Source organism: Pongo pygmaeus, chromosome X (genome assembly GCF_028885625.2).
Source record: "Pongo pygmaeus isolate AG05252 chromosome X, NHGRI_mPonPyg2-v2.0_pri, whole genome shotgun sequence".
Taxonomy (NCBI): domain Eukaryota; kingdom Metazoa; phylum Chordata; class Mammalia; order Primates; family Hominidae; genus Pongo; species Pongo pygmaeus.
In genome coordinates this window covers 81780729-81852817 of record NC_072396.2, presented here as the reverse complement: position 1 = coordinate 81852817, position 72089 = coordinate 81780729, and positions in this window count along the sequence as shown.

The following is a 72089-nucleotide window of genomic DNA, read 5'->3' as shown; positions in this document are numbered from 1 at the left end:
CTGATTGGTATCATATATCACGTCTTATCAGTGCTCCATGCCTCCCTTCTTGTGTAATCCAGAGGAATATTTTTATCAACTATTTTGTAAATGCAAGCCTTTTAATAGCTCTAGAAACAGTTTAAGAAAGGAGGAATTTCATCTCATCCTATTTTTTAAGTGTAAATGCTTTTCTTTAAGAGACAAAATCATTCACTCGTTGTTTGTTTTTTGGTGCAATCAGAAAATAATGTGGGATATTGAATTTGGGTATGCTTTGACTGTCTTGGATGTCAGCTTAACATTCCATTAAAGGGGGTTAGTTTTTATATCCTATAATGAAAAGCATACTATAAATGGCAATATGGAGTCACAGTCCTGTATTTAATATCTTGAACATTTTAAATTACTTATATTCCCATGTTGTTTTCAGTAGAACTGTTTCCTAAAGAAAATCACCCCTTGATAATGGCTCTTCCTGTCATAATTGTGCACTCTATATTATCTTTGGTCGTGGTAGCCCTACTTTCCTAATAACTTTGCTAACGTGCTGTGAAAGATTAAAAATTTGTGTATGTAGTATATATGCTATTAAATTTTGAATCAGTAGGATGTATGTAACAAGTTAACAACATTTGAAGATGCTGGTACTTGATATCCTCTTAAGAAAAAATTGCCTCCAATTTTTAAGCTGGAAGATCACTGGAATAACTGTTTTGAAAAGAATTACAATACACAGCTTTTTAGATTTTTCATACGTATGTTAAGAATTGTGTACAAATTGAAATGTTTGTGCACCGGTCCTCAACATAACCAACAAAATCTCAATTGTGAAAGAAAAAAAACAAGTACATCATTGGTGTGCATTCTGAGGAGTTAGCACACCATCTGAAGTATTTTAGAGAAGAGTTTCTGGAAATATACAAAGCAGGAAAAGCACTGAGCAGTTACATCATTCCAGTGACCTTCAGTCACTGAAACTGCAGAGAAAATATAAAGAAAGGTAATTTTAATAACTTCAGTGGAGGTTTTCCATCACCAAGATTCCATATTTTTAGTAAACACCATAAAATCCCTATTCCTATTCCATGTCCAAAGTATTACTCCTTCAAAAGCTGCCAATTTTGAATGATATATACTTTTTATTTTGTGTTCAATCACTTAAACTCATTCATTTAACATTTCATAAGGGCTTACTCTGTTGTAGACACTGAGGATAGAATAGTGTACAAGACAAACATGGCAGGCTTTCAGCAAACTTACAGGCAAGCAATGGAAATAGTTAACTGATGAGTCAAAATCATAATACCATTGAATAAGTGTGTTTTACACAATATCTCCATTTCCACCTTTGTTAATGAGTGTTGATTATGTCAGATTGAAAACCATTAAAATGTTTACCCATGACTCTCATTAGACAATGAGCATCCCTGTGTTTTCATGAGTAATATCTAGACACTGGAATTTCATTCATGGCATCCAAACATCTCTAGTGAAGGCGTGGGCAGGCAGACAGCTAATCTAATTACCTAACTTATGGTAATCTGCTCATGGGTTCTCTTCTCTCATTAAATCTGCATTTTAGTATAGCCTTCTAGGTAGGTAATGCCCTAATACACAGCCTATAGGATTAATGCTACTAATTTCAGGAACTCTGACCAGTTTGAGAAGTCATAGAAGTCTCTCGGGCCACCTCTCACATTCTGCCTTCAAGGAGTTTACAAGCGAAATAAAGATGAGGACACTGGATGCAATATAAAATAGTGAAAGACAGGAAGGTTAAAAATAAAGATAAAGGAAAAACAAATGCCCAAGAAAAAAAAATCCCTTAGTGATTATCATTTTCTAAAAGACTCGGATCACAAAAGACAACTATGAGCAGGTCATGTCTGAAATATTAATGCTTTCCATTGACCCTACTGATAATCCTTTTACCCTGTATCTTCCCTTGATAATTCTTTTAATTTTTAGTTTCTGTGAGTACATAGCTCTTGTTCTTGTTTGAGGCAAGGATAGATTTCTTGTTTCCATCTCAAAAAAAAAAAAAAAAAAACTGGAAATTTGTCCCTAGCACAAAAAGTCAACAATGATAATCTTGGTCGAGTCATGACATTTTATGTCTTTGCACAACAGAAAGGGGATTCCTTTATTAACAATACTCAGAAGGAACTGGGTCAAACAGGAAACTGAGTAAGACAACTGCTGTTCAGAATTCTGTAGACAGCCATCTTCCCTTATCTGGGCTAGAAATACCACTTCAAAGACACCTGCGTGAGTGAATGCGTGCAAATGAGTCACATGTCACCTCAGAATGACGTGGAATCCAGCAACTCCCAACTGCACCAAAGTAAAAATAAGTATCTTTAACTTTTATCAAAAACAACCTTAATATGTCTATTATCTTTCGTGTGGTAATGGATTCATGGGTGTATGCATGTGTTTAAACCCATCAAATTGTACACATAAAATACATTCAAATTTTTGTGCAACAATTACACCTGAATAAAACTATTAAAAAGAGAGATACAAATAATCTTTTTTATAAAAAAGCAAAGTGAAACGTGATCAGCTGAATTAAAGATTGTACATTTATGCTGTTTACAGTCGTTAAGCTTAATTGTGTGCATCCTTGCACACAAAAAAGGAAATGCTTATTTACTGTCTTATATGAAGGCCAAGTTAATATATTTTTTAAGCCAGACTATTCAAATTGAAAATGGAAACTGTAACACCAGAGATGGTAGGGTTGCTTATGCAATTTAGAGTTTCCAAATAGGACAATGCAGCCTCTGGCAAACATTAATTACAGCACAAAAAGATAATGATATGAAGGATAAAGATAATGATATGAAGTATAAAGATGTGGAATCCTGCTTTCAATCAGTTTAGGGTCCAGTCAGAAAGAATGCAAACATGCACATATGCACACACACAAATCTGCCAATAAGAAATAGCAAGAGTTAAATGTTCAATTAGTACATTGGGGAGCAACAATTTAAGGCAAAAGTTGTGTTCCCATCTGTTGTAAATTTGGTTATATTTTTTCTTCCCATCTAGTCCTATACACATGGTTATAGAAATTAGTTACAGAAGTTCTCAATGCTTCTAATTAGAAATTTTGAAAAAATATCTGTTATACTTGCATGATGGTGAAGACTCCAACCGAAAACTCTCCCTTAGTGGTGTGTGTAACTGAATGGTCTACAAGTGAATGGCACCAGGGCAAAATTCTGTTTATATCTTTTCTTCCCCATGACACTTTTAGCTAGTAAACCATGATTAAGCCTTACAATCTACATGGGTCTGTAATGAATTTGTTCACAGCAGATTTCACTGGAAATATCTGAATTACCACTTTTAATAACTTTTTGTGTAATCTGAAAAAGATAACACTTGTATTTTGCTGCATAACTCAGCAACTTCTTATTTCCCTTTGAAGATTTGAGGCAAGCAGTCTTCATTGGTTTGAATACCACCTAAAGTTTTGAACAAGTTAAGCCTGAATGTCTCAAATTCTCTGTAAAAGAAGACAGAATATAAGTAAGTAATTGTATATAGATAATTAAAATCAATTAAAGTTGAACTTCAAGGTAGAGTAAAAGTTTTAAGGCTATTATACCATAAAATTTGAAAGTTCTATGTGTTTCTGTAAGCATCTGTGACAAATGCTGTGCCCTTTTTAAATTGTCATTTTTGTACTGTGTGTGTGCACACGCATGTGCATGCACATACATGTGTTCATGCCTGCATGCACGCGTATGAGAGAGAGATGTGGGCAGGATGGAAGCGAAGGAAAGAAGGAAGAAGAGGGACACAGAGAAGGAGAAGGAGAGGGACTGGAACAGGGAGAGAACACATAAAAGCAGACACTAAACTAGCTAGGTCTTTCCCTGAGGCTGAGGACTTTTAATCTGGAGGCAAACTTTATTCGGACTGAACATTCAAGTAAAGGCAATTTCCAAATGTTCCTAGTCTCCACAATGGAGTTTAAGTAATAATATATCTACCTTGCATCTGTGCAGCCCATTAACCTTCACTTGCAGCTTTCTCAAAAAATACAACATCCACAACAACTGCACACTATGAGCTAGGCATTCACTTTTCAGATGGGAAAACTGACAACCAGTGATAAAGCCAGACCTAACACCCACATTTATGGACTCCTGGTTAAAATATATGTTCACTAGGGCAGAAGAGAAGGTTAAGCATGAATTTGCAATGAGTTGAGGAAAAGGGGCTAGGCCTGAGGCAACAAGCAGGTGCGAACCCTAAAATTTGAAGTTCAGCCATTATTCTTCCAGAAATGCTTCTTTGCTTAGAATATATTTAGTAGTTCATTTCTTAAAAGGCACTGTGTACAACTTATTGTGGCTCATCAACATTTTTCAGATCTAATTTTTGCTGAGTTGAAATGTTTGGCAGACAGTGGGGAATTTCCCTAACAGTATAATACCTAGGGTACAGCAACTCATACTTAGCCAAACTTCTTAGTATCCTCAAACTACTAGGAAAAAGACTGTTGGCAGATTCTGACTCACAGTGGACTTGTTTGTTCTTGAGTATCTTCCACTGGAGAACGATTGAGTGATGAACAGACCCTTGATCTATTTCAATACATGAGCTCTGGCACCTGTTCTTTTCTCCCTCTCCCAGAGCCAAGGGGCATTCTCAGCTTCATTCCCTGAATAGCAGAACAGAGCAGCTGATGGCAGAGAACAGCAGGGAGCTCTCATTTCTATGGGAAGGTAACAAACAGAAAAGAAAAGAAATAAATGCTCTTGAATTAAGCTTTGCATTAGGCCTCATAGAGAGGCCTGCAAAATATTTCCAGACTGTGACTTTTCCTTTCTCAATTTCCTTGTTTATCTCGTATAGGGATTACAAGGTTCCATGATTACAAGTTTCCACAAGGCCCTAAATTTCCCCAAAAAGAAAGGATATAGCAAAAGTCCTTAGCAGTTTAACTGCAATCAAGATTAAGTTCTCACCTCCTTCAAAAGGCCTTCCCAGAACATAATCGTCACTCCCTCTCTCCCTTCCCAGGGTTCCTGTTATATTTTCAGTGCCTCTCATTTGGCCCTTTTCACAGATCACCATGTACCATGGAACTAATTTGTGTAAATGCTTGAAGGTCCTAGAGGGAAGAATTTTGCTTTTTCAGAGCTCTCAGCACAGTGCCTTAGACATGAGCTAAGCTGTCACCTTGAGGAATTAAAGAAATAGAAACACTGATGACAAGGATTTTGCTGTTGTTAAAGAGACAATGCCATTATCTGGCACTTCAAATTTTTCCCCCCAAATTATTAAGCAATGAGTAATTCCCTGCCAGAAATCCAAAGGAAAACATCTAATGCCTTATGTTAACTCTAACTACACAACTCTCTAATTTAGGAGATTAATTCTCATTTGGTGAAATAACACATGGCTTCTGTCAGTAAATATATTATCTAACTGTCTCTCCCAGATTTGCACCATTTGTGTGTTTGATCACCTTATTATCTGTGTCCTTACTTAAGTCAATAATGAAAATGTTGAATGAGGACAGAGACTAAGACAGATTTCTCTGACATGCCACATTAGAGGTCTGTCTCAGTGGACATACTGAAGGAAGAGAAAGACCCTCTCATATTATTTTATATTGTTTTATACTCAGTACCTGTTTTAAGAAAAAACAACAAGCAAATAATACCAAAGACAGGCAGCCCAGTGCCAGGCCCGAAACCAGGCCTGGGCCTGCCTGGCCTAAACCCAGTCATTAAAAATCAACTCATAACTTAGAAATCGATGTTATTCATACATTTCAGACATTGTATAGAAGAACATTGTGAAACTCCCTGCCCTGTTCTGTTTCTCTCTGACCACCGGTGCATGCAGCCCCTGTCATGTATCCCTTGCTTGCTCAAATCAATCATGACCCTTTCATGTAAAATCTTTAGTGTTGTGAGCCCTTAAAGAGACAGAAATTGTGCACTTGGGGAGCTCGGATTTTAAGGCAGTAGCTTGCCGATGCTCCCAGCTGAATAAAGCCCTTCCTTCTACAACTCGGTGTCTGAGAGGTTTTGTCTACGGCTTGTCCTGCTACATTTCTTGGTTCCCTGACTGGGAAGTGAGGTAACTGAGGGACGGCTGAGGCAGCCCCTTAGGTGGCTTAAGCCTGCCCTGTGGAGCATCCCTGCGGGGGACTCCGGCCAGCCTGAGTGACGCGATCCAAAGAGCGCTCCCGGGTAGGAAATTGCCCCAGTGGAACGCCTCACCACAGCAGCACGTAGCAAGTTCCCACGGAGGATTAGCACAGTGGCTGAACACCAGGAAGGAACTGGCATTTGGAGTCCAGGCATCTGAAACTTGGTAAGACTAGTCTTTTGAACTTGCCCCACTCCATCTGAGTGGATGCATGGCTTGATCACCCACGGTGTGCCTATATTGGCACTTTTGTTCTAGTTTTGACTTGACTTGAATTGCTGGATACTTTGGTTTTGGTTTTTGACCTGGCTTGGATTTCTGGATACTCTGATTTTGGTTTTGATTTTGGTTTGGTATAAACTGCAAATGTGTGTGTGTGCCCTTTTACCTGTTCTTTGTTTTGTGGTGTGTGTGGGGTATGAGCGTGGTGTTTTGTCTCAAAAAAAAATGGGTCAGTTGCAAAGTAAGCCCACCCCACTGGGAACTATGTTAAAAGAAAAAACTTCAAGAAATAATTTAAAGGAGATTACGGTGTTACTATGACACCAGGAAAACTTAGAACTTTGTGTGAAATAGACTGGCTAGCATTAGAGGTGGGTTGGCCATCAGAAGGAATCCTGGAAATGTCCCTTGTTTCAAAGATATGACACAAGGTAAACTGTAAGCCAAGGCACTCAGACCAGTTTCCGTGCATAGACAGTTACAGCTGGTTTTAGACCCCCTTTCCCCTCACAGTAGTTAAGAGAACAGCAGCATAAGTGGCTGGCAGAGGCAAAAAAAAAGACCAGCAGAGAGAAAAAAAAAGGGGGGGCAGAATTTATGTAAAAAGAGTGTTATATGGTAAATTCTTGTCCTGAAATAAATTAACTGGTTGTTTAAAGAAAAAAAAATGTTTGTAATAAGTCAGAAAGTTAAGATATGTTAAAAAATTGTTGGTGAAAGTCATGAAAGAAAAAATGTTATAAAAAATTTTATGCAAAAAATGTTGTATAATTTAAAAGTAATAAGGCCTCCTGAGTACTACTGAAGAAACAGTTTATGTGAAAGGTGTATTAAAAAAGGTAAAATATACCTTTGGTAAAAAGATTATAAGGAGGCATAAGAATGTGGATTTTTACCTACATTAAAACATTAAAAAAATTATTGTTTTGAAAGTTTAAGCAAGTTTTAAAATGTTAATTATAAAGAAAATTCTGTGTGTAAACATATTAGCTAAAGTTAAAAAGGTATCATCCTGTTTTTCTGTGATCTGGACATTAAAGTAAAAATGCAACAGGTTTTTCTTAAAGCATCAACCTGCTCTTTAACAAAAATTATAAAAGGTTAAAAAGAGTCTATAAAATCTTACCTGATGGTCAAACATAAAAAATTAGATAAATATGTCTACAAGGTTTTATTAAAATTAAGCTTAACATTAATAACACACTAATACAAAGGTAAAATTTAGCTTATCTGGTATAAAAATCATACAAGAAGCATTATTAAATATAAAATGGTGTTTAGCTTTCTTTGGTCTAAAAACTAATAAAAATAGGTGCTAAAGGAAACTTTCATTTTACTAGAGGATCATAAAAGTTAAAGACTTAAAACAAACTTTGGCAATTAAGAAAGCATACCAAGATGCAAATGTCTGGTTGAAATGGATCAAATATTCCATCTGCACATTGAACAAAAGCAATTGTTATGCTTGTGCACATGACAGGCCAGAGGCCCTGATTGTCCCCCTTCCACTAAGGTGGTCCTCCAGTTGACCAGGCATGGGCTGCATGGTAGCTCTCTTCCAGGATTCTACAGCCTGGAGTAATAAGTCATGCCAAGCTCTTTCTGCTATATCCCAAAGTCCCTGCGGGTCAGCCCCCGAGGGCCATCCAGCTTCCGTCTCCCAACACTAAGTTCACTTCGTGTCTCTCACAGCAGGGAGGAGACTTCGCATTCCTTGGAGACCTGAAGGGATGCAGTGAGCTTAAGAATTTTCAAGAGCTTATCAATCAGTCAGCCCTTGTTCATCCCCGAGCGGATGTGTGGTGGTATTGTGGTGGACCTTTACTGGGCACTCTGCCAAATAATTAGAGTGGCACTTGTGCTTTAGTCCATTTGGCTATCCCTTTCACCCTGGCATTTCATCAACCAGAGGGGAAAAAAAAAAAAGACATCGTAAAGTGAGAGAAGCCCCTTATAAGTCTTTCAACTCTCCCATCTATTTAGATGCAATTGAAGCCCCGCAAGGAATACCAGATCAATTTAAAGTTTAAAATCAACTAGTTACAGAATTTAAGTCAATATTTTGGTAGATGACAGTCAATAAAAATGTAGATTAAATAATCTACATCTATTACAACCAACAGCAATGAGCATTTCATGAGTTAAAAAAAAAAAAAAAAAAAAACTCCTGTTGGCCCCAGCCCTGAGGCTACCTGCTCTGACAAAACTCTTTGCACTCTATGTGTCAGAAAGAGAAAAAATGGCAGTTGGAGTTTTAACCCAGACTGTAGGGCCCTGGCCAAGGCCAGTGGCCTATCTCTCAAAACAACTAGATGGGGTTTCCAAAGGCTGGCCCCCATGTCCAAGGGCCCTGGCAGCAATGGCCCTGTTAGCACAAGAAGCAAATAAACTAACTCTTAGGCAAAACCTAAACATGAAGTCTCCCCATGCTGTGCTGATTTTAATAAATACCAAAGGACTTCATTAGCTAATAAATGCTAGACTAACTAGATACCAAAGCTTGCTCCATGAAAATCCCCACATAACCGTTGAAGTTTGCAACACCCTAACCCCACCACCTTACTTCTGGTATCAGAGAGCCCAGTTAAACATAACTGTTTAGAGGTGCTGGACTCAGTTTATTCTAGTAGGCCCAACCTCCAAGACCACCTTAAACATCAGTAGACTGGGAGATATATGTGGATGGGAGCAGCTTCACCAACCACTGCAAAGTGACTCTGAAGAAGACGACAAGCCCTGCTCCAGTCACACCCAGAAGCTGACTGGTCCACCCATGGCTGAAGCATGAGGAAACTCATCGCAGGACTCATTTTCCTTAAAATTTGGACTTGTACAGTAAGAATTTCAACTGACCTTCCTCAGACTGAGAACGGTTTCCAGTATATACATCAAGTCACTGAGGTAGGACAAAAGATTGCTACAGTCCTATAATTTTATGGTTATTATAAGTGTACCAGGACTCTAAAAAAAAAGAAAAAAAAACTTGTTTGTATAATGCTATTCTATCCAACGTATGTAGCCCAGGAAATAACCAACCTGATGTGTGTTATGACCCATTTTAAGCCTCCCATGATCACAATTTTTAAAATAAAATTAAGGACTGGTCCTTTTCTAAGTGACACAAGTAAGGTAATAGCTAAAACAGAAAAAAAGAGGGGTCCCCAAAAATGTAACCTTAAAATTTGACACCTGTGCCACTATTAATAGTAAACAGCATGGGATAGGATGTGGTTCTCTAGACTGAGAAAAAAGTTACACAGCAGAAAATAAGTACATCTGTCAAAAATCATATTTATGTGAGATGTGTCAATACTGGTAATGTGTCATTTGGGCTACTTAAAAAGAAGATAAAAAAGATCCTGTTTGGCTCCAAAAAGGAAAAGTCAGCCCTCCTGCATGAGTGGGAGCTGCAACCCTTTAGAATTGATCATCACAAACCCCTCAGACCCAAAGTGAAATAAAGAAAAATATGTAACATTAGGCATTGATAAAAAAGGACTAGATCCTAGTGTAAACATCCTAATAAAAGGAGAGGTTCAAAGACGCTATCCAGAAGCAGTATTTCAGACTTTCTATGATAAACTAAATGTGCCAGGACCTGAGATTCCAGGAAAAACTAAAAATTTGTCTTTGCAATTAGCCGAGCATGTAGCCCAGTCTCTAAATGTCACCTCATGTTACGTTTATGGAAAAACTGTGACAGGAAATCAATGGCCATGGGAAGCCAGAGAATTAGTTCCTACAGACCCAGTTCCTGATGAATTCCCAGCCCAAAAGAACCACCCTGACAATTTTTAGATTCTAAAAGTCTCAATTATTGGACAGTATTGCATAGCTAAAAAAGAGAAAAAGATTCACTCATCCTGTAGGGTGGCATAGTTGTCTTGAGCAAAAGCTGTATGATGGTACTACAAAAAGAGTTACATGGTGAAGTTCCAATTACACAGAAAGAAATCCATTCAGTAAATTTCCAAAGTTGCAGACTGTTTGGGCCCACCCAGAATTCCACCGGGACTGGACGGCCCCCAAAGGGTTATACTGGATATGTGGACACAGAGCTTATGCTAAGCTGCCTGATCAGTGGACAGGTAGCTGTGTAATTGGCAGCATTAAGACATCTTCCTTCTTACTGCCCATAAAAACAGGTGAACTTCTAGGCTTCCCAGTCTATGCTTCCCGTGAAAAATGAAGCATAGCTATAGGTAATTAAAAAAATAATGAATGGCCCCTGAAAAAATCATACAATACTATGGGCCTGCCACTTAGACACAAGATGGCTTATGGGGATAACGGACCTCCATTTACATGCTCAACCAAATCATACGGTCACAAGCTGTTTTAAAAATCATCACTAATAAAACTGGTCAAGCCTTGACCGTTCTTGCCCGGCAAGAGACTCTGATGAAAAATGCTATCTATCAAAATAGACTAGCTCTTGACTACTTGCTAACAGCTGAAGGAGAAGTTTGTGAAAAATTTAACCTTATTAATTGTTGTCTACACATAGATGATCAGGGGCAAGTAGTTAAAGATATAACAAAACTGGCACATGTACCCGTGCAAGTGTGGCACGGACTCAATCCAGGAGCCATGTTTAGAAATTGGTTCCCAGCAATAAAAAAATTTAAAACTCTTCTAATAAAAGTAATAATAGTAATAGGAACCTGCTTACTGCTCCCTTGTTTGCTACCTGTACTTCTTCAAATGATAAAAAGCTTCATAGCTACCTTAGTTCACCAAAATGCTTCAGCATAAGCATACTATATAAATCACTATCAATCTATTGCACAAAAAGACATAAGTAAAAAAATAAGAGTGAGAACTCCCACTAATAAAAAGTGAGAGTCTCAAAAAGGGGGAATGAAGGAAGAGAAAGACCATCTCATATTATTTTATATTGTTTTATACTCAGTACCTATTTTAAGAAAAAACAACAAGGCAATAATACCAAAGACAGGCAGCCCAGCGCCAAGCCCAAAACCAAGCCTGGGCCTGCCTGGCCTAAACCCAGTCATTAAAAATCAACTCATAACTTAGAAATCGATGTTATTCATAGATTCCAGACATTGTATAGAAGAACATTGTGAAACTCCCTGCCCTGTTCTGTTTCTCTCTGACCACCGGTGCATGCAGCCCCTGTCATGTACCCCTTGCTTGCTCAAATCAATCACGACCCTTTCATGTAAAATCTTTAGTGTTGTGAGCCCTTAAAAAGGACAGAAATTGTGCACTTGGGGAGCTCGGATTTTAAGGCAGTAGCTTGCTGATGCTCCCAGCTGAATAAAGCCCTTCCTTCTACAACTCGGTGTCTGAGAGGTTTTGTCTGTGGCTCGTCCTGCTACAATACATCCATTAAAATCAACTCTTTGAATCCAACCATTTAATTAGTCATGAATTCCTCCCCATATCTGCACTTTCTTGTAATCCAAATTTCACCAGCTCATCCTACAAAACTAACATGAAATAGTTTATTGGATATCCCTCCAAACTCCATATAGGGTCTGCCCTATTTTTCTACTCTTACTATACACAAATGCAGCCCCCTTTAAAAAAAAATCCAGAAATGAGTGGGCACTGACTGTCTGGAGTTGGGTAGCAGAAGAAAATCAGAGAAGTAGAGTTTAGAAATGTGCCACAATTCTCTGTCCATATTGGCATAACTCAAGTAGCAGAAGTTTTACAGAATTTTTTACATTGGAAGACTGAGTCACTCTCTAATCTCTTGTAACTTTTAAAAATATGCCTTCCTTATGCCTTTGCATCCACACAGCTTATCTCCCACTTATAAGTGAGAACATACGATGTCTGGTTTTTGATTCATGAGTTACTTCACTTAAAAAAATGGTCTCCAACTCCATCCAGGTTGCTGTGAATGTCATTATTTCATTCTTTTTACGGCTGAGGAGTATTCATGAGATATATATATATATATATATATAAAGTGTATATATATATGCCATATACATATATATATAGTATATATGCCATATACATATATATATAGTATATATATATATATATATATACACTATATTTTCTTTATCCACTTGTTGAATGATGGGAGTTTAGACTGGTTCCACATTTTTGCAATTGTAAATTGTGGTGCTATAAACATTCATGTGCAAGTATCTTTTTCATATAATGACTTTTTTTTCCTCTGGGTAGATACCCAGTAGTGGGATTGCTGGATCAAATGGTAGATCAACTTTTAGCTCTTTAAGGAATCTCTATACTGTCTTCTATAGTGGCTGTACTAGTTTACATCCCCACCAGCAGTGTAGAAGTGTTCCATTTTCACTACATCCACACCAACATCTATTATTTTTCAATTTTTTGATTATTGCCGTACTTGCAGGAGTAAGGTGGTATTGCATTGTGGTTTTGATTTGCATTTGCCTGATCATTAGTGATGTTGAGCATTTTTTCATATGTTTGTTGGCCATTTGCTTATCTTCTTTTGAGAATTGTCTATTCATGTCCTTAGCCCACTTTTTGATGGGATTATTTGTTTTCTCTTGCTAATTTACTTGAGTTCCTTGTAGATTCTTTATATTGGTCTTTTGTTGGGTGCATAGTTTGCAAAGATTTTCTTCCATTCTGTGGGTTGTCTGTTTACCGTGTTGATTATTTCTTTTGCTGTGCAGAAGCTTTTTAGTTTAATTAGGTCTCATTTATTTATCTTTGTTTTTGTAGCATTTGCTTTTGGGTTCTTGGTCCTGAAGTCTTTGGATAAGCCATTGTCTAGAAGGGTTTTGCCGATGTTGTCTTCTAGAATTTTTATGGCTTCAGGTCTTAGATTTAAGTCTTTTTTCATCTTGAGTTGATTTTTGTATAGGGTGAGAGATGAGGATCCAGTTTCATCCTTCTACATGTGGCTTGCCAATTATCCCAGCACCATTTGTTGAATATGGTGTCCTTTTCCCACCTAATGTTTTTGTTTGCTTTGTCAAAGATCAGTTGGCTGTATTTGGCTTTGCTTATGGTTTCTCTATTCTGTTTCATTGGTCTATGTGCCTATTTTTATACCAGTATTATGATGTTTTGGTGACTATGGTCTTATACTGTAGTTTGAAGTTGAGTGAAATTATACCTCCAGATTATTCTTTTTGCTTAGTCTTGCTTTGGCTGTGTGGACTCTTTTTTAGTTCTATATGAATTTTAGAATTGTTTTCTCTAGTTCTGTGAAGAATGATGATGATGCTTTGATGGGAATTGTATTGAATTTGTAGATTGCTTTTGGCATTATGGTCATATTCACAATATTGATTCTACCAATCCATGAGCATGGGATGTGTTTCTATTTGTTTGTGTCGTCTATGATTTCTTTCAGCAGTGCTTTGTAGTTTTCCTTGCAGAGGTCTTTTGCATCCTTGGTCAGGTATATTTCTAAGTATTATATTTTATTTTTATTTTATTTCATTTCATTTCATTTGCAGCTATTGTAAAAGGGGTTGAATACTTGATTTCATTCTCAGCTTGGTCGCTGTTGGTGTATAGCAGAGCTATTGATTTGTGTACATTAATTTTGTATCCTGAAACTTTGCTGAATTCATTTATGAGTTCTAGGAGCTTTTTGGATGAGTCTTCAGGATTTTTTGGGTATATAATCATATAACCAGTGAACAACAACAGCTTGACTTCCTCTTTACTGATTGGGATGCCCTTTATTTCTTCTTCTTGTCCAATTGCTCTGGCTAGGACTTCCAGTAGTATGTTGGACAGAAGTGGTGAAAGTGGGCAGTCTTATCTTCTTCCAGTTCTCAGGGAATGCTTTCAACTTTTCTCCATATAATATAATGTTGACTGTGGGTTTGCCACAGATGGCTTTTATTACCTTAGGTCTGTCCTTTCTATGCTAATTTTGCTGCAGCTTTTAATCATAAAGGGATGCTGGGTTTTGTCAAATACTTTTTCTGCATCTATTGAGATGATCATGGGATTTTTGTTTCTAATTCTGTTTATGTGGTGTATAACATTTATTGACTTGTGTATGTGAAACCATCACTGTATCCCTGGTATGAAACCCACTTGATCATGTTGGATTATCTTTTTGATATGCTGTTGGACTCAGTTACCCAGTATTTTGCTGAGGATTTTTGCATCTATGTTCATCAGGGATATTGGTCTGTCGTTTTCTTTATTTGTTATATCCTTTCCTGGTATTGGTATTAGGGTGATACTGGCTTCATAGAATGATTTAGGGAAATTCCCTCTCTCTATCTTGTGAAATAGTGTCAATAGGATTGGTACCAATTCTTCTTTGAATATCTGATAGAACTTTACTGTGAATCCATCTTGCCCTGGAATTTTTTTGTGGGGAATTTTCAAATTGCCATTTCAATCTCACTGCTTTCTCTGTTCAGAGTTTCTATTTCTTCCTGGTTTAATCTAGGAGGGTTGTATATTTCCAGAAATTTATCCATCTCCTCTAGGTTTTCTAGTTTGCGTGCATAAAGGTATGTTCTTAGTAGCCTTGAATGATCTTTTGTATTTCTGTGGTATCAGTTGTAATATCTCCCATTTCATTTCTAGTTGAGCTCACTGACATCGTCTGTCTTCTTTTCTTGGTTAATCTCATTAATGGTCTATCAATTTTGTTTATCTTTTCAAAGAACCAGCTTTTGGTTTCATTTATCCTTTGTATTTTTGGGTTCAATTTCATTTAGTTCTGCTCTCATCTTTATTATTACTTTTCTTCTGCTGGGTTAGGGTTTGGCTTGTTCTTGTTTCTCTAGTTCCTTGAGGTGTGACCTTAGATTGTCTATTTGTGCTCTTTCAGACTTTTTGATGCAGGCATTTAATGCTGTGAATTTTCTTCTTAGCACTGCTTTTGCTGTATCCCAGAGGATATGATAGCTTGTGTCACTATTATAGTCCAGTTCAAAGAACTTTTTAATTTCCATCTTGATTTCACTGTTAATCCAATGATCATTCAGAAGCAGGTTATTTAATTTCCATGTATTTGTATGGTTTTGAGGGTTTGTTTTGGAGTTGATTTTTAATTTTGTTCCACTATAGTCTGAGGGAGTACTTGATATAATTTAGATTTTCTTAAATGTATTGAGACTTGTTTTGTGACCTATCATATGGTCTATCTTGGAGAATGTTCCATGTGCTGAGGAATAGAATGTATATTCTGCAGCTGTTGGGTAGAATGTTCTGTAAATACTTGCTAAGTTCATATGTTCTTGGGTACAGCTTAAGTCCATCATTTCTTTGTTGACTTTCTCTTGATGACGTGTCTAGTGCTGTTATTATCGTGTTGCCATCTATCTCATTTCTTAGGTCTAGTAATAATTGTTTTTTATATTTGGGACCTCCAGTATTAGGTGGGTATATATTTAAGATGGTGATATTTTCCTGTTGCACTAGTCCTTTTATCATCATGTAATATCGCTCTTTGTCTCTTTTAACTGCTGTTGCTTTAAAGTTTTTTTTTTCTGATATAAGAATAGCTACTCCTGCTTGCTTATGGTGACCATTTGCTTGGAATATCTTTTTCCACCCTTTTGTCTTAAGTTTATGTGAGTCCTTATGTGTTAGGTGAGTCTCTTGAAGACTGCAGATACTTGATTGTTAAATTCTTATCCATTCTGCCATTCTGTATCTTTTAATTGGAACATTTAGGCCATTTACATTCAACTTACTATTGAGATGTGAGGTGCTATTCTATCCATTGTGCTAGTTGTTGCCTGAATTCCTTGGTTTTTTATTCATTGTGTTATTGTTTTATAGGTCCTGTGAGATTTATGCTTTAAGGAGGTTCTATTTTGGTGTATTTTGAAGATTTGTTTCAAGATTTAGAGCTGCTTTTAGCAGTTCTTATAGTGCCGGTTTGGTAGTGGCAAATTCTCTGGGCATTTGTCTGAAAAAGTCATTATCTTTCCTTCATTCTTGGCTGATAATTGTTTTGTTTAAGGAGGCTGAACATAGAACCCCAATCCCTTCTAGCTTGTAGAGTTTCTGCTGACAAATCTACTGTTAATCTGATAGGTTTTCCTTTATAGGTTACCTGAAGCTTTTGCCTCACAGATCTCAAAATTCTTTCCTTTATTTTGACTTTAGATAACCTAATGACTGTGTGCCTAGGTGATGATCATTTTGCCATGAATTTTCCGAATGTTCTTTGAGCTTCTTGTATTTGAATGTCTAGATCTGTAGCAAAGTCAAGGAAGTTTTCCTGGATTATTCCTTCAAATAGATTTTTGGAACTTTTAGATTTCTCTTCTTTCTCAAGAACACTAATTATTCTCATTTCATATCATTTAACAAATCCCAAACTTCTTGGAGGCTTTGTTAATTTTTCTGATTCTTTTTTCTTTGGCTTTGCCAAACTGGGTTAATTTGAAAGCTTTGTCTTTGAGCTCTGAAGTTCTCTTTTCTACTTGTTTGATTATATTGTTGAAAATTTCCAGTGTATTTGGTATTTCTTTAAGTGTGTCTTTCATTTTCAGAAGTTGTGATTGTTTTGATTTACAATAAAAATAAATTTATCTATATATTTGTTGTCATATCCTGTATCTTTTTTAAGTTTATTTAAGTTGGTTTCCACCTTTCTCTGATACCTCCTTGAGTAGCTTAATAATTGACCTTCTGAATTATTTCTGGCAGTCACGGATTTTGTCTTGGTTTGGATCCATTGCTGGTGAGCTAGTGTGATCTTTTGGGAGTGTTAAAGAACATAGCTTTTTCATATTACCAGAATATTTTCTTGTCCCTTTTCATTTGGGTAGACTATGTCAGAGGAAAGACCTGGAACTCAAGGGCTGTGGTTCAGAGTCTTTTCTCCCGTGGGGTGTTACCTTGATGTGAAGCTCTTCCCCTTCTTCTAGGTATGGGGCTTCCTGAGAGCCAGACTGCAGTGATTGTTATTGCTCTTCTGAGTCTAGCCACCCAGCAGAACTACCAGGCTAGGAGCTGGTACTGGGGAGTCTCTGCAAAGTTTCCTCTGATGTGATCTGTCTTCAGGTCTCTCAGCCATGAATACCAGCACCTGCTCCGGTGGGAGGTAGCAGGGGAACAAAGTAAACTCTCTGAGGGTCCTTGGTTGTAGTTTTGTTTAGTGTGCTGGTTTTCTCAAATGCTGGTTGTGCTAGCAGTGAAGATGTCACGTGGACAGACTCAAGACCTCAGGGTTAGCCAGGATGTTACAGGAAGTGGAATTAGCTGTTGTTGTTTTTCCTTTCTTGGAGAAAGGTTGTTATTTTATGAGTTGCTGTAATGGCTTAAGTTGGCTGGCCTCAAGTCAGGAGGTGGCACTTTCAAGAGAGCATCAGCTGCTGTAGTATAGGGGGAATACAAGCTTGCCCTAAGTTCTCCTGGATAAGTATTCGAGTTTCTCAGGTGATGGGCAGGGCTATAGATCTCCCAAGAGATTATGTTTTTTATCTTCAGCTACTAGAATGGATAGAGAAAAACCATCAGGTGGGAATGGGGTTAGGCCTGTCTGAGCTCAGACTCTCCTTTGGCACAGCTTGTGGTGGCCACTGCGGGCTATAAGGGTATAGTTCTCAAGTCAATGAAGTTAGGTTCCCAAGGGGGTTATGGCTGCTTCTGCTGCCCCATACAGGTCACCAGGGAGGTGGGGGAAAGCTAGCAGTGACCAGCCTTACCCAGTTGACATGCAGCCAGCAAGTCCAGTCTAACTCACACTGTGCCCCACTAAGAGCACGAAGTTTATATCCAGGCAGCCAGTGAGCAGTGCTGAGATCTTGCCCCAGGCTTCAAGCCTCCCTGCTGAGAAAGCAAGCACGACTTTCAGGTCTGGCTCCTCTACACCTGCCATGGCTTCTGTGCATACATCTGCACTTCCTGTTCACCATCACCACCACCCCTCCCCCCATTCTGCCCAGAAAATTTCATGCTTGGTCAAAATCATTACAAAGTTCAGCTGGAAGTTTCCTTCTCCCCGTGGTTCTTTCTACATTTCACTGTCAGTCCTCCCTAAAGCCCCTGTTAGATAAAGCATAAATGGTTTCCCAGGGTTTCCCAGGGGATAGGGAGTGCCTACAGAGCTCTTCCCACTGCTTTATCTACTTTTATATTTTGCTTGGATCTGGATTTTCAGGTTCCCCAGTGAGGATTTGTATTCAGAGGCAGAATTTCCCCTCTCACACTTTGGGCACTCACAGTTTTTCAGCTGTCTCATGGAGTTTGCTGCAGCAAGCCACTTCTTTCCAAAAGTCTGTGAATTATTTTTGCTTTCCTGGTATGTTCTTGCGACAGTTCTTGAAGCAAAAGTTTACAGTGTGAGTCTCCACATGCATTAACAAACAAATATCCATGTGGGAGCTGCAAGTCTGTCCCGCCTCCTATCTGCCATTTTTTTTCCCTCTCCCATGTGTCCTTTTAAAAAGAAAGGTTTAGCTATTTGAAAAGAATTGCAGTGAATCTGTAGATTGCTTTGGGATGTGTGGGCATTTTTAAAATATGGATTCTTTCAACCCATAAACATGAAATATTTCTCCATTTTTTAGAGTCCTCTTCATTTACTTTCATCAGTATTTTATAGTTTTTATTATAGAGATCTTTCACTTTGGTTAAGTTAGTTCCTAGTTATTTAATTTTATTTGTGGCTATTGTATATTAGACTACTTTTTCATTTATTTTTCAGATTGTTCACTGTTGGCATATCAAAATGGTACTAATTTTTGTATGTTGATTTTGTATCCTGCAACTTTACTGAGTTTGTTTATCAGTTCTACTAGTTTTCTGTTGGAGTCTTTAAGTTTCACTAAATGTAAGATCACATCATCTGCAAACAAAAATAATTTGACTTCTTCTTTTCCAGATTGGATCTCACTCATTTCTTTGTCTCGTATGATTGCTCTAGCTAGCACTTCCAGTACTATATTGAATAACAGTGGTGAAAGTGGGCATTCTTGTTGCATTTCAGATCTTAGGGAAAGGCTTTCAGGTTTTCCCCATTCTGCAGGATACTAGCTGCAAGTTTTTCACACACAAATTTTATTATGTTATGTTCCTTCTACACTAGATTTTTAAGGCTTTTATTATGAAGGGATGATGAATTTAATCAAATGCTTTTTCATCATCATTTAAAATGATCATATTATTTTTGTCTTTCATTCTGTTGATATAATGTACCACTTTGATTTGTGTATGTCCTACCATGTTTGCATTCCAGGGATAAATTCCACTTGGTCATGATGAATGAACTTTTTAATGTATTGTTGAAGTCAGTTTGTTAATATTTTATTGAGGAGTTTTGAATCAATAATCATCAGGGGTGTTGGCCTGTAGTTTACTTTTTGGATGTGTCTTTGTCTGGTTTTGGTATCAGGGTAATAATGGCCTTAAAGAATGCGTTTGAAAGCATTCCCTCCTCCTATAGTTTTCAGAACAGTTTGAGGAGGATTGGCATTCTTTAAATGCTTTGTTGAATTCAGCAGTGAAGCTATCAAGTCCCGGGCTTTTCCTTATTGGGAGGTGTTGTGTTATGAACTTTATCTCATTACTTGTTATTGGTCTGTTCTGCTGTTTGATTTCTTCCTGGTCCAATCTTGGTAGGTTGTATGTGTCTAGGAATTTGTCCATTTTTTTCTAGATTTTCCAATTTATTGGCACAGAATTGCTCATATTAGCCACAAATGATACTTTAAATTTCTGCAGTAACAGTTGTAATGTCTCCTTTTTTTACCTCTATTTATTTGGGTCTTCTCTCTTGTTTCCTTAGTATGCCTAAAAATTGGCCAATTTTGTTTAAATTTTCAAAAACAGCAACTTTTTGTTTTATTGATCTTTTGTATTTTTTCATTTCAATTTCATTTATTTCTGCTCTGATCTTTATTATTTCTTTTTCTTTGACTAATTTCAAGTTTTGTTTGCCCTCACTTTTTTACTGCTTTAACATGCATTGTTAGGTTGTTTATTTGCAGTTTTTCTTCCTTTTTTGAAGTAGGCACTTACAGCTATAAACTTCCCTGTTAGTACTACTTTACTTGTATTTTATAGTTTTTGTTATGTTGTATTTCCTTTATTATTTGTTTCAAGAAATTTTTCAACTCCCTTTCTAATTTCTTCATTGATCTACTGGTCATTCAGGAGCATGTTGTTTAGTTTTCATATATTTTTATAGTTTCCAAAATTCCTCTTGATATTGATTTTTAGTTTTATTTCATTGTGGTCAGAGAGAATGCTTGATATTATTCCAATTTGAAAATTTTTTATATCTTGTTTTGTGACCTAACATATGGTCTATTTATGAGAATGATCCATGTGCTGAGAAAAGAACATGTCCTCTGCGGCTATTGAATAAAACGTACTGTAATTATATATTAGATTCATTTGTTCTACAGTACAGATTATGGCTAATGTTTATTTGTTTATTTTCTGTCTGGAGATATGTCCAATGCTGAAAGTGGGATGGCAAAGTCTCCAGCTATTATTGTATTGGAGCCTATCTCTCTCTTTAGCTATAATAACATTTTCTTTATATATCTTGGTGGTTGAGTGTTCAGTGCATATATACTTAAAATATTTAAAATAACAATTTAAAATTGTTATATCCTCTTGCTGAGTTGACCCCTTTATCATTATATCGTGACCTTCTTTGTCTCTTCTTATAAGTTTTGTCTTGAAATCTATTTTGTCTGATATAAGTATAGTGATGCCTGCTGTTTCGGGGGTTCATTGGCATGGCATATGTTTTTCCATCCCTTTATTTTCAGCCTATGTGTGTCTTTATAGGTGAAATATGTTTCACATAGGGTATAGATCATTGGGTTGTTTATTTTTTTTAATGCATTCAGCCATCCTATGTCTTTTGAGTGGAGAGTTAAGTCCATTTACATTCAATATTATATTGATAAGTAAAGACTTACTTAGATCATTTTTTATTTGTTTTCTGGTCATTTGCTGATCTTCTCTTTCTTTCTTTCATTCCTGTCTTTATTTTAGTGAAGGTGATTTTCTCTGTTGATATTATTCATTTTCTTGCTTTTTAATTTTTTTGGATCTATTGTATTTTTTGGTTTGAGGTTACAATGATGCTTGCAGATACTATCTTATTACCCATTATTTTAAGCTAATAACAACTTAATACTATTTGCATGAGCAAACAAGCAAAAATAAAACTAGTAAAGACTGTATGATTTAACTTCATCCTTCCACCTTTTAACTTTTTGTTGTTACTATTTATATCTCATTGTACCATCTATGTCTTGAAAAGTTGTAGTTATTTTTTATTGCTTCATCATTTAGCCTTTCTACTTAAGATAAGAGTAGATTACATACTACAATTACAGTACAATAGTATTCTGTGGTTTTATGTGTCCTTACTAATACCTGTGAGGTTTGTATCTTCAGATGATTTCTTATTGCTCATTAACACCCCTTTCTTTCTGATTGAAGTACTCCCTTTATGATTTCTTGTAGGACAGGTCTAGTGATAAAATCCCTCAGCTATTGTTTGTCTGGGAAAATTTTTATTTCTCCCTCATGTTTGAAGGATATTTTCCCCAGGTATACTATTCTAAATTTTTTTTATCCCTTTAGCACTTTAAATATATCATGCCACTCTCTTTTGGCATGTAACGTTTCCACTGAGCAGTTTGCTGCCAGGTATATTGGAGCTCACTTTTATGTTATGTTTTTCTTTTCTCTTGCTGCTTTTAGGATCTTTTCTTTATCCTGGATCTTTGAGAGTTTGATTATTAAATCATTTTAGGTAGTCTTCTTTATGTTATATCTGCTAGGTGTTCTATGGCCTTCTTGTACTTGAATACTGCTATCTTTGGGTATGGGAAGTTCTCAGTTATTATCCCTTTGAATAAAATTTCTAACCCTATGGTTTTTGGTACCTCCTCTTTAAAGCCAATAACTCCTAGATTTGCACTTTTACCATTATTTATATACTCTAGTCGTGCTTCATTGGTATTTGTTGTTGTTCTTTTTTCTTTGGTCTCCTCTCACTGTGTATTTTCAAATAGCCTAATTTCATGCTCACTACTTCTTTCTTCTACTAGATGAGTTCAGCTATTAAAAGACTTCTGCCAACTGAAATTTTCAACTCCAGAATTTCTGCATGATTCTTTTTAATATTTGAATCTCTTTGATAAACTTCTCTAATAGAATTCTGACTTCCTTCTATGCATTATCTTGAATTTCTTTGGGTTTCCTTAAAATGGCTATTTTGAATTATCTGCCTGAAAGTTCACATATCTCTGCCACTCCTGGATTGTTCCTTGGTGCATAGTTATTTCATTTGGTGAGGTCATGTTTTCCTGGATTATCTTCATACTTTTAGATGTTCAATTGTGCCTGGGTGTTGAATAGTTAGGTATTCATTGTATCTTCACAGTCTGGGCTTGTTTGTACCCATTCTCCTTGGGAAGATGTTCCAAATATTCAAGAGGACTTGGGTGTGTGATCTAAGCCGATTCTGATTTTGGAGGTACCTCAAACCTAGTAGCATTTTGTTTCTTGAAGACTTGTAGAGGTACTGCCTTGACGGTCTTGGAAAATATCCAAAAGAATTCTCTGGATTATCAGGCAGAGACTCTCATTCTCTTCCCTTACTTTCTCCAAAACAAATGGAGTCTATCTTCCTTTTGTAAACAACCTAAAGCTGGGGATGGAGTGACACAAACACCCCTATGGCCACCGCCACTATGACTGTGCTGGGTCACACCTGAAGGTAGCACAGCACTGGGTGTTGCCCAAGGCCTGCTGTATCTACTTCCTGGCTACTGCATATGTTTGCTCAAAGCCCTTGGTCTCTACAATCAGCAAGTGGCAAAGACAGCCAGGCTTGTTTCCTTCCTGTCAGGATGGAGACTTGCCCCATGTCCCATGGGGTTTCAGAGGTAACATCTGGGATCCAAGGACTAGAGTCAAAAACCTTGGAAGTTCACCTGGTGTTCTATTGTACTGCAGCTGAGCTGGCACTCATACCACAAGATGCAGTCCTTCCCACTCTTCTATCCACTTACTAAATTCAAAGGACCCTTATCCCATGGCCACCACTACTTCAGGCCGATGGATAGTACTGCCAGATTACTGTTGTTGTTTTTTTTTGTTTTTGTTTTTTTGAGATAGTCTCGCTTTGTTGCCTAGGCTGGAATGCGGTGGCATGATCTTGGCTCACTGCAACCTCCGCCTCCCAGGTTCAAGCGATTCTCCTGCCCTAGCTTTCCAAGTAGCTGGGATTACAGGCATGCACCACCATGCCCAGGTAACTTTTTGTACTTTTAATAGGGACGGGGTTTCATCATGATGGCCAAGCTGGTTTCGGATTCCTGACCTCAAGTGGTCTGCCCACCTCGGCCTCCCAAAGTGCTAGGATTACAGGAGTTAGCCACTGCACCCAGCCTACTGTTGATATTTTCTTAAGGCCAAAGGGCTCTTCAAACAGCTTATGGTGAATGCCACCTAGTCAGGGACTCACCCTTAAGTGCGGTGGGCAACCCTCTCTCCCTGGGCAGGTCCAGAATTGCCATTCAAGAGCCAAGTCTTGGAATTGGCAACCCCAAGAGTCTGCTTAGTGCTCTATACCCTGTGGCTAAGCTGCTATCTAAAGTGAAGTCAAAGTCCCCTTCACTTTTCCCTCTATTTTTCTCACACAGAAGGAGTTTCACCCCATAGCCACCACAGCTGGGAATGTGCTGAATCTCACCTGAGGCCAGCATGCCTCAGTGTCCAACCCAAGGCCCTCAGTGTATTATCTGGTTATTGCTACTGGTTATTCAGGGGCCGAAGGCTCTTCAGCTAGCAGGTGATGAATTCTTCCAGGACTAAGTTCATTCTTTCAAGGCAGTGGGTTATCTTCTGTCTCAGGATGTGTCTAGATATATCCAGGAACTAGGGTCTGGAAAGGGGGTCTGACGACTGTGAAAGGGGGTCTGACGACTCTGACCATTACACTGTCTTGCTGTGACTGAACTGGTAACCTAGATGTAAAACAAAGTCATCCCTACTCAAATCTCCTCTTCCCAAAGAGAAGAAAGCATTCTAGTTAAGGGAGGGATGATGACAGTACTCCCTCAGCCACTCCAGTTGGTCCCTCAGTGGGTCACATGCCCTCCCCAGCCCACTGTCTGTGTGCCTAGTTCATCCCCAGGATCCACCTGGTGTTGCAGTGTTTGTGGCCTAGACTGCCTCTTAAGCTCCTTTGGGGACCCAGAGAACTGTAGCCACAGTGGCAAGGCTTGAAATAACTGAAGTTTGAGCCACTGAGATCGGCTATTCCTATCTGGCTAAGGCTGGTTCAAATGCATCCTCCATAGGCAGATGTCAGCTGAGTGTGGTCCAACTTTGCTTTCTGTTGCAACAAAGGCAGCACTGAGTTTGATGCCTCACAATTGCTGTCTCTTCCTCTCTTCAAGGCACACACTGCCACGGCTGGGGGATGAGAGAGGGGTGGCATTAGCAAGTAAGAATGTTTTTCTACCTCTTTTTGCAATGTGAAGTTAAAACCAGGTGCTGTGAATACTCACCTAATTTTTGTTTCTTAAAAAGGTGTTTTCCTGGTGTACATAGTTGTTAAATTTGTGTTCTTGCAAGGGGGAAGATTGGTGGAAACTTCTTATTGCCTCCCACCTCCTAATGAGGTGTCTTCATAGGCATCACTCATTGGAAGGCTATGGCCAGCAGTTCAGGAACACTTTGGCCCCTCTAGCACAACAGGTTCTGAATCTTGAGGGGTGACAGGACAAACATTCAAATTCAGAAAATGCAGAGAACCTTTGTGAGATACTATACAAGAAAATCATTCCCACAGTTTAGTCATCAGATTCAGCAGAGGTGAAATAAAATAAAAATTTTAAAGACAGCTAGAGAGAAGGCACAGGTCACCTACAAAGCTTTTCTGCTTGCACCCTTAGTTGCAAAACCCTCCCCTTACCAAAGCATCTCAATTAATCAAGTTTGAGTATATAAAGAGACAATATTTTATCAACCCTTATTTAAAAAACCCAGGCTTTGGAGCCAGACAGAGCAGAGTTTGAATCCTGGTTCCAGTACTTTAGCTTGTGGTCTTGGGCAAGTTGTTTCAGAAAATTCCTTACCTCTCAGAACTTTTCCTATTTCTTGAGCCTCAAATTTGGATAATATTTGGTTGGTGCAAAAGTAATTGTGGTTTTGCCATACTATTATAATAATAAGACCTAACTCAAGGGTTAGGAGGATAAAATGAAATGACCTTTGTGAAAGTGCTTTCCTCATAGCCCCAGCACATAATGGTTACTTTGCAAATTTGCAAATGTCCATTTCCTCATCCCTTTTTTTGAAGTCCTGTATGTTTTCTCCTTTGGTTGGAGGCTTGATGTGAACTAAAGAACTGGAAAACATACAGTCAGATTTTGAATGGACGTTAAATGAAAGTGTGTGAAAGGTATAGTTAAGGCTAAACAGAAAGCCAAGACTTCAGAATGATCCCCAGCTGTTTTGGAGATTCAACTAAAGCAGACATGGGGGTAAAGGGTATGTGGATGGAGTTGTTTCATGTATAAAGGAAAGGACAATAATCATGGATGTCCCTGAACAGAAGAATCTAAGCCCTGAAGGAACGAGATAGTGCAGAGCAGGTAATTTTTGAAGGGGGAATTTAGAAGAGGGAAGGAGAAGTTCCAATGAGGAGCCAGAGAAACTTATTGAATACCCAGTGTGCTGTTTATTAAATGACTTTAGGCAAGTTATTAAAACCCTTTGAGCCTAAGTTTCCTCATCTGTAGAGTAGAGATAACGCCTCAAAGATTCATTGTGAGAGTAAATTGAAGGCATGTAAAATGTTTAGCTCAGTACTTGGCACATAGTACTGTGGACAAATAGCAGCTGATGCCAGGAACAGAGGTGGCAGGGCCACAGTCCCAGGTGAGGCACAGCAGAGGTGCTGGCCCACTCATTGAAAAGAAGGCCATGAAAGTGTCCCTAAAATATCTTGTTTTTCAAATTGGCCTCTGGTTGGGCTCTGGCGTTTTTTTTTTTCAGAGCAAGGTCAGATCAACCATATGTTATTAGCTATCCTCTAGAACTCAGTGAAGTTCTCCAAAGCAGAGACTGACAGTTGCTGAGGAATGAAGAGCATGGAGTCAGGAAGAAAGCAAGTGGCCTGAAGTTGGAGGATTAAGGAGGACTGATAAGGATCCCAGGAAAAGAGCACAAAGTTACTACCAAGGGTTGGTGGGAATTGCTTCTCTATTTAATCTAAGACAGGTAAAGGCTCTATTGTTGCCTAAAAGTAGGATAACAGGGAGAAACCTGTGAAAATAGCAATTTTCTAATAATAATGAACATTATATTTATTCAAATTGAACAGCTAGGATTTTAATGCCCTTAGGGCAAAAGAGGACAAAGAAAGATACTGCTTAACACAGGGCCTATATTCCAAATGATGAAATATCAGATATTATGGAAATATTAGTGTGAAGCAGACCATCTTGACCTATTCATCTACCACTCTGACAACACCTTACATTCCCCATGACAAATATCAGTCTTCTTTATGGCTTTATAGTTGTATAAAAGAATTTCCAATTTTAATCCACAGTCATATCCAAGCTCCCTTGATGTTGATGTCCTAAGCCAAATTGCCTAGAGCTATTATGGGAGTAACAGTTTAGAAGGTGTGAAAAACAAAAGTCTTGCTTTTCACATGGAATGGAATGTTAATTTCAGAAGCAGCACTGAAAGCTCCATAAAAAAACTACCTAGTCAGAACATGTTCTTGTTTTGATTTACTGTGCAGCCTATGTCTAGTAACCAGACCAAAGCTTATGAAATTAAAATTTTTAAAAAGGAACTGTATTCACTTGGTCATAGCCATAAGATTTCAAATATATGATTTCTGTATTCATAACTCAGTGAAAACACAATCTTTCTCTTCAGAGCTGATATTTGCAGCAAGTAAGAAACTTAGTCCCCAAAATGTCTCTGAGAGTCAGTCACTAATTGCAGAGTCACTTGAGAGCTCTGCTCATTGCCAGTTTATGTGTTATGTTGCTCAGCACTTTTTTCTGGAAATTATGTTTTTCTGGAAATAATATGTCTATAGAGGAATATAACATGCATAGAGCAATACAACTGACCTACAATAAACTGCCCATATTTAAAGTGCACAATCTTACAAGACATATGTACACACCCACGAAACTATCACTACAACCAAGATAATGAACATATTCATCTTCCTCCCAAGTTTCCTCATGGACCTTTGTAATAAGGAAAACCACTGACCTGTTTTTTGTCACTACAGGTTAGTTTTCATTTTCTAGTTTTCTGCCAATGGAATCATACAGAATGTATTCATTTTTGTCCAGCTTTTTTCATTCAGCATAATTAATCTGAGAGTTATTCATGTCGTTGAGTGTATCGATGGTTCATTCTTTTTTATTACACGGTAGCATTCCATTGCTGAGCAGTTTTATTTGAGGTCCCTACCTCTTCTTGCCAGATCCAAATGAAAGAATTCATGAGGGGCCCTCATTTAGTAGTAGCTGCTCTATGATACTCACAGTGTACTCATTAAGAATGCAAGCTGTTGTGTCAGACTGCCTGGTTCTGTCATTTTGTATCTGTGTGACCTTGGACAAGTGGCATAGATGCTCTGAGTCTCTGTTTCCACATAAGGTAAGAATGAAAACTACAAGAGATAATATAACTACATGAAAGCATATAACATACTTAGCCCCGGGCTCATCACACTGTAAGAAATCAATAAATGATAGTTACTAGCATTTCTTTCGGCAACTCAGGATCCATTCTACAATACCTCAAGTATAAAACTCAAGTATTATAGGCATTAGCTCAAGTATAAAAACTACTCAGACCTTACCCCTACCCAAACTTTTCAGGCTTATGTCCTATGCCCTCAGTTCTATTGGACAATAGGAATCAAGATGCTGAGCCATTGTCCAAAGTTGATGTCAACTCTGGCTGAAGCAAGAAATTGTTTCATTTGGTAATGCCTTAGCCTGACATTTGGGGCCTTCCATGAATTTGCCATGACATTTGGAGCCTTCCATGAATTTGCCATGACCTACTGGCAATAGCTGCTTTATCAGCTGCTGTTTTCCTACCTTTAGATTATTGTGCTTGTCCATTCAAATGTTTCTTCACCCTACCCCATCTCTGCCTGTCAAAATTCTGCCTATATGCCAATGCAGGAAGTAAGATTAGAAAGACTGGCATATCATAAATAGCCCATAGTTGATATGCCAAGGAGTTAGAGCTCTAGCCACTAGACATGCTCTTTTGGGACAAAGGCTGTATATGATACTGCTACTCTGCATCCTTCATAATATTGTCAGCATTGAAAAGTTCTATATTTATTAACTGAGGAATTTTTTAATAAAAGTTCCTGAATTTTGGATCTAAGGCAAATTTCTTTAATATTGTGGTGACAAGACCTAAAACTAATACAAATAAAAAATATCTGTGCAATGAAAAATTTGCAAGCCAATCAGTGATCCCACATATTTTAAGCAATGGAGCAATGAAAATACAGGATAAAGGCAGAGTAGTGCCAAATCCTTGAAATTCATTGCTAGGAGAACTCCAGGACTTCTATCTCCCACTCATCTGTTAATTGAACTCTATATATTCACATATTTCTGAGTCTTCCCACCCTTTGGCATTTCCTCATCTTTCACTTGTATTTTCTTGTAAGTGACTAATATTCTTTAGTCATGATTGTTCAGCCTTTCTAATCCTGTCTACTCATTCTTTCTTACAGAGAAGCTTACCATTTAAAATATCCCTCCTTACTTTTTAGCTTTTTTCCTTGCTTTTATCCTCCTTTTCCTCCTCTTGGTCTATGATATTCTCATCTGTTTATTTTTTTATTTGTCTGTTTGTTTTAAATTTTTTATTTTATAGATTTAGGGGTACAAGTGCAGCTTCATTACATGGATATATTGTGTAGTGGTGAAGCCTAGGATTTTAGTGCACCAGTCAACAGAGTAGTATACATTGCCTCCAATAAGTAGTTTTTTATCCTTCACTCCCCTCTCACATTTCCACATTTTGGAGTCTCCATTGCCAGTTACTCCATTCTATATGCCCATTTGTATTCATTATTTAGCTCCCACTTATAAGTGAGAACATGTGGTTTTTAAATTTCTCTTTCTGTCATTTCACTAATAACAATAAATTCCAGTTGATATCCTCCTATGGATTCTAATTTTATATTCTGCAGTTGCTTTTTCTCCCTCCCCATCAATGCATCAGATCCTCTTTTGCTCCTCTCGCTTTTATTTCCCTTCTCTGTGGGTCCTGTATTATCTACTCTGTATAAAAACTCCTTTTGCCTCCTTTTTGGAAGGTCTGCCTCTTTCCTTCTTTTCCTGACCTGTCTCATGCTTTTTTCCCTCAAGGAGTGGCCCATACAATGCCTCCATTCTGCAAAGACAAAAACAGGCACAGTGGGGAAAAATCATTTAGTACATTGCTTAATCTTCCTCAGAACAAAGGGAGATGAGTGCTCAAGGCATCTCTGATTATTGTCTTCTTCAGCCTTTACCTAATAATCAATCTCCTTTCTCCTTTTCCCTTTTCCAGTTTCTATTAAATATAATCATTCCACTGCCCCCTCCCACCTTCACTAGCTCCTCTTATAGTAACGGACCCCTTCTTGTGAAATAGTTCACAGCATAGGCCCCTTGTCTCTGCATCTTGGCCTGATCCTTCTCTATGGAAGTAAAGATCATGACCCCTGAAAAAAAGAAGAAAAGCTTCACTCATTGAGGGTGAATGGAGATATACGTTTGTGGGAGGTGAATTCTCTATCTGATAAATCCTATAAGGTAGGCATATACACAGCTGTACTTAAGAATGACCAAGAGCAGAGCAAGCATGAATGGAGGAGTTAAAAGATTATCTCCCAGTAGTCATGCCCTAGACAATAGCTATATGCCATTAGCTCGGACCTCCTAACACTTTGATTTTTTATTTTGCTTGCAATTTTTTCAAAGTAAAAATCATTTTCTCAGTTTCACCTTAACTTCTCAATGGCTTAGAAATGTTTTTCATAGATGTTTTTGTCATGAGATTACTGATACTATATACAATATCTTGTCACCATCATCATCATCCAATCTTAACTGCATGGTAGTTTTTACCCAGGAGGAAATTTTTAGAATAGTCTTCGAGAAATCTTATTTTTTTTTTAAATGGAGTCTCGCTGTCTCATCAGGCTGGAGTGCAGTGGCGTGATCTTGGCTCACTGCAACCTCCGCATCCTGGGTTCAAGCAATTCTCCTGCCTCAGCCTCCTGAGTAGCTGGGACTACAGGCGTGCACCACCTCTCCCAGCTAATTTTTGTATTTTTAGTAGAGACGGGGTTTCACCATGTTGGCCATGATGGTCTCGATCCCTTAACTTCATGATCCACCCGCCTCGGCCTCCCAAAGTGCTGAAATTACAGGCATGAGCCACCATGCCCGGCCGATAAAACTCTTTCTTAACATGTGACCATTTCTTATGTGTGACCATTTGCAAACAAGGTGAAGAACCTTGGTCAAATTTCTATGAGGCCCTCCTTCTCTCCCACCAATGGTGGTTAATGTATAACAGTAAGCTTAAAAGGTTAGTTTAAGAGAAAAAACAAATATGTGTGGTTGGTTTTGTTAAGTTTTGAAATATTTTAAACAAAAATCATGTATTTGATAAATAATGGAGAGAAACAGAGACATTGACTAACTTAATAAACACTAGCATAGGACCTGGTCTGGATGAGCCCAAACAATTCATACTGGGGAGGAAAGAGAAAAATTAGAACAATTTTCTGCTATTAAAAAGCTTTCAATCAAGTGCAAACTTTTAGAATGCAGGAGGACAAGCATAGAAGCAACTAATTATAATGAAAGACAAAATAAAATCGGCAGCATAATAGTGGTACAAACTAATATCTGTGGTGAAGCAGAAAAAGGTAATTCAAACTAGAGGAATCAAGAACAGCCTCACTGAAGTAGCGGGAGTACCACAATTAATCTCTCAAAAATGAGTAGTAGTCAGGTAGTAAGATTCAGCAGAGAAAGGAAGAACACTCTTGGTATTGGAAACAGAATCAATGATGACATGGAGGCTTATGAGATATTTGTAGGGCAGTGGTGAGAAAGTAAGGGACTAGCAAGATGCATGGACAGTGAGAGTTTTTAGGCCAGAGGTATTTGCTTTGTTGAAGTGCATCTGAATGTGCTTTTTCTTTCAGGAATCTACAGAAGGTTGTAAGGGAAAGGAGGGGGAAGAAAGAAAATAATGGTATAAATTCAAAAAAATCCTATTGATTACTGAATTAGTTTCCTAGGGCTGCAGTAACAAGTACCACAAACAAGGTCACTTAAAACAACAGAAATTTATTGTTTCACAGTTCTAGGGCTAAAAGTTTGAAATCAAGATTTTGGAATGGCCATGGTTTCTATAAAAGCTCTAGGGAAGGGTTCTTTCTTGGCTTTTCTAGCTTCTGGTAGCCCCAGCCATTTCTGGGCATGTAGCTACATTACTCCAATCTCTGCCTCCATCTTCACATAGTCATCTTCTCTCTTTATCCAAATGTCCCTCTTGTTATAAAAATATTGGTCATATTGGAATAAGGGCTCACCCTACTCTACTATAAAGTTATCTTAACTAATTATAACTCTAACAAGTCCACTTCCAAATAAAGTCACATTCTGAAGTTCTGAGTGTTATTACTTTAACATATCTTTTTGGGGGGATACAATTCAACCCATAACAGCTGCTGAGTAGAGTGCAGGTAAACCATGGCTCTGCAAAGCCTGGAATTATCATTCCAAACATGATTTGGGCACGACACGGAACCAAATGACAGTTTTGGAAAACCAAATGCCTTATAGATAAAAGTAGAATGCAGTAAAGAGAAAACAGCAACAACCAAAATACACATTGACATACAGAAACAAACTTTGCATCATTCTCAGTATCAGATTATAGAACAACCTGAAAATCTTTGTGTGGTCAAAGGCTCTCTTCTAAAGGAAGTAGAGAATCAATATATCATTTGCATCTGTGGGTCTGAGATGAAAACTGCCAGAAAAGAAAACAAAAGGTTAATCTTCACAGGAAGTTTGAGAGTAGTAATAAATGCTCAAGCTTGGTGAGGGACAAACTGTAATTAAGATCCTGCCATTTACTCTCAGACTTTCTCTGCCAATAGAAGGGCTTGCTCTGATAAGAAACAAGTTAAATTTTTAACTTAGAAAAAATGGAAAAGTTTGTGAAACAATAATAATAAAATATTCCATTTGGTTCCAGTTTAGGGTTCCCAAAGCCCTTTCATGTAAGTTCTTGGTTGCTTTCTATAACAGCCCCATAAAGTAGGAAATGCAGGTATTTATGACTATCTCCCAAACCTTCCTTGGAAGGATTTGGTTCTACTTACAAGTAGCTGCTCAGCATTTTCTTCAGGAGAGTGTTTTACAACCTTGGTTTTATCTCAAGGCTAATTCCTGAAATTTTTTAAGCAAGTGAGCAAGCATTGTAATAGAAAGAATGACTATTTGCTTCTAAAAGTGAGTGACTGCTTCAGTTACAATAGTAGCAGGAAGTCAGTGTTTTATTGGGGTATCTCTGTCTGAGAAGTAAAGGAGAAAAGGTAGCTAGTTGCCTAAGCCTGATCCAGGCTGACTAAGATTAGTTTGTCGTCAGAGCCCTGTTATAACCCTAGCTTCATACCAAACTGCACACCTGCCCTTCTGCCAGAATTATTTAAATTATCCAAAAAATAGTATCCCCACAAAATTAGGACACCTCACCCCAAATGATCCTTAAGTACTGAAAGCCTTCTCCTGCATGGATGTAGTTGCTGATTGTATCAGGAGGCCTAGGACAAGGGTCTACTGTCTTCCCCTCTGTGGTTTCCCGGCCTAGCTTAAGAATTTGGAAGCACTAAAAACCCTTGTATTCCCACATTGTGATTACGGCATTAAAGCCATACCCAGAATCAGAACGCTGACTGTGAGGCTACCCCAAGGGACCCATACAGGTAAATCCCTTGCTGGTGTTCTTTACCTGGGCCAATGGTAGCTTCTGGAAACAGTAGCTACAAGCTAAGTAGAAAAAAAAATCAAAAAGTATCATTCAAAACAGCTTCTTCATTGTTGGTTTGATTTGGGTTCTCACTCTACCAAGAAGCCAACAAGGAAACGGAAGCAGAAAACATAGCCCAATAATAGGCTGTATTTTCATCTGAAAAGGCCAAACACCACTACTGTCCTCGACTTTACCCACTTTCCAAACCTTCATTTGTTTATTGGTTTGACAAACATTTACTGAGCTAAGACCTCGTATTATACAAAGATGAATAAGAGACACAACATTTCTATACTTAAAATTAGTGAAGTCTATCTTTGGTACAACCTCACAATGAGCTCTTATTTTATGTCCCATTTCCCAAAGTCTTTGCTTTCGGAGAGCTAACAAAGAAATCTCCACCAGACTGTGGGATTCTTGAAAGCACAGAGACATTTTTTAAGTTTCTTTTAAGGATGGGATATCTATTATTTATTTATTTAAATTAATAAATAATAATTGTACATATTCAGTTGGAAGCAAAGCACTCCTCAACAAATGTGAAAGATCAGAAATTATAACAAACTGTCTCTCAGACCACAGTGCAATCGAACTAGAACTCAGGATTAAGAAACTCACTGAAAACCTCTCAACTACATGGAAACTGAACAACCTGCTCCTGAATGACCACTGGGTAGATAATGAAATGAAGACAGAAATAAAGATGTTCTTTGAAACCAACGTGAACAAAGACACAACATACCAGAATCTTTGGGACAGATTCAAAGCAGTGTGTAGAGGGAAATTTATAGCACTAAATGCCCACTAGAGAAAGCAGGAAAGATCTCAAATTGACACCCTAACATCACAATTAAAAGAACTAGAAAAGCAAGAGCAAACACATTCAAAAGCTAGCAGAAGGCAAGAAATAATGAAGATCAGAGCAGAACTGAAGGAAATAGAGACACAAAAAACCCTTCAAAAAATCAATGAATCCAGGAGCTGGCTTTTTGAAAAGATCAACAAAATTCATAAACCGCTAGCAAGACTAATAAAGAAGAAAAGAGAGAAGAATCAAATAGACGCTATAAAAAATGATAAAGGGGATATCACCACCAATCCCACAGAAATACACACTAGCATCAGAGAATACTATAAACACCTCTAGGCAAATAAACTAGAAAATCTGGAAGAAATGGATAAATTCCTTGAAACATACACTCTCCCAAGGCTAAAACAGGAAGAAGTTGAATATCTGAATAGACAAATAACAGGCTCTGAAATTGAGGCAATAATTAATAGCTTACCAATAAAAAAAGTCCAGGAACAGATGGATTCACAGTCGAATTCTACCAGAGGTACAAGGAGGAGCTGGTACCATTCCTTCTGAAACTATTCCAATCAATAGAAAAAGAGGGAATACTCCCTAATTCATTTTATGAGGCCAGCGTCATCCTGATACCAAAGCCTGGAAGAGACACAACAAAAAAAGAGAATTTTAGACAAATATCCTTCATGAACATTGATGCAAGAATCCTCAATAAAATACTGGCAAAACGAATCCAGCAACACATCAAAAACCTTATCCACCGTGATCAAGTGGGCTTCATCCCTGTGACGCAACGCTGGTTCAACATATGAAAATCAATAAATGTAATCCAGCATATAAACAGAACCAAAGACAAAAACCATATGATTATCTCAATAGATGCAGAAAAGGCCTTTGACAAAATTCAACACTGCTTCATGCTAAAAATTCTCAATAAATTAGGTATTGATGGGAAGTATCTCAAAATAATAAGAGCTATCTATGACAAACCCACAGCCAGTATCATACTGAATGGACAAAAATTGGAAGCATTCCCTTTGAAAACTGGCACAAGACATGGATGCCCTCTCTCACAACTCCTATTCAACATAGTTTTGGAACTTCTGGCCAGGGCAATCAGGCAGGAGAAGAAAATAAAGGGTATTCAATTAGGAAAAGAGGAAGTCAAATTGTCCCTGTTTACAGATGGCATGATTGTATATGCAGAAAATCCCATTGTCTCAGCCCAAAATCTCCTTAAGCTGATAAGCAAGTTCAGCAAAGTCTCAGGATACAAAATCAATGTGCAAAAATCACAAGCATTCTTATACACCAACAATAGACAAACAGAGAGTCAAATCATGAGTGAACTCCCATTCACAATTGCTTCAAAGAGAATAAAATACCTAGGAATCCAACTTACAAGGGATGTGAAGGACATCTTCAAGGAGAACTACAAACCACTGCTCAAGGAAATAAAAGAGGATACAAACAAATGGAAGAACATTCCATGCTCATGGGTAGGAGGAATCAATATCATGAAAATGGCCATACTGCCCAAGGTAATTTAGAGATTCAATGCCATCCCCATCAAGCTACCAATGACTTTCTTCACAGAATTGGAAAAAACTACTTTAAAGTTCATATGGAACCAAAAAAGAGCCTGCATCACCAAGTCAATCCTAAGCCAAAAGAACAAAGCTGGAGACATCACACTACCTGACTTCAAACTATACTACAAGTCTACACTAACCAAAACAGCATGATACTGGTACCAAAACAGAGATATAGATCAATGGAACAGAACAGAGCCCTCAGAAATAATGCCACATATCTACAACCATCTGATCTTCAACAAACCTGACAAAAACAAGAAATGGGGAAAGGATTCCCTATTTAATAAAAGGTGCTGGGAAAACTGGCTAGCCATATGTAGAGAGCTGAAATTGGATCCCTTCCTTACACCTTATACAAAAACTAATTCAAGATGGATTAATCACTTAAATGTTAGACCTAAAACCATAAAAACCCTAGAAGAAAACCTAGGCATTACCATTCAGGACATAGGCATGGGCAAAGACTTTGTGTCTAAAACACCAAAAGCACTGGCAACAAAAGCCAAAATTGACAAATGGGATCTAATTCAACTCAAGAGCTTCTGCACAGCAAAAGAAACTCCTATCAGAGTGAACAGGCAACCTACAAAATGGGAGAAAATTTTTGCAATGCACTCATCTGACAAAGGGCTAATATCCAGAATCTACAATGAACTCCAACAAATTTACAAGAAAAAAAACAAACAACCCCTTCAAAGAGTGGGTGAAGGATATGAACAGACACCTCTCAAAAGAAGACATTTATGCAGCCAAAAGACAGATGAAAAAATGCTCATCATCACTGGCCGTCAGAGAAATGCAAGTCAAAACCACAATGAGATACCATCTCACACCAGATAGAATGGCGATCATTAAAAAGTCAGGAAACTACAGGTGCTGGAGAGGATGTAGAGAAATAGGTACACTTTTACACTGTTGGTGGGACTGTAAACTAGTTCAACTTTTGTGGAAGTCAATGTGTCGATTACTCAGGGATCTAGAACTAGAAATACCATTTGACCCAGCCGTCCCATTACTGGTATATACCAAAAGGATTATAAATCATGCTGCTATAAAAACACATGCACACGTATGTTTATTGTGGCACTATTCACAATAGCAAAGACTTGAAACCAACCCAAATGTCCAACAATGATAGACTGGATTAAGAAAATATGGCGACGGGAGGAGACAAGATGGCTGAATAGGAACAGCTCCAGCCTACAGCTCCCAGCTTGAGCGACGCAGAAGATGGGAGATTTCTGCATTTCCGTCTGAGGTACCAGGTTCATCTTACTACGGAGTGCCAGACAGTGGATGCAGGTCAGTAGGTGTGTGCACCGTGCGCCAGCCGAAGAAGGGCGAGGCATTGCTTCACTCGGGAAGTGCAAGGGGTCAGGGAGTTCCCTTTCCTAGTCAAAGAAAGGGGTGACAGACGGCACCTGGAAAATTGGGTCACTCCCACCCGAATACTGCGCTTTTCCGATGGGCTTAAAAAACGGCGCACCAGGAGATTATAACCCGCACCTGGCTCAGAGGGTCCTATACCCACGGAGTGTTGCTGATTGCTAGCACAGCAGTCTGAGATCAAACTGCAAGGCGGCAGCGAGGCTGGGAGAGAGGCGCCTGCCATTGCCCAGGCTCACTTAGGTAAACAAAGCAGGTGGGAAGCTCAAACTCGGTGGAGCCCACCACAGCTCAAGGAGGCCTGCCTGCGTCTGTAGGCTCCACCTCTGGGGCAGGGCACAGACAAACAAAAAGACAGCAGTAACCTCTGCAGACTTAACTGTCCCTGTCTGACAGCTTTGAAGAGAGCAGTGATTCTCCCAGCATGCAGCTGGAGATCGGAGAACTGGCAGACTGCCCCCTCAAGTGGGTACCTGACCCCTGACCCCTGAACAGCCTAACTGGGAGGCAGCCCCCAGCAAGGGCAGACTGACATCTCACAGGGCCGGGGACTCCAACAGACCTGCAGCTGAGGGTCCTGTCTGTTAGAAGGAAAACTAACAAACAGGAAGGACATCCACACCAAAAACCCATTTGTACATCACCATCACCAAAGATCAAAAGTAGATAAAACCACAAAGATGGGGAAAAAACAGAGCAGGAAACTGGAACCTCTAAAAAGCAGAGTGCCTCTCCTCCTCCAAAGGAACACAGTTCCTCACCAGCAGCGGAACAAAGCTGGACGGAGAATGAATTTCACGAGCTGAGAGAAGAAAGCTTCAGATGATCAAATTACTCCGAGCTATGGGAGGATATTCAAACCAAAGGCAAAGAAGTTGAAAACTTTGAAAAAAATTTAGAAGAATGTAAAACTAGAATAACCAATACAGAGAAGTGCTTAAAGGAACTGATGGAGCTGAAAACCAAGGCTTGAGAACTATGTGAAGAATGCAGAAGCCTCAGAAGCCAATGCGATCAAATGGAAGAAAGGGCATCAGCCATGGAAGATGAAATGAATGAAATGAAGTGAGAAGAGAAGTTTAGAGAAAAAAGAATAAAAAGAAACAAGCAAAGCCTCCAAGAAATATGGGACTATGTGAAAAGACCAAATCTACGTCTGATTGGTGTACCTGAAAGTGACAGGGAGAATGGAACCAAGTTGGAAAACACTCTGCAGGATATTATCCAGGAGAACTTCCCCAATCTAGCAAGGCAGGCCAACATTCAGATTCAGGAAATACAGAGAACGCCACAAAGATACTCCTCGAGAAGAGCAACTCCAAGACACAAAATTGTCAGATTCACCAAAGTTGAAATGAAGGAAAAAATGTTAAAGGCAGCCAGAGAGAAAGGTCGGGTTATCCACAAAGGGAAGCCCATCAGACTAACAGTGGATCTCTCAGCAGAAACTCTACAAGCCAGAAGAGGGTGGAGGCCAATATTCAACATTCTTAAAGCAAAGAATTTTCAACCCAGAATTTCATATCCAGCCAAACTAAGTTTCATAAGTGAAGGAGAAATAAAATACTTTACAGACAAGCAAGTGCTGAGAGATTTTGTCACCACCAGGCCTACCCTAAAAGAGTTCCTGAAGGAAGCATTAAACATGGAATGGCACAACCAGTACCAGCTGCTGCAAAATCATGACAAAATGTAAAGACCATCGAGATTAGGAGGAGACCGCATCAACTAACGAGCAAAATAACCAGCTAACATCATAATGACAGGATCAAATTCACACATAACAATATTAACTTTAAACGTAAATGGACTAAATGCTCCAATTAAAAGACACAGACTGGCAAATTGAATAAAGAGTCAAGACCCATCAATGTGCTGTATTCGGGTAACCCATCTCACGTGCAGAGGCACACATAGGCTCAAAATAAAAGGATGGAGGAAGATCTACCAAGCAAATGGAAAACAAAAAAAGGCAGGGGTTGCAATCCTAGTCTCTGATAAAACAGACTTTAAACCAACAAAGATCCAAAGAGACAAAGAAGGCCATTACATAATGGTAAAGGGATCAATTCAACAAGAAGAGCTAACTATCCTAAATATATATGCACCCAATACAAGAGCACTCAGATTCACAAAGCAAGTCCTGAGTGATCTACACAGACACTTAGACTCCCACACATTAATAATGGGAGACTTTAACACCCCACTGTCAACATTAGACAGATCAACAAAACAGAAAATCAACGAGGATACCCAGGAATTGAACTCAGCTCTGCCCCAAGCAGACCTAATAGACATCTACACAACTCTCCACCACAAATCAACAGAATATACATTCTTTTCAGCACCACACCACACCTATTCCAAAATTGACCACACACTTGGAAGTAAAGCTCTCCTCAGCAAATGTAAAAGAACAGAAATTATAACAAACTATCTCTCAGATCACAGAGCAATCAAGCTAGAAATCAGGATTAAGAATCTCACTCAAAACTGCTCAACTACATGGAAACTGAACAACCTGCTCCTGAATGACTACTGAGTACATAACGAAATGAAAGCAGAAATAAAGATGTTCTTTGAAACCAAAGAGAACAAAGACACAACATACCAGAATTTCTGGGATGCCTTCAAAGCAGTGTGTAGAGGGAAATTTATAGCACTAAATGCCCACCAGAGAAAGCAGGAAAGATCCAAAATTGACACCCTAACATCACAATTAAAAGAACTAGAAAAGCAAGAGCAAACACATTCAAAAGCTAGCAGAAGGCAAGAAATAACTAAAATCAGAGCAGAACTGAAGGAAATAGAGACACAAAAAACCCTTCAAAAAATTAATGAATCCAGGAGCTGGTTTTTTGAAAAGATCAACAAAATTGATAGACCGCTAGCAAGACTAATAAAGAAAAAAAGAGAGAAGAATCAAATAGATGCAATAAAAAATGATAAAGGGGATATCACCACCAATCCCACAGAAATACAAACTACCATCAGAGAATATTACAAACACCTCTACTCAAATAAACTAGAAAATCTAGAAGAAATGGATAAATTCCTTGACACATACACTCTCCCAAGACTAAACCAGGAAGAAGTTGAATATCTAAATAGACCAATAACAGGAGATGAAATTGTGCAATAATCAATAGCTTACCAACCAAAAAGAGTCCAGGACCAGATGGATTCACAGCCGAATTCTACCAGAGGTACAAGGAGGAGCTGGTACCATTCCTTCTGAAACTATTCCAATCAATAGAAAAAGAGGGAATCCTCCCTAACTCATTTTATGAGGCCAACATCATCCTGATACCAAAGCTGGGCAGAGACACAACCAAAAAAGAGAATTTTAGACCAATATCCTTGATGAATGTTGATGCAAAAATCCTCAATAAAATACTGGCAAACCCAATCCAGCAGCACATCAAAAAGCTTATCCACCATGACCAAGTGGGCTTCATCCCTGGGATGCAAGGCTGGTTCAATATACACAAATCAATAAATGTAATCCAGCATATAAACAGAACCAAAGACAAAAACCACATGATTATCTCAATAGATGCAGAAGAGGCCTTTGACAAAATTCAACAACGCTCCATGCTAAAAACTCTCAATAAATTAGGTATTGATGGGACGTATCTCAAAATAAAAAGAGCTATCTATGACAAACCCACAGCCAATATCATATTGAATGGACAAAAACTGGAAGCATTCCCTTTGAAAACGGGCACAAGACAGGGATGCTCTCTCTCACCATTCCTATTCAACATAGTGTTGGAAGTTCTGGCCAGGGCTATTAGGCAGGAGAAGGAAATAATGGGTATTCAATTAGGAAAAGAGGAAGTCAAATTGTCCCTGTTTGCAGATGACATGATGGTATATCTAGAAAACCCCATTGTCTCAGCCCAAAATCTCCTTAAGCTGATAAGCAACTTCAGCACATTCTCAGGATACAAAATCAATGTACAAAAATTACAAGCATTCTTGTACACCAATAACAGACAAACAGAGAGCGAAATCATGAGTGAATTCACATTCGCAATTGCTTCAAAGAGAATAAAATACCTAGGAATTCAACTTACAAGGGATGTGAAGGACATCTTCAAGGAGAACTACAAACCACTGCTCAAGGAAATAAAAGAGGATACAAACAAATGGAAGAACATTCCATGCTCATGGGTAGGAAGAATCAATATTGTGAAAATGGCCATACAGCCCAAGGTAATTTACAGATTCAATGCCATCCCCATCAAGCTACCAATGACTTTCTTCACAGAATTGGAAAAAGCTACTTTAAAGTTCATATGGAACCAAAAAAGAGCCCGCATCACCAAGTCAATCCTAAGCCAAAAGAACAAAGCTGGAGGCATCACGCTACCTGACTTCAAAGTATACTACAAGGATACAGTAACCAAAACAGCATGGTACTGGTACCAAAACAGAGATATAGATCAATGGAACAATACAGAGCCCTGAGAAATAACGCCGCATATCTACAACTATCTGATCTTTGACAAACCTGAGAAAAACAAGCAATGGGGAAAGAATTCCCTATTTAATAAAAGGTGCTGGGAAAACTGGCTAGCCATATGTAGAAAGCTGAAATTGGATCCCTTCCTTACACCTTATACAAAAATTAATTCAAGATGGATTAAAGGCTTAAACCTTAGACCTAAAACCATAAAATCCCTAGAAGAAAACCTAGACATTACCTTTCAGGACATAGGCATGGGCGAAGACTTCATGTCTAAAACACCAAAAGCAATGGCAACAAAAGCCAAAATTGACAAATGGGATCTAACTAAACTCAAGAGCTTCTGCACAGCAAAAGAAACTACCATCACAGTGAAGAGGCAACCTACAAAATGGGAGAAAATTTTCACAACCTACTCATCTGACAAAGGGCTAATATCCAGAATCTACAATGAACTCAAACAAATTATAAGAAAAAAACAAACAACCCCGTCAAAAAGTGGGCAAAAGACATGAACAGACACTTCTCAAAAGAAGACATTTGTGCAGCCAAAAAAACACATGAAAAAATGCTCATCATCACTGGCCATCAGAGAAATGCAAATCAAAACCACAATGAGATACCATCTCACACCAGTTAGAATGGCGATCATTAAAAAGTCAGGAAACAACAGGTGCTGGAGAGGATGTGGAGAAATAGGAACACTTTTACACTGTTGGTGGGACTGGAAACTAGTTCAACCCTTGTGGAAGTCAGTGTGGCGATTCCTCAGGGATCTAGAACTGGAAATACCATTTGACCCAGCCATCCCATTACTGGGTATATACCCAAAGGACTGTAAATCATGGTGCTATAAAGACACATGCACACGTATGTTTATTGTGGCATTATTCACAATAGCAAAGACTTGGAACCAACCCAAATGTCCAACAATGATAGACTGGATTAAGAAAATGTGGCACATATACACCATGAAATACTATGCAGCCATAAAAAAGGATGAGTTCCTGTCCTTTGTAGGGACATGGATGAAATTGGAAATCATCATTCTCAGTAAACTATCGCAAGAACAAAAATCCAAGCACTGCATATTCTCACTCATAGGTGGGAAGTGAACAATGAGAACACATGGACACAGGAAGGGGAACATCACACTCTGGGGACTGTTGTGGGTTGGGGGGAGGGGGGAGGGATAGCATTGGGGGATACACCTAAAGTATAATAATAATAAAAAAAGAAAATGTGGCACATATACACCATAGAATACTATGCAGCCATAAAAAATGATGAGTTCATGTCTTTTGTAGAGACATGGATGAAGCTGGAAACCATCATTCTCAGCAAACTATCTCAAGGACAAAAAACCAAACACTGCATGTTCTCACTCATAGGTGGGAATTGAACAAGAAAACACATGGACAAAGGAAGGGGAACATCACATACTGGGGCCTGTTGTGTGGTGGGGGGAGGGGGGAGGGATAGCATTAGGAGATACACCTAATGTTAAATGACGAGTTAATGGGTGCAGCACACCAACATGGCACATGTATATATGTGTAAGAAACCTGCATGTTGTGCACATTTACCCTGAATCTTAAAAGTATAATAAAAAAATAAGAATTGTACATATTCATGGAGTACATAGTGATGTTTAAATGCATATAATGTATAGTGATCAGATCAGGGCACTTAACGTAGCTATAATCTAATACTTGTCATTTCTTTGTGTTGGGAACATTCAATATCTTCCTTTCCTCCTTCTAGCTATTCAAAACTATATATTATTGTTTCATCCTACAGTGCTGTAGAAAACTAGAAGTTACTCCCCCTATCTAGTTGTAATTTCATATCCTTTAATAAATCTCTCCCTTTCCTTTTCCCCTTTCCAGCCTCTAGTATCCTCTGTTCTTCTTTTCATTTCTATGAGATAAACATTTTTTAGCTTCCACATATGAATGGGAACATGCCACAGTCAACTATCTGTTCCTGGCTTATTTCACTCAACATAATATCCTCCAATTCCATCCATGTTGTCACAAATGATGAGGTTTCATTTGTTTTAATGGTTTAACAGTATTCCATTGTGAATATATACCCTACTTTCTTCATTTATCCATTGATGGACACTTAGGTTAATTCCATAACTTGGCTATTGTGAATAGAGTGACAATGAACATGCAGGTACAGATGTCTCTTCAATATAATGATTTTCTTTCTTTTAGATAAATTCCCTTTAGTGGGATTGTTGGATCTGATTTCTTTTTTAAAACTTTTATTTTATGTTCAGGGGTACATGTGAAGGCTTGTCATGAGGATTTGTTGTACAGATTATTTCATCATCCAGATATTTTCTTAATCATCTTTGGTTTCCACAACATCTAGGAGAGTACAGATCTGGCTAATTTTGTACTAAAGAACTAAAGACATGTCTGTTCAATTAAAAAATGCATATAAAATTTTTTTAATGAGACGTATTATGTGAGATAATTTCTATACTTTTTCTCATTTCACCCTCCCAACAATTCAGAAGTTCTCCATGCATTTGCTCTCAAGAGCAAGAAGCAGCAAAGTTACAAATTTGGTTGCTGCAGTTTTTAAACCTCAGGATAAGTTACAGCAACTGCATAATCACTGCATTTATAAATTTTACTTAGTAATGATATGGAAGTTCTCGGAAGGGAAGAGCATGGTCCCTTTAAATGATATGGATGTGGGGAAGGGAAACGCTGGGTAGAGGAGGGTTGGTCCCTGTCTAGGGCTCCACCTACCGTGGACCTAGGTAAGGACAGGCATTTTCATTTTCCTGCCCAAATGTTGCGTTTCCCATGACCACCCTTACCTGTCAAATCCCCAACCTGTGCCTATAAAATATGGAGACCCTAGCAACACAGAAATAGAAGTGGCTAGACGTTGAGAGGAGCACATTGGTGGAGGAACACACAAGTGGCTAGATGTCAAGAGGAATGCACCAACAGGCACCAGCATGCCAGCAGGCCACTGACTGGCAGAATGATGTGGAGTTTGGCTGGGGCAATCAGAGGAGCACTCGGGCCACCAAGTGGCCTGACTCTAGGGAAAAACCATCTCTCTTCTGGCTCCCCCATCTGCTGAGAGCTACTTCCACTCAATAAAACCTTGCACTCATTCTCCAAGCCCACGTGTGATCCAATCCTTCCAGTACACCAAGGCAAGAATCCAGTATACGGAAAGCCCTCTGTCCTTGTGACAAGCTAGAGGGTCTAATTGAGCTGGTTAACACAAGCCGCCTATAGATGGCAAAATTAAAGAGCACCCTGTAACACAAGCCCACTGGGGCTTCAGGAGCTGTAAACATCCACCCCTAGATGCTGCTGTGGGGTCAGAGCCCCGCAAACTGCCCATCTGTATGCTCCCCTAGAGGTTTGAGCAGCAGGACACTAAAGAAGTGAGCCACTCCTCCTGTCACACATCCTGCGAGGAGAACAAGGGAACTTTTCCCATTTCAATAATAATTTTTCTATCAAATATGTAGAGTCTGATATATCTGAAAACTGAATGAGCATAAAAAGTTATCCCAATACCAATCTCAAATTAATAATCCCTTATCTTTTATACAATGAATCTATCCATTGTTCCAAAATTTGCTTCACAGCAGCTGCAATAATGTCTTACATCTGTGGTCCTTTTCAAGGTGATTTCACATACATAATCTCATTTGATCCTTGACAGCACCAGCTCTGTGAAGTAGAGATAGGTGATATAATCATTGTTATTTTACAAAAGCAGTAAACTGAATCATAGAGGTGCATTAACTTGCTCAATGGCCCTCAAATCAAAAAAGTGAGACTGTAACTTAAATGAAGTCCTTTTGGTTTTCTACATGTCAACAGGAGGCTTTTCTCTGTGTATATTGAAGATAAAATAGTAGATTGTAGCATTAGCTTACATTTTCTGAACTGTCTATAGAAATAAATATTCCACTTGGATCTTTTGTTTTAATTATAAATATCAATCGTTTTAATGTTCATGGTATGAAAATATGATATTTGGAAAATATGGAGAAACCGTGTACCTAATGCATGTTAAATAGAATTTTTTCTTCTTAAATAGATAAAACACAAAACTAATTCAATATCCAGCCCTGGAAGACTCTTACTTTACAGAATTTCCCAGACTCCTTTGCCTATATAATGCAGTATTCCTTAATTCTTGCTATGCTATGGTGTATATGCTCCATTTCTGCATCTCTAGAAAATCGACATAATCTAGTAAAGAAATTCAGCAAATTTCACAAATTTCTAGTAGGTGAAGTCTGGACCAATTCAGAAAACAAACAAACAAACAAACAAAAGAACACCTTGTTCTGTTACCATGGAATAGTTGGAGGAATGAGTTAGGTCTGAGTTCTCTATCAATATTTATTTCCACTCTTCATCTTGAAAGTATTGGGTTCAACCAGAGACACATTGTATGAACATTTTATTATTTACCTTGATCATTAACATCTTAATCAGCCTCCAAGTGCTATTAGCTCGACAGAAACCAGGACTCCAGTAATTCCAAAATCTGACTCTTTGAAGAAAGCCTAGAGAAAGAAAGCCCTGTGGTTGTCAGACTAACCAGAGTTTGGACTTGTAGCCAAGAGGTATATGCCAAGCTGAGAGGACCAGAGACTTTATAGACATAGTATAGTATTGCACCTGACCCTCATAGGGAGATAGAGAGTTTTTTTGTTGTTATTAGCAGGAAGTGGTATAGGCCATCTGTATGGAGAAAGGGCTCTAAACTGGGCCATATCTGGTGGTAAAGTTGGCTAGGAATAAGCTAAACTGATTTGACTGTTACACAACAGACACAGCAGTGATTGATATTTGGTCTAATAAAAGCTTCCAGCTGTTCTGCAAAGGATAGTAAACTTGGAGAGAAATTGATCTTGGTTGGCTAGTCAGGACATGAGTTTTTCAGTTTCTGGGTGGAAGCTCTAGCCAATAAACACATGACACCCCAAAAGTTAATCATGTCCCCTGAGGCTCAAAAGTAATAAAAGATAAACAGCTTTAAGTTTATTTATTCATTTACTTGACAAATATTTATTAATATTCAAATACATATAAAGGATATTATGCTTCTCACTTCCATTAATATATGAGAAAAGAGTCACAATAATATGTAATGTAATGTGTCTCAATTATGCATGATGTAAGATTAGATTTAGAAATTTAGAGAATTAACAAATGAATAAGAGATAACCCCTCAAGGAGCCCTAGTGAAGAGATAGACACATAAGTAAACAATGAAGATATGGTATAAAAAGAATGATAATAGACACCTGATATGGTTTGGCTTTGTGTCCCCATACAAATATCACCTTGAATTGTAATAATCCACATGTGTCATGGGAGGGACCTGGTGGGAGATAATGGAATTATCGGGGTGGGTTTTTCCTGTGCTGTTCTTGTGATAGTAAATAAGTCTCATGAGATCTGATGGTTTTATAAAGGGGAGTTCCCCTGCACATGCTCCCTCTTGCCTGCTGCCGTGTAAGACATGACTTTGCTCCTCCTTTGCCTCCCACCATGATTATGAGGCCTCCCCAGCCACATGGAACTGTGAGTCCATTAAACCTTTTTTTCTTTATAAATTACCCAGTCTTGGATATGTCTTTATTAACAGCATAAGAAAAAACTAATGGAGATAATTGGTACCAGTAGAGTGGGATGCTGCTGTAAAGATACCCAAAAATGTGAAAACGACTTTGGAACTGGGTAACAGGCAGAGGTTGGAACAGTTTGGAAAGCTTGGAAGAATGGATGATGTGAAAAATTTGGAACTTCCTAGAGACTTGTTGAATGGCTTTGACCAAATGCTTCTCATCTCAGATGGAGGTGAGGAACTTGTTGGGAACTGGAATAAAGGTGACTCTAGCTATGGTTTAGCAAAGAGACTTGCAGTATTTTTCCCCTGCTCTAGAGATTTGTGAAACTTTGAACTTGAGGGAGATGATTTAGGGTATCTGGAAGAAGAAGTTTCTAAGCAGCAAAGCATTCAAGAGGTGACTTGGGTGCCATTAAAAGCATTCAGTTTTAAAAGAGAAACAGCATAAAGTTTTAGAAAATTTGCAGTCTGATGATGCAATAGAAAAGAAAAACCCATTTTCTGATAAGAAATTCAAGCTGGCTGCAGAAATTTGCATAAGCAACAAGGAGCCAAATGTTAATCACCAAGACAATGGGAAAAATTTCTCCAGGGAATGTCAGAGACCTTTACAGCAGCCCCTCCCATCACAGGCCCACAAGCCTAGGAGGAAATAATGGTTTCATGGGCTGGGCCCAGGGACCCTCTGCTCTGTGCAGTCTAGGGACTTGGTGCTCTGCATTCCAGCCACTCCAGCAGAGGCTAAAAGGGGCCAAAGTACAGTTTGGGCCATGGCTTTAGAGGATGCAAACCCCAAGCCTTGGCAGCTTCCATGTTGTGTTGAGCCGGTGGGTGCACAGAAGTCAAGAATTAAGGTTTGGGAACCTCCACCTAGATTTCAGAGGATGTATGGAAATGCCTAGATGTATAGGCAGAGGTGTGTTGCAGGGGCAGAGCCCTCATGGAAAACCTCTGCTAGAGCAATGCGAAAGGAAAATGTGGAGTGTGATCCCCCACAGAGTCCCCACTGGGACAGTGCCTAGTGAAGCTGTGAGAAGAGGGTAACTGTCCTCCAGATCCCAGAAAAATAGATCCACCAACAGCTTGCACCATGCACTTGGAAAAGCCACAGACACTCAACACCACCCTATGAAAGCAGCCAGGAGGGAGGGCTCTATCCTGCAAAGCCACAGGGGTGGAGCTTCCCAAGGCTGTAGGAGCCTACCTCTTCAATTAGCATGATGTGGATGTGAGACATGGATTCAAAGGAGATCATTTTGGAGCTTTAAGATTTGACTTCCCTGCTCGATTTTGGACTTGCATGGGGCCTATAGCCCCTTCTTTTTAGCCTATTTCTCCCAGTTGGAATGGGGGTATTTACCCAATGCCTGTACCCCCATTATATCTAAGAAGTAACTAACTTGCTTGTGATTTTACAGGCTCTTAGGTGGAAGGGACTTGCCTTGTCTCAGATGAGACTTTGGACTGTGGACTTTTGAGTTAATGGTAAAATAAGTTAAGAATTCAGGGAACTATTGGGAAAACATGATTAGTTTTGAAATGTGAGGAAATGAGATTTGAGGGGGACTGGGGCAGAATGATATGGTTTGGCTCCATGTACCCACCCAAATCTCACTCAAAGTTTGTTTTGTAGGCAGTGGTGACTCACTAAGGATATTATGCAGATTTTCAGTTGATTCAAGGGTAAATGTAAAGTGGGGCAAGATAAGAAGTTAATAAGATCATGTATAAACCTTAAGGCTATTATAATGTATCAAGTAAGAAATTTAAAGAGACCTCATTTGGACAATTAGGCTTAGATAGGACCAAGTAGATTTGAGCACTATTCAGTGGCAAAACAAACAAACAAAAACGCTAGAAGTAAGGTGAGAAGGAGAGAACAGAATTAAGGATGATTCCCCCAGGCTTCTAACTTGGAAAACTTTGAATGGCAGTGGCTTTCTTTGAGAGAGACAATATAGGTAGTGGGGTAGGCGGAAGATAACAATAAATTGAGTTTAAGATGCCTGTAAGACATCTAGGAACAAGTATCCAGGAGGCAGTTACAAATAAAGCTTTAATCCTCAGGAGAGGGTTCTGAGCTAGAGGTAAGAATGTGGGGAGTCATCACCATACAAGTATTAGTTCAATCCATGGAAGTAAATCATTTATTCACAGAAAGGGTGAAGAATGAGAAGAAATGAGGATGAAAAAAAGAATCCTATAGAACTCCTTCATTTATGGGGTAGTCAGAGGAAGAGAAATCAGCAAAGAGAAAGATAAGTCAGAAGGATAGGAAGAAAGTCTGGTTTGATGGAAAACCAACGAATGGAGAATTTCAAGAAGGGAGTAATTAAGCTTCAAATGTCCCAGGGATGTCACATAAGATAAAGATTGATATAATATCAAAGTAACATAAATACTAAAATTTAAGAGATTTGTTAAATAACACGGTAAAAGTGATATTAAGTATTATATAGTTATTAGAAATTATGACATACTTCTATATTTATTGATGTGGGAAAATGCTTACAATATAAGCAAGTGAAAAAAGTAATAAATATGGGATTATATTAAATAATAAGAGAGTAATACCTAAGTATTTCTTGAGAATTTAACTGTTCCAGGAACTGTTATAAGTCCTTTATATCCTATTCAATCTACATTGATTGAATATTTTATTATTATTTTTACTTATTTACTTTTTAGAGACACAGTCTCACTCTGTCGCCCAGGCTGGAGTGCAGTGGCACAGTCTCAGCTCACTGCAACCTCCACCTCCCAGGTTCAAACAATTCTTGTGCCTCAGCCTCCCAAGTAGCTAGGATTACAGGTGCATGTCACCACCCCTGGCTAATTTTTGTACTTTTGTAGAGACAGGGCTTCACCAAGTTGGCCGGGCTGGTCTCAAACTCCAGACCTCAAGTGATCCACCCACCTCAGCCTCCCAAAGCATTGGGATTACAGGTGTGAGACAGCATGCCTGGCCTGATTGAATATTTTAATCTCTTCCAAGGCAAATTGCAGTTTATCAGAAGATAAATAGGAATGCATTTTATATTACTACTCTTTAATAGCAGTTTTATATATATATATAATAAAATTGGCCATTTAAACCATTTCCAAGTGTATGATTCAGTGGCATTAATTACATTCACATTGTTGTGCAACCATAACCACTATGTCTAAAATTTTCATCACCACAAACAGAAACTCTGTGTTCATTAAACCATAACTCCCTATTCTCCTTTCCCCCATCTACTAGTAACCAGTAATCTACTTCCATCTCCAAGTATTTGCCTATTCTATATATTTCAGATAAGTAAAATCATACAGTATTTGTGCTTTTATATCTGGCTTGTTTCACTTAAGATAATGTTTTAAAAATTCATCCGGCTGGGTGTGGTGGCTCACGCCTGTAATCTCAGCACCTTGGGAGGCTGAGGTGGGTGGGTCACTTGAGGTCAGGAGTTCGAGACCAGCCTGGCCAGCAGGGTGAAACCCTATCTCTACTAAAAATACAAAAATTATTCAGGCATGATGGCAGGCACCTGCAATCCCAGCTACTTGGGAGACTGAGGCAGGAGAATCATTTGAACCCAGAAAGTGGAGGCTGCAGTGAGCCAAGATTGCACCACTGCACTCCAGCCTGGGCGACAGAGCAAGACTTTGTATCAAAAAAAAAAAAAAAAAAAAAAGGAAAAAGTCATCCATGTTGTAGCATGTATCAGAACTTTACTCACTTTTATGGCTCAATAATATTTTATTGTATGTATATACCACACTTTGTTTACCCATTGATTTCTTGATGGACATGTGTTGTTTTTACTTTTTGGCTACTGTAAATAATGCTGCTATGAACATTAGTACACTTGTATCTGTCTGAATCCCTGTTTTTAGTTCTTTTGGATATATACTTAGGAGTGGAATTTCTGGGTCATATGCTAATTCTATGTTTAATTTTTTTGAAGAATTGCCAGATTGTTTCTACAGTGGCTGCATCATTTTATGTTCCCACCAGCAATGTATGAGGGTTCCGGTTTCTTCAAGGGTATGCATTTTTAATGATAAAATTTAAAAAATTAAAAAACAATGGGTGAAGTCCTTCTGAAGGTTTCTCATTTTCATTAACATATGAGGAAAGAGTCTCAATAATATTGATAACAGTAGCAATATTTGTAGATTTCTCAATGTGAGGGAAGAAAAATGGTGTTTTTTTGTATGCATAGGCTTAAAAAGCATGAAAATATATATGGAGTGCTAATAAGGGAAAGGAGTCAGGCTTTTGGGACCAGGGGAGAATAAAGAGAAAGTAGACAAGCTATAAGTCTGCCTTTCTTCATGGTCCAGAACACATAGCCCTCCTGTGCAAATAACTCACAATCTTTCTGTGCCCAACTATCAGCAGACCCCTGCAAGTTAGCTCACTGCAAATTTGGCATCTTCAGTACTCAGCAAAGCCCTATTCAGCATACAGTATAAACACTATTCTATAAAATCCCTAGCAATTCTTTGTTTCTTTGCGGTTAGCTTCTCTTCTACTGATCCTGCCTATTGCCTTTTTGCAATGTATTTTGCTACTTTCTCTAATAAATCCTCCTTTCTTTACCTAAAACTATCTTTTAATTCATTTACCTCTGTGCCACTGGCCCCGATAGTCATTGCTCCCCTGCAACAAGATATATATCAAAAATTAAAAGAGTAGTTTTCTTATTTAGAAAACCCCATTGTCTCAGCCCAAAATCCCCTTAAGCTGATGAACATCTTCAGCAAAGTCTCAGGATACAAAATCAATGTGCAAAAATCACAAGCATTCCTATACGCCAATAATAGACAGAGAGCCAAATCATGAGTGAACTCCCATTCACAATACTCACGAAGAGAATAAAATACCTAGGAATACAACTTACAAGGGATGTGAAGGACCCCTTCAAAGAGAACTACAAACCACTGCTCAAGGAAATAAAAGAGGACACAAACAAATGGAAAAACATTCCATGCTCAGGGATAGGAAGAATCAATATTGTAAAAATGGCCACACTGCCCAAACTAATTTATAGATTCAATGCTATCCCCAACAAGCTAACATTGATTTTCTTCACAGAATTAGAAAAAACTACTTTAAAGTTTATATGGAACCAAAAAGAGCTCACATAGCCCAGACAATACTAAGCAAAAAGAACAAAGCTGAAGACATCACACTACCTGACCTCAAACTATACTGCAAGGCTACAAGTAACCAAAACAGCATGGTACTGGTACCAAAACGGATATATAGACCAATGGAACAGAACAGAGGCCTCAGAAATAATGCCACACATCTACAACCATCTGATCTTTGACAAACCTGACAAAAACAAGCAATGGGAAGAGGATTCCCTATTTAATAATTGGTGTTGGGAAAACTAGCTAGCCATAGCATATGCAGAAAACTGAAACTGGACCCCTTCCTTACACCTTATACAAAAATTAACTCAAGATGGATTAAAGACTTAAACATAAGACCTAAAACAATAAAAACCCTAGAAGAAAACCTAGGCAATACCATTCAGGACATAGGCATGGGCAAGGACTTCATGACTAAAACACCAAAAGCAATGGCAACAAAAGCCAAAATTGACAAATGGGATCTAATTAAACTAAAGAGTTTCTGCAAAGCAAAAGAAAATATCAGAGTGAACAGGCAACCTATAAAATGGGAGAAAATTTTTGCAATGTATCCATCTGACAAAGGGCTAATACCCAGAATCTAGAAGGGATTTAAACAAATTTACAAGAAAAAAACAACCCCATCAAAAAATGGGTGAAGGATATGAACAGACACTTCTCAAGAGAAGACATTTATGTGGCCAACAAACATATGAAAAAAAAAAGCTCATCATCACTAGTCATTAGAGAAATGCAAATCAAAACTACAGTGAGATACCATCTCACGCCAAGTAGAATGGCCATCATTAAAAAGTCAGGAAAAAACAGATGCTGGAGAGGATGTGGAGAAATAGGAACTCTTTTACACTGTTGGTGGGAGTGTAAATTCGTTCAACCATTGTGGAAGATAGTGTGGCAATTCCTCAAGGATCCAGAACCAGAAATACCATTTGACCCAGCAATACCACTACTGGGTATATTCCCAAAGGATTATAAATCATTCTACTATAAAGACACATGCACACATGTTTATTGCAGCACTGTTGACAATAGCAAAAACTTGCAGCCAACCCAAATGCCCATCAATGACAGACTAGATAAAGAAAATGTGGCACATACACACTATGGAATACTATGCAGCCACAGAAAGGATGAGTTCATGTCCTTTTAAGGGACATGGATAAAGCTGGAAACCATCATTCTCAGCAAACTAACACAGGAACAAAAAACCAAACACCACATGTTCTCACTCATAAGTGGGAGTTGAACAATGAGAACACATGGACACAGGGAAGGGAACATCACACACCGGGGCCTGTCAAGGGGTGTGGGGTTAGCAGAGGGATAGCATTAGGAGAAATACCTAATGTGGGTAATGAGTTGATGGGTGCAGCAAACCACCATGGCATGTGTATACCTATGTAACATACCTGCATGTTCTGCACATGTATCCCAGAACTTAAAGTATAATTTTTTAAAAAAAAGAGTACTTTTCTTCATGGTGAGATTATAAATGCTTTTGTAATTTTCTTCTTTTTGTATTTCTGTTTTTCTACAATGGAAATGGTTTACTTGTGGGATATAAGAGAAATGACAATTTTCCATTGGATTTGCAAGTAGTAAAACATCTGTGGCCAAAATAAGAACAAAATCTCAGCTGACATTTTTATAATAATTGACAAGCTGATTCTGAAATTCATATGGAATCATAAGAAACACAGAATGGCTAAAACAGTACTTAAAGAAAGAATAAAATAGAGGATTTACACTTACTGATTTCAAATCTTACTACAAAGCAAACGTAATCATCACAGTGTGGTTCTAGCACAAGTATGGACAGATAGATCAGTGAAATAGATTTGAGAGTCCAGAAATTAACCCATACATCTATGATCAGTTAATTTCAGAAAAGCATATCAAGATAGTTTGTTATGGTATAAATTGTGTTCCCCAGAAATTCATATGTTGAAGTCAAACCCCCTAGTGCCTCAAAATGTGGCCTTATTTGGAAATATGGTTGTATCCAATATAATTAGTTAAGATGAGGTTATAATGGAGTAGGATGGACCTCTATTGCAAGATGACAGGTGTACTTATAAATAAATTTGGACACAAACACACATACAGGGAGAATGCTATGCGAATATTGGAGTTATGCTGCCACAAGCAAAAAACACTACCAGAAACTATGAGAAAGCTAGGAAAAATCCTCCGAACAGAAGCTAGGGGAAGCCTGGAACAAATCCTCTCCTAGCCCCTTCAAAGGGAGCATGGCCCTGGCAGCACTTTAACGTGAAACATCTGGCCTCCAGAACTATAAGACAATAAACTGTTTAAGCCATCTAGTGTGTGGTAATTTGTTACAGTAGACCTAGGAAATTAATATACCATTCAATGGAGAATAGTCTTATCAACAAATGGTGCTGAGACAACAGGCATATGTAAAAAATTGAAATTGAACTCTTACCTCACACTACTAAATCAAGATGTTTCAATTACCTAAATGTAAAAATAATATAAAATTATTAGAAGAAAACAAAAGGACACATCTTTATGATCTAGAATTTGGTAAAAGACTCTTAGACAGGACATCAAAAACATGAACAATAAAAAATAAGCTTTATCAAAATCAGAAGCTTTTATGCATCAAAAGATACCATCAAGAAAGTAAAAAGAGGCCACTGACCACAGCTTTTTCTTAAGGGACAGATACGGCTCATCAGACGACAAACATATTTGGGAAAATAATTGAAGAAAACTTCCTTGGGCTTGCTAGAGATCTAGACATTCAAATACAAGAAGCTCAAAGAACACCTGGAAAATTCATTATGAAAAGAACATCACCTAGCCACATAGTCATCAGGTTATCTAAAGTCAAGGTAAAGGAGAGAATTTTGAGATCTGTGAGCCAAAAGCATCAGGTAACCTATAAAGAAAAATCTATCAGATTAACTGCAGATTTCTCAGCAGAAATCCTATAAGCAAGAAGGGATTCAGATTCTATCTTTAGTCTTCTTAAACAAAGCAATTATCTGCCAGGAATTTTCTATCCAGTGAAAGAAATCTTCATAAATGAAGAAAAGATAAAGTCTTTTTCAGACAAACAAATTCCAGGAGAATTTGCCACTACCAAGCCAGCACTACAAGAACTGCTGAAAGCAGCTCTAAATCTTGAAATAAATCCTTGAAATACTCCAGAATAGAACCTCTTTAAAGCATAAATCTCACAGGGCCTATAAAAAATAGCACAGTGAATAAAAAAACAAGGTATTCAGGCAACAATTAGCAAAATGAATAGCATCTCACATCTTAATAGTAACATTTAATGTAAATGACCTAAATGTTCCACTTAAAAAATAAAGAATGGCAGAATGGATAAGAATTAACCAATCAAGTATCTGCTGTCTTCAAGAGACTCACCTAACACAAAAGGACGCACATAAACTTAAGGTAAAATGGTGTAAAAAGACATTCCATGTAAATGGTAACCAAAAGTGAGCAAGAGTAGCTATTCTTATATTAAACAAAACAAACAGCAAAGCAACAGCAGTCTAAAAAGAAAAAGGGGACTTTATATAATGATAAAAGGCTTTTTCCAGGAGGAAAATATCACAGTCCTAAATATATATGCACCTAACACTGGAGCTCCCAGATTTATAAAACAATTACTACTAGAATTAAGAAATGAGATAAACAGCAACACAATAATAGTGGGGGCTTCAATACTCCACTGACAGCACTAGATCAGTCACCAAGACAAAAAGTTAGCAAAGAAACAATGGATTTAAACTATACACTGGAACAAATGGACTTAACAGTTACTTACAGAACATTCTACCCAACAGCTGCAGAATATACATTCTATTTATCAGTGCATGGAACGTTCTCCAAGATAGACCATATGATACATCACAAAACAAGTTTTAATAAATTTAAGAAAATCTAAATTATATCAGACTCTTTCTTAGAACACAGTGGAATAAAATTGAAAACAAATTCCAACAGAAATCTTCAAAACCATGCAACTACATGGAAATTAAATAACCTGCTTCTGAATGATCATTGGGTCAACAGTGAAATCAAGATGGAAATTTAAAAATTTTTCAAACTTAACAATAATAGTGGCACAGCCTACCAAAACCTCTGGGATACAGCAAAGGATGTGCTAAGAGGAAAGTTCATAGCCTTCAATGCCTACCTCAAAAAGTCTGAAGGAGCACAAATGGACAATCCAAGGTCACACCTCAACAAACTGGAAAAACAAAAGCAAACCAAATCCAAACCCAGCAGAAGAAAAGAAATAACCAAGATCAGAGCAGAACTACATGGAATTGAAAAAAAGATACAAAAGATAAATGAAACATAAAGCTTATTCTTTGAAAATATAAATAAAATCTATACACCATTAGCAAGATTAGCCATAAAAAGAACAGAGAAGATCCAAATAAGCTCAATTAGAAATGAAATGGGAGATATTACAAGTGATACCACAGAAATAGAAAAGATCATTCAAGACTACTATGAACACCGCTGTATGCATACAAGATAGATAACCTAGAAGAGATGGATAGATATCTGGAAATATACAACCCTCCTAGCTTAAAACAGGAAGAATTAGAAACCCTGAACAGACCAATAACAAGGAGTGAGATTGAAATGGTAATAAAAAATTACCAACAAAAAAGGTTCCAGATGGATTCACAACTAAATTCTATCAAACGTTCAAAGAAGAATTGGTACCAATCCTATTGACACTATTTCACAAGATAGAACAAGAAGTCCTCCCTAAATCATTCTATAGAGCCAGTATTACCCTAATACCAAAACCAGAAAAGGACATAACAAAAAAAGAAAACTAAAGACCAATATCTCTGATGAACATAGATGCAAAAAGCTTCAACAAAATACTAGCTAACAAAATCCAACAGCATATAGAAAGGATAATCCACCATGATCAAGTGAGTTTTATACCAGGGATGCAGGGATGTTTTCACATACAAAACTCAATAAATGTGATACACCACATAAACAGAAATGTAAGTAAAAATCACATGATCATCTCAATAGATGGAGAAAAAACATTTGACAAAAACCAGCATCATTTTATGATTACAACCCTCAGGAAAATCAGCATACAAGGTACATACCTCAATGTAATAAAAGTTATCTATGATAAACACACAGTCAACATAATACTGAATGGTGTAAGGTTGAAAACATTCCCTCTGAGAATTGGAACAAGACAAGACTGCTCACTCTCACCACTTCTATTGAACATAGTACTGGAATTCCTAGCCAGAGCAATCAGACAAAAGGAAGAAAGAAATAAAGGGAACCCAAATAACTAAAGAGAAAATCAAACTGTTTCTGTTTGTTAATTATCTGATTGCATACACAGAAAACCCTAAAGACTCATCCAAAAAGCTCCTAGCACTCTTAAATTCAGCAAAATTTTAGGATACAAAATTAATGTACACAAATCAGTAGCTCTGCTATACTGCAACAGTGACCAAACTGATAATCAAATCAAGAACTTAACCCCTTTTACAATCGCTTCAAAAAAATTAAAATAAAATACTTAAGAATATACCTAACCAAGGAGGTGAAAGACCTCTACAATAAAAACTACAAAACACTGCTGAAGGAAATCATAGATGACACAAACAAATGAAAACACTTTCCATGTTCATAGATGGGTAGAATCAATATTGTGAAAATGATCATACTGCCAAAAGCAATCTACAAACTCAATGCAATTCCCATTAAAATACCACCATCATTTCTTCACAGAACTAGAAAAAACAATCTTAAAATTAATATGGAACCAAAAAAGAGCCTGCATAGCCAAAGCAAGACTAAGCAAAAAGAACAAATCTGGAAGTATCACAATACCTGTCTTCAAACTATACTATAAGGCCATATTCATTTAAAAACAGCATGGTACTTGCATAAAAATAGGCACATAGACCAATGGAACCAAAGAGAGAATCCAGAAATAAAGCCAAATACTTACAGCCAAATGATGTTCAACAAAGCAAACGAAACATAAAGTGGGGAAAGGACACCCTTTTCAACAAATGGTGCTGAGATAATTGGCAAGCCCCATGTAGGAGAATAAAACTGGATCCTCACCTCTAACCTTATACAAAAATCAACTCAGGATGGATCAAGGACTTAAATCTAAGAACTGAAACTGTAAAAATTTTAGAAAATAACATTGAAAAAAGCCTTCTCTAGATGTTGAGTTAGGCAAAAACATTATGACCAAGAATTCAAAAGCAAATGCAACAAAAATAAATAGCTGGGACTTAATTAAAGTAAAGAGCTTTGGCACAGGAAAAAAAAATGTCAGCAGAGTAAATAGACAACCCACAGAGTGTGAGAAAACCTTCACAATCTATACATGCAACAAAGGACTAATATGCAAAATCTTCAAGAAACTCAAACAAATTAGCAAGAAAAAAGCAAACAATCCCATCAAAATGTGGGCTAAGGACATGAATAGACAATTCTCAAAAGAATATATACAAATAGCCAACAAACATATGAAAAAAATGCAAAACATCACTAACCATCAGGAAAATGCAAATCAAAACCGCAATGCAATGCCACCTTACTTCTGCAAGAATGGCCATAATCAAAAAATAAAAAAATAATAGATCTTGTCATGGATGTTGTCAAAAGGGAACACTTCTACACCACTGTGGGGAATGTAAACAAGTACAATCACTATGAAACAGGGTGAAGGTTCCTTAAAGAACTAAAAGTAGTATCAGGGTGGAGCCAAGATGGCCGAACAGGAGCAGCTCCAGTCTACAGCTCCCAGCATGAGCGAAGCAGAAGATGGGTGATTTCTGCATTTCCATCTGAGGTACTGGGTTCATCTCACTAGGGAGTGCCAGACAGCGGGTGCAGGACAGTGGGTGCGGTGCACCATGTGTGAGCCAAAGCAGGGCAAGGCATTGCCCCACTCAGGAAGCCCAAGGGGTCAGGGAGTTCCCTTTCCTAGTCAAAGAAAGGGGCGACAGATGGCACCTGGATAATCGGGTCACTCCCACCATAATACTGTGCTTTTCCAACCGGCTTAAAAAACGGCACACCAGATTATATCCCACACCTGGCTTGGAGGGTCCTACTCCCATAGAGTCTCACTGATTGCTAGCACAGCAGTCTGAGATCAAACTTCAAGGTGGCAGGGAGGCTGGGGGAGGGGCACCTGCCATTGCCCAGGCTTGATTAGGTAAACAACGCAACTGGGAAACTTGAACTGGGTGGAGCCCACCACGGCTAAAGGAGGCCTTCCTGCCTCTGTAGGCTCCACCTCTAGGGGCAGGGCACAGACAAACAAAAAGACAGCAGTAACCTCTGCAAACTTAAATGTCCCTGTCTGACACTTTTGAAGAGAGTAGTGGTTCTCTGAGCACGCAGCTGGAGATCTGAGAACTGGCAGATTGCCTCCTCAAGTGGGTCCTTGACCCCCGAGTAGCCTAACTGGGAGGCACCCCCCAGTAGGGGCAGACTGACACCTCAAACGGCCGGGTACTCCTCTGAGACAAAACTTCCAGAGGAACGATCAGGCAGCAGCACTTGTGGTTCATGAAAATCCGCTGTTCTACAGCCACCGCTGTTCTGCATCCACTGCTGCTGACACCCAGGCAAACAGGGTCTGGAGTGGACCTCTAGCAAACTCCAACAGACCTGCAGCTGAGGGTCCTGTCTGGTAGAAGGAAAACTCACAAACAGAAAGGACACCCATACCAAAAACCCTTCTGTACGTCACCACCATCAAAGACCAAAAGTAGATAAAGCCACAAAGATGGGGAAAAAACAGAGTAGAAAAACTGGAAACTCTAAAAAGCAGAGCACCTCTCCTCCTCCAAAGGAACGCAGTTCCTGACCTGACCAGCAATGGAACAAAACTGGACAGAGAATGACTTTGATGAGCTGAGAGAAGAAGGCTTCAGACGATCAAACTACTCCGAGATACAGGAGGAAATTCAACCCAATGGCAAAGAAGTTAAAAACTTTGAAAAAAAAATTAGACAAATGGATAACTAGAATAACCAATGGAGAGAAGTCCTTAAAGGAGCTGATGGAGCTGAAAGCCAAGGCTCGAGAACTACGTGAAGAATGCAGAAGCCTGAGGAGCCAATGAGATCAACTGGAAGAAAGGCTATCAGTGATGGAAGATGGAATGAATGAAATGAAGGGAGAAGGGAAGTTTAGAGAAAAAAGAATAAAAAGAAACGAGCAAAGCCGCCAAGAAATAAGGGACTACGTGAAAAGACCAAATCTATGTCTGATTGGTGTACCTGAAAGTGACGGGGAGAATGGAACCAAGTTGGGAAACACTCTGCAAGATATTATCCAGGAGAACTTCCCCAATCTAGCAAGGCAGGCCAACATTCAGATTCAGGAAATACAGAGAATGCCACAAAGATACTCTCGAGAAGAGCAACTCCAAGACACATAATTGTCAGATTCACCAAAGTTGAAATGAAGGAAACAATGTTAAGGGCAGCCAGAGAGAAAGCTCAGGTTACCCACAAAGGGAAGCCCATCAGACTAACAGTGGATCTCTCGGCAGAAACTCTACTAGCCAGAAGAGAGTGGGGGCCAATATTCAACATTCTTAAAGCAAAGAATTTTCAACCCAGAATTTCATATCCAGCCAAACTAAGTTTCATAAGTGAAGGAGAAATAAAATCCTTTACAGACAAGCAAATGCTGAAAGATTTTGTCACCACCAGGCCTGCCCTAAAAGAGCTCCTGAAGGAAGCACTAAACATGGAAAGGAACAACCTGTACCAGCCACTGCAAAAACATGACAAAATGTAAAAACCATCAAGGCTAGGAAGAAACTGCATCAACTAACGAGCAAAATAACCAGCTGACATCATAATGACAGGACCAAATACACACATAACCATATTAACTTTAAACATAAATGGGCTAAATGCTCCAATTAAAAGACACAAACTGGCAAATTGGATAAAAAGTCAAGACCCATCACTGTGCTGTATTTCGGAAACTCATCTCACGTGCAGAGACACACATAGGCTCAAAATAAAGGGATGGAGGAATATCTACCAAGCAAATGGAAAACAAAAAAAGGCAGGAGTTGCAATCCTAGTCTCCGATAAAACAGACTTTAAACCAACAAAGATCCAAAGAGACAAAGAAGGCCATTACATAATGGTAAAGGGATCAATTCAACAAGAAGAGCTAACTATCCTAAATATATATGCACCAAATACAAGAGCACCCAGATTCATAAAGCAAGTCCTTAGTGACCTATAAAGAGACTTAGACTCCCACACATTAATAATGGGGGGCTTTAACACCCCACTGTCAACATCAGACAGATCAACGAGACAGAAAGTTAACAAGGATATCCAGGAATTTAACTCAGCTCTGCACCAAGCGGACCTAATAGACATCTACAGAACTCTCCACCCCAAATCAACAGAATATACATTTTTTTCAGGACCACACCACACCTATTCCAAAATTGACTACATAGTTGGAAGTAAAGCACTCCTGAGCAAATGTAAAAGAACAGAAGTTATAACAAACTGTCTCTCAGACCACAGTGCAATCAAACTGGAACTCAGGACTAAGAAACTCACTCAAAACTGCTCAACTACATGGAAACTGAACAACCTGTTCCTGAATGACTACTGGGTACATAACGAAATGAAAGCAGAAATAAAGATGTTCTTTGAAACCAAAGAGAACCAAGACACAACATACCAGAATCTCTGGGATGCCTTCAAAGCAGTGTGTAGAGGGAAATTTATAGCACTAAATGCTCACAAGAGGAAGCAGGAAAGATCCAAAATTGACAACCTAACATCACAATTAAAAGAACTAGAAAAGCAAAAGCAAATACATTCAAAAGCTAACAGAAGGCAAGAAATAACTAAAATCATAGCAGAACTGGAGGAAATAGAGACACAAAAAACCCTTCAAAAAATTAATGAAACCAGGAGCTGGTATTTTGAAAAGATCAACAAAATCGATAGACCACTAGCGAGACTAATAAAGAAGAAAAGAGAGAAGAATAAAACAGATGCAATAAAAAATGATACAGGAGATATCACCACTGATCCTACAGAAATACAAACTACTATCAGAGAATACTACAAACACCTCTACACAAATAAACTAGAAAATCTAGAAGAAATGGATAAATTCCTCAACACATACACCCGCCCAACACTAAACCAGGAAGAAGTTGAATCTCTGAATAGACCAATACAGGCTCTGAAATTGTGGCAATAATCAATAGCTTACCAACCAAAGAGTCCAGGACCAGATGGATTCACAGCCGAATTCTACCAGAGGTACAAGGAGGAGCTGGTACCATTCTTTCTGAAAATATTCCAATCAATAGAAAAAGAGGGAATCCTCCCTAATTCGTTTTATGAGGCCAGCATCATCCTGATACCAAAGTCTGGCAGAGACACAAGCAAAAAAGAGAATTTTAGACCAATATCCTTGATGAACATTAATGGAAAATTCCTCAATAAAATACTGGCAAATCCAATCCAGCAGCACATCAAAAACTTATCTACCATGATCAAGTGGGCTTCATCCCTGGGATGCAGGGCTTTCAATATACGAAAATCAGTAAATGTAATCCAGCATATAAACAGAACCAAAGACAAAAACCACATGATTATCTCAATAGATGCAGAAAAGGCCTTTGACGAAATTCAACAACGCTTCATGCTAAAAACTCTCAATAAATTAGGTATTGATGGGAAGTATCTCAAAATAATAAGAGCTATCTATGACAAACCCACAGTCAATATCATACTGAATGGACAAAAACTGGAAGCATTCCCTTTGAAAACGAGCACAAGACAGGGATGCCCTCTCTCACCACTCCTATTCAACATAGTGTGGGAAGTTCTGGCCAGGGCTATTAGGCAGGAGAAGGAAATAAAATGTATTCAATTAGGAAAAGAGGAAGTCAAATTGTCCCTGTTTGCAGATGACATGATTGTATTTGTAGAAAACCCCATCGTCTCAGCCGAAAATCTCCTTAAGCTGATAAGCAACTTCAGCAAATTCTCAGGATACAAAATCAATGTGCAAAAATCACAAGCATTCTTATACACCAATAACAGACAAACAGAGAGCCAAATCATGAGTACACTCCCATTCACAATTGCTTCAAAGAGAATAAAATACCTAGGAATCCAACTCACAAGGGATGTGAAGAACCTCTTCAAGGAGAACTACAAACCACTGCTCAATGAAATAAAAGAGGATACAAACAAATGGAAGAACATTCCATGCTCATGGGTAGGAAGAATCAATATTGTGAAAATGGCCATACTGCCCAAGGTCATTTATAGATTCAATGCCATCCCCATCAAGCTACGAATGACTTTCTTCACAGAATTGGAAAAAACTACCTTAAAGTTCATATGGAACCAAAAAAGAGCCCGCATCACCAAGTCAATCCTAAGCCAAAAGGACAAAGCTGGAGGCATCACGCTACCTGACTTCAAACTATACTACAAGGATACAGTAACCAGCATGGTACTGGTACCAAAAAACAGAGATATAGATCAATGGAACAGAACAGAGCCCTCAGAAATAACGCCACTTATCTACAACTATCTGATCTTTGACAAACCTGAGAAAAGCAAGCAATGGGGAAAGGATTCCCTATTTAATAAATGGTGCTGGGAAAACTGGCTTTCCATATGTAGAAAGCTGAAACTGGATCCCTTCCTTACCCCTTATACAAAAATTAATTCAAGATGGATTAAACACTTAAATGTTAGAACTAAAACCAAGCACCATGTGTTCTCACTCATAGGTGGGAAATGAACAATGAAAACACATGGACGCAGGAAGGGAAACATTACACTCTGGGGACTGTTGTGGGGTGGGGGGAGGGGGGAGGGATAGCATTAGGAGATATGCCTAATGCTAAATGACAAGTTAATGGGTGCAGCACACCAACATGGCACATGTATACATATGTAACAAACCTGCACATTGTGCACGTGTACCCTAAATCTTAAAGTATAATAATAATAAAATAAAAGAAAAGAAAATTTATCAACATTGTGTATTATACAGGATAATTGATAAAAACATTATAAAGTGTTTGTAGCAGCTGGGCTTGGAGAGTCGCCTTTCTGATGTAATAATAGCTAAGCCCCTATGAATGTGCATTTCTATTTCTTAACTGATTGCCTGTGGAGCATACCTGAAATGAATATCACGTATTTACATAAAAAATACGTGATTTGATTCACCAATCAAATCTACCATTTGATTCACTACCATTTGATTCACCAATCCCACTCCTGGATATCTACCTAGAAGAAAATAAGTTATTATTTGAAAAGGATACTTGCACCTGCAGATTTATCGCAGCACAATTTGCAATTGCAAAAATATGGAACCAGCCCATATGCCCTTCAATCAATGAGTAGATAAAGAAATGGATACATATATATATGTATATATATACGTATATATGTATATATATATATATGATGGAATACAACTCAGCAATAAAAAGTAACGAAATAATAGCATTCACAACAACTTGGATGGGACTAGAGACTAATATTCTAAATAAAGTACCTCACGAATGAAAAATCAAACATCGTATGTTCTCATTTATAATGGGAGCTAAGCTATGAGGATGCAAAGACATAAGGATAATACAGTGGACTTGGGGGACTCAGGGGAAAGGGTGAAGGGGGTGAAGGATAAAAGACTATAAATTGGGCTCAGTGTGTACTGCTCAGGTGATGGGTGCACCAAAATCTCAGAAATCACCGCTAAAGAACTTACTTATGTAACCAAATATCACCTGTTCCCCAAAAATGTATGGAAATAATTTTTTTTACAAAAGTAAAAAGATAGCACAGAGAAAAGAAAAAATATATATATGCAAATAATATACCTAATAAGAGATTAATATCCAGAATAGGTAAAGTGTTCCTGCAACTCAACAACAACCAAAAAAACAACACAATTCAAAAATAGGCAAAAGACATTTGAACAGACATTTCTCCAAAGAAGATATACAATTAGCCAATAAGAACATGAAAAGATGTTCAAAATCATTAGTTGTTAAGAAAATGCAACTGAAAACCACAATTTATCACTTCATATCCACTAGAATGGTGCTATATTCTGAGTGTTTGTGTCCACCCAAGATTCACATGTTGAAACCTAACTCCCCAATGCAATAGTATTAAGAAGTGTGGTCTTTAAAGAGTAGTTCAGCCCCCTATGAAAGGGATTAGTGTCCTTATAAAAGAGGCCAGAGAGAGCTTATTTTCGCCTTGTACTATGTGAGGACACATAAAAAGCATTATCTGTGAGTGGGCCCTCGCCAGACAGCAAATCTGCAGATGACTTGACCTTGGACTTCCCAGCCTACAGCTCTGTAAGAAATAAAATTGTATTGTTTATAAATTGCCCAGGCTAAGATATTTTCTTCAAGTAGCCTGAAGGGACTAAGACAGATGGCTACTATTAAGAAAAATTAATTGTTGGTGAGTATGTGCAAAAATTGGTATTCTACTGCATTTCTAGTGGAAATATAACCATGTAATCACTGTGGAAAACAGTTTGGAGACTCCCCAAAGAGGTAAACATAGAATTACCATATGACCTAACAATTCTACTCAAACATACCAAACCCTGAGAAATGAAAACATATATCAGAAAAGAAACTTGTAATATGCGTTTATAACAGCATTTTTTATAACAGTCGAAAAGTGAAAACAACTCAAATTCTTCCTCAATAGTTGAATGGATGGACAAAATGTGGTACATTCATGCAATGGAAAATAGTTTGACCATAAAAAGAATTGAAGTACTAATACATGTTACATGAATGAACCTTGAAATGCAACATGAATGAACCTTGAAAATATTACACTGTGTGAATAAAGCCTGTCACAAAAGGCCAGATATTGTATTATTCCATTCATATGAAAGTCCAAAACAGAGGAATTTATAGATACAAAAAGTACACTAGTGGTTGTTTAGGGTTGGAGGAGGGCAAATGGGTTGTTACTGGGGTGATATCTAAAGAATACATGGTTTCTTTTTGAGGTGATGAAATGCTTTAAAATTGACTGTGGTGATGTTTGCACGTACCTGTAATATACCAGAAATATCAAATTATATATTTTAAAGGGGTTATTTGTATGGTATGCGAATTATATCTCAATAAAGCTGTTTTTAAAAATCAGTAACTCATCCAAAAATCTTTATAGAATCTCAAGGGACCCCGAACAACCAAAAATATCTCGAAAAAGAAGAATGAAGTTAGAGATCTCACACTTCTTGATTCCAAATTATAAAACGACCATAATCAAAATAGTATGGTAGTGGCATAAATTCATACATATAGCCCAATGTAATAGGATAGAAAGTCCAAAAAATAGACCTTCACATATATGATCGAATGATTTTTGACAAGGGTGTCAAGACCATTCAGTAGAAAAAGGATGGTGTCTTCAACCAATAGTGCTGGGAAACACTGAATCCAAATGCAAAATAATGAAGTTGACCCTCACCTTACAACATACACAAAAAATAACTAAATTTGGATAGAAGACATAGATTTAATATTTAAAATTATAAAAATCCTAGAAGAAAATATGAAGGAAAAGCCTCATGACATTGGATATGGTAAGGATTTCTTGAATATGACACCAAAAGTACAGGTAACAAAAGCAAAAATAGACAAACTGGGCTACATTAAAATAAAAAGTTGCTGTATATCAAAAGAAACAACCAACAGAGTAAAAAGACAACTTATGGAATGGGATGAAATATTTGCACACCATATATTTGAATAAAGAGTTAACATCCAGAAAAATTTAAAACGTTTACAACTCAACAACAAGAAATCAAATCACTTGATTTTTTAAATAGGCAAAATATTTGAATATACATTTTTTGAAAGATTATATAATAATTGCAGCAAGCATATGAAAATGCTTAACATCACTTATTAGGGAAATGCAAATCAAGAAAAGATGAAATATCATCTCATGCCCATTAAGATGGATGCCTATTAATAAAAAAACAGAAAGTAACAAGTTTTGGGGAGGATGTGGAAAAATTAGAACCCTTGTGCACTGTTGGGAAGAACCTAAAATGGTTTACTTGCTATGAAAAACAGTATGATGGTTGCTTACAAAATTAAATAGAATTACCACATGACCCAGAAATTCCACTTCTGGGTATATATACAAAAGAGTTGAAAGTGGGCTTTTGGAAAAATATTTTCACACCCATGTTCATAGCAGCACTATGCACAGTTGCTAAGATGTGGAAGCAACCCAAATACCCTTTGACAGATCAATGGATAAAGAAAATGTGGTACATACATATACTGGAATATTATTCAGCCTTAAAAAGGAAGGAAATTCTGACAAATGTTAGCATGAATGAGCCTGAGGACGTTATGCTAAGTAAAATAAATCCATCAAAAAAGACAAATACTATATTTTCCACTTATATGATGTATCTAGAGTAATGAAATTTATAGAAACAGAAAGTAGAATGGTATCTGCCAGGGCTGGTGAGCAGAGACAATTAAGATTTTTTTTGTCTAATGGGTATAGAATTTAAGTTGTACAAGATGAAAATTTCTTGAGAATGGTGCATAACAATGTGAACACTACTGAACTGTACACTTAGAAGTGGTTAATATGACAAAGGTGACATTACAACTGATCCCACAGAAATACAAAAAGTCCTCAGAAACTATTATGAATACCTTCATGCACACAAAATAGAAAATCTAGAGAAAATAGATAAATTCCTGGAAACACAATCTCCCAAATTTGAATCGGGAAGAGATAGAAATCCTAAACAGATCAATATCTAATTCCAAAATTGAATCAGTAATAAAAATATATACTAACCAAAAAGAGCCCTGGACCAGATGAATTTGCAGACAAATTCTATTAGACATACAAAGAACAGCTATTACCAATTTTTCTAAAGCTATTCCAAAAAAATCAAGGAGGTGGAACTCCTGCATAACTCATTCTGTGAAGCCAACATCACCCTGATACCCAAACTTGGCAAAGACACAATGAAAAAAGAAAACTATAGGCCAATATCCCTGATAATCATAGATGCAAAAATCCTTAATGGAATACTAGCAAACAAAATTCAGCAGCACATCAAAAAGTGAATTCATTATGATCAAGAAGGCTTCATTCCTGGAATGCAAGGCTGATTCAACTTATGCAATTAACAAATATAATTCACCACATAAACAGAATTAAAAACAAAAATCATATAATCATCTCAATATACACAGGGAAAAATTTTGATGAAATCTAAAATTCATTCATGATAAAAATCCTTAAGAGACTATGTAACAAAGAATGTACATATAAATAATAAAAGCCATATATGACAAACCCACAACCAAAATTAAACTGAAAGGGCAAATAGTAGAAGCATTTTCCTTGAGAACTAAAACAAGACAAAGATGCCCACTGTCACCACTCCTCTTTAACAGAGTATCAGGAAGTCTTTTCCAGAGCAATCAGGTAAGAAAAAGAAATAAAAGACATCAAAGTAGGAAAAGAAGAAGTCAAATTATATCTTTGCTGATGATACAATTCTATACCTAGAAAACCCTAAAGACTTCTCCAAAAGCCTTGTGGAAATAAGAAACGACTTCAATAAAGTTTTAGAATACAAAATAAATGTACAAAAATCAGTGGAATTTCTATACAACAATAATATTCAAGCTGAGACTCAAATCAAGAACATAATCTCATTTGGAATAGCGGCACACAAAAAGTACCTAGGAATACATCTAACTTTGGAGGTGAAAGATCTCTACAACGATAATTACAAAACACTGTGAAGTAAATCATAGATGATACAAACAAAAAGAAGAACATTTCATCCTCATGGATTGGAAGAATCAATACTGTTAAAATGGACATACTGCCCAGAGCAATCTACAGATTCAATGTATTCCTATCAAGATACCAACATCAGTTTTCAAATAACTAGAAAAAGCTAGTCTAAATATCACATGAAACCAAAAAAGAGCCTAAATAGACAAAGCAATTTTAAGCAATAAGAACAAAGTTGGAGAAATTGCACTACCCAACTTCAAACTACGCTATAAGGCTACGGTAAACAAAACACCATGGTACTGGTACAAAAAAAGACATATAGACCAACGAAACATAATAGAGAACCCAGAAATAAAACCTCACACCTATAGTCATTTGATCTTAAACAAAGTCAACAAAAATAATCAATGGTGAAGGGACCCCTTATTCAATAAATTATGATGGAATACTGGGCTAGCCACATGCAGAAGAAAGAAAATGGACCCCCATATTTCATCTTATACAAAAATTAACTCAAGGTAGATTAAAGATTAAAATATAATATTTCACACTACAGAAATCCTAGAATTAAACCTAGGAAACACCATTCTGGATATAAGCTTTGGGAAATAATTTATGACTAAGTCCTCAAAAACATTTGCAACAAAAACAGAAATTGACAAGTGGGACCTAAGTAAACTAAAGAGTTTCTTCACAGCAAAATAAGCTGTCAACACAGTAAACAGACAACCTACATAATGGGATAAAATATTCAGAAACTATGCATCCAACAAAAGTCTGATATCCAGAATTTATAAGGAACTCAAACAATTCAACAAGCAAAAAACAACTCCATTAAATATGGGCAAAAGACATGAACAGACACTTTTCAAAAAAAAAACATGCTTGCAGCTAACAAACATGAAACAATGCTCCACATCACTAATAATCAGAGAACTGTAAATCAAAACCACAATGAGATACCATCTCACACCAGTCAGAATGGCTGATATTAATAATTCAAAAAACAACAGGTACTGGTAAGGCTGCAGAGAAAAGGGAATATGTACGCTGTTGTTTGGAATGTAAATTAGTTCAGCCACAGTAAAAAAACAGTTTGGAGTTTTCTCAAAAAACTTAAAACCAAACTACCATTTGAGCCAGCAACCGCATTTCTGGATATATGTCCAAAAGAAAATAAATTTTTCACACATGCACTCATATGTTCATCACAGCACTGTTCACAACAGCAAAGACATGGAATCAACCAAGGTGTCGATCAGTGGTGGGTAGGGAAGGAAATGGGGTTACTCACACCAGGGAATACTACACAGCCATAAAAAGGAAGAAAATAGTGTCATTTGCAGCAACATGGATGCAGCTGGAGGCCATTATTCTAAGCAAGTTAATGCAGAAACAGACAACAAAATGCTGCATGTTTTTATTTATATGTGGAAACTGAAAATAAAGGGTACTCATGGACATACAGATGACTGCAATAGACACTGGAGCTACCACAGTAAGGATTAGGTACCAGTGGTTGAAAAACTACTGTGGATATGCTCAGTACCAGGGTGATGGGATCAGTTGTACCCAAAACCTTGGTATCACACAATATACCCATGTAACAAACCTGCACATGTTGTACCCCTCAATCTAAACTAAAAGTTGAAATTATTAAAAACAAAATAACTATATCACTTTATGGGACTAGAGGTGCATACAGAAGAAATAAACTTCTAATAATTTTATGTATACATTGGCTTTAAAACTCCTTTTTTGTTAAACTCTTCCATTCACTTAAAGAAAACAGTAAATAATGACCCTTTAGAAACCAAGTTTTAATTCATGTTTCAGACCTAGTTTTCTCTATAAGCATATAGGCACATAAGGGAGAAATTATGTTATTATTATTATTTCATCTAAATATTGGTTTACAAACTCCTTTTTGTATGAAAATCTTATATTTAATGGGAAAGCAATTTTGTCTAATTTAAAAGTTTTTAAGGATTGTTCTAAGTTAAATGAATGATAGAACAACACTGAAGGGTTTGGCAAGTTGTAAAACATTTATAAAAATACAGATCTTGTAATGGAAGTTCTGTGGGTGTAAGGAACTTTGCCAAACTTTTAAGGATTGATTTTTCTGTAAATTAAACAATAAAATAAAAAGCACACAGATGCAGGGCCAGAATCTGGATCCATGTGTCAGAATAACAGGGTTTCCTTAGAACAATGATCTGCTCTTTAATAAATTATTTTAAAAAAGATACAGAGGGTTTATTAAAATCTTACCTCATGGTCAAACTGATAAATTGGATAGATTTGTTTATAAAGCTTTATTAAAAACTGGGTTTAACATAAATAGTATACTAACATAGAGGTAAAATTTGGCTTTCTCTTTTGAACATAAATTTTGTGTAATATTGAGAGACAATAAAATATTTTTGTTTGCTCTTAAGTAAACTGCAAAAAAGGAAAAAGGCAGAGAGAAGAGACAGATTCAGGTGGCCTCATGCTGTTTTTATTGTCTTATTGCTTAGAAAACTGAGTCTTCTATCAACTTATAAAGATTTCTGTCTTTTTGAAATTTTTGAGTTAATGTTTCAGCTAAGTGAAAACCCTGTGATCATATTTTGTGATATCAAATGTTGTATACTTTTGATAGTTAACAAACTTTTCAACATCAAAATTTTAAGTTCTACATTCAGTACTTTGACCTCATTAACTTGTTTAGATATTAGCCTACCTGAAGATCAAAAGAGACATTTGGCTTATGTGGTATGTTGAAATCAAACAGGAGGCATTATCAAGTA